This window comes from Vitis riparia, chromosome 10 (genome assembly GCF_004353265.1).
Source record: "Vitis riparia cultivar Riparia Gloire de Montpellier isolate 1030 chromosome 10, EGFV_Vit.rip_1.0, whole genome shotgun sequence".
In the NCBI taxonomy this organism is placed as follows: Eukaryota; Viridiplantae; Streptophyta; class Magnoliopsida; order Vitales; family Vitaceae; genus Vitis; species Vitis riparia.
Genome location: NC_048440.1, coordinates 18,923,338 through 18,976,292, shown reverse-complemented (window position 1 = coordinate 18,976,292; position 52,955 = coordinate 18,923,338). Strand labels below are relative to the sequence as shown.

Here is a 52,955-nt window from a genome sequence, read left to right as displayed (position 1 = left end):
TCTCTTATGTTTGTTAAGGATATGAAATAATTAATTGCAGCTTCTACTTCCAAAATTAGGCTGTTAGGAATATCAACCATAACGTTTTACGTTTACATGAACTCATGGCCTGAGCCTTGGAGGGAAAGTCCATTGTCTTATCAATCAAGGTCGGACCGGAGCCTATTGCCTACCTTTATCCCCACACTGTCGACATATGTTACCTGTTGCCTGTATTTCCGCAAAAACAGACTTCAACCCAAAAAAGGGGTTTATTTTTCCATCTGAAGGAGCCTCTAAGACTGGAAGGGCAATGATAAGGGTCAAATAAGCCGTCATTCAAAGCGCACACAACCCATATTTTCCCACCTTTTAATTTTTTTTAGATTATCTTTTGGTGCCCACACTTTCCATAAGAGATCAAACAATGGAAAAAAAAAAAGAGTGGAAGGCTGACAAATGGAGGCAAAAGACACGAAAACACTTTGGGGGCTTACTAATTCAAAACCGAGTAGAGGGTTTTTTTCTTTGGGCGGTCGAAAGAGAAAAGTCCAGTGGTCGGCTCCTAGTCAAAGACGAGAGAGCCGTGGCCTCCTTACCACGAATCTCTCGACACGTCAACCACTATATCTTCTTCCCTTTTCATCTAAAACACGAGCCTGATGTTTGATTTACTCATAAAATCAACTGGTTTTTACGTATAGCTGACGTATGGCTTACATGCATGCCGAGTATAATACACACGAGGTCAATTACGTTACGATTAATCGACATTCAAGATAATGTGGTTGTTCTTGGCTCCTCTTCAAAATTGCCCATGCAATAACTACAGTTGACTATATATCTGCACCTTCCCCTTTTCTTTTCTTTTTTTAATTTATTGATATCTGAAATTTAATTAATTTATAGGGAGGTAGGCGATGAAAAATTAAAAACTATTTTGCATTTGAATGGTGGGGTAGTACTTGTGGAAATTGTGTCTATAAAATATCCAATACATGTGCACTTTTTCAAAATAGTTAATAAAATTCTGTCTTATTGTGCAATGATTGAACCCTTTCTTTGATCTTTAATTTGTAATGTTCTTCATCGGTCTCCATGTATTGCTTTCATACTTGATTAATTTAGAACCAAATTATGGAAAATTAATCAAGGAATTGGTGAGAAAAGACATAATAATCCTCATGGCTTAAATCACACGCAGCTACTGGCTTAGTGAGTCATTTTCCTCTCACTATTTACAGCGGGAAAAGAAAAAAAAATCAAATAATCGGCGAGGAGAGGCGTGATCAGAAGCGGAGGGTTCCACGTTAAGCCAAGCGTTTTGTTGAACTGAAATGGTCAACCCATTTCACCATCAAAAGAGGGGGTTGCGTATTATTGAGAGTACACGTGTCACATGATGCTGACGTAACTTATGTTGTGGGATGGCGGGAGGGTTTGACACTGAGACAATTAATGATGGTGAGAAAAATTAAAAAGACAAAACGGCACAAGAACCACTCCATGTTTTTCAATAAAGCTCTTCTTTTTTTTATTTATATCTCTTTTAATGGTCCCCACATTATCACCGCCGCTAAAACGTGAACACGTGTCTCTCTTGGTCAAACATTACTTTACTATTACTTGAAGTGACAGTTACCCTACCAGTGTCATGGACACCTGTCTGTTTCAGAAACTCCGGCAAAGTCTCCAGCGCCCTCGCCGGGACGTGCTGTTGGGTTCCACGAAACAACCACCATAATGGGACATGGAGGGCAAAAAGTCAAGAGTAAACTAGGTTGCTTTTCAATATTTAATTTTCTATTATTGTAGAAATCTAATTTTTACTTCTTATTCCTCCTTCCTTTTAAAAAAGTCAAACAAACAAATTTAAAATATTCTATCTCTTAGCTATTTTATTTTACTTTATTTCATGGATTTTAACATCTTGGCAAGACAAGGGCATGTTTGGTTTTCTAATTTAAAATCAATTTTCTATTTTAAAAAAAATGAAAACAAATTCAAAATATATTTTGCAATTGAAAAAACACATGATCAAAAGTTTCAATTTTTTTTTTTTTTTTTAGAATTTTCATTTTCACGTTAGGTTGGATACGGTCTTTCCTCTTTCCTCCATGGAGTATTGCCCCTTGGGGAAGGCTAGCTGGGCTAAAAGGACTCTAGCTTTTGCAGAACATTTATTAAAAGTTATGTTTCTTGTGAAGGAGCCAACAACATACGTGTGCATGCATTATTTGATTTATTAAATTTTATTGTATATCTTAAAATTTCGGGAGATCGATAGACGTCAGGGGCTTGATATATTATATGGTCACACTCTTAACATTTGGGGCGATAGACATAAGCGACTTGGGTTAGATTACTCGTTGTTTGTTTATATATGTACATGACAGTAAAAAATAATAATGAAAAGGAAAAAAAAGACAGGTGCATAAGATATTATAAATGGAAACTTTCCGTGATACTAAAAACAAAGGGGAGGATCTTGCTTCCTCATACAGCTTACCTTAGAAAGTTGCAGGAAAAAGATCAGAAATTTATACTAATATCAACAATATTCAACACTGAAGCCAAAGCCAAGAAGACTAAAAATTTAACTTTTCCTTCAGTTTGATTCTGAATTACATCATTTCGTAGTTAACATCCAAGAGATGATCAGGAGTTTCGAACTTCAAGTACATGTTGCTTCCGTAGCTGATCTCCCTTTCATCCTCTGTGCTGCTGTTTATGTAGGTTGAATTTGAATTCAAAGGCGTTGGGCTTGAGGAAGGCGTCGATAGAACGGAGGCGAAGCTGAAGTTGTTGTTGGACTGAAAAACTGAGTTGTCAGAGGAGGGATCCATGATGGTTTGTTCGGACCCGTAATAGCCTACAGAGCTCGGATGAGGGACGTAGTACTCTTCACTTAGATCACTAGGCAATCCGTTGCTTTGCCAATCGCTGATCAGTTGAGAATTTTGGGAGCTAAAATCTGTGATATTTGATGGGAATTGTTCTGCATTTGGCTCCATGACTTGCGATTCATTAGAAAACGAACTACTTAATGGGTTACAAGCTGGAATTTCTTGAATTGGGGTTTGAATTTGGTTAGGTTGGACCAAGTGTGTGAATGAGTTTTGGACTTGGGCATTGCACAGCTGGTTTTCTTGGACATTCTGAAGGAGAAAGTTTGGATTTTCTCGCTGAGAGGACATGAGGGATGTGGCTAGCCTTAGAAGCTCCGGATTGACGAGTGGTTGCATCCCGAGAAACCTCGAAACGTTCATGTGTGAGGAATTGTAGAGAGACGTGCTTAAAATTGATGACAGGTCAAGAAGATCGAGGCGAGGACTGTGAGTCACTGGATCAATTCCCATTCTCAGTAGCCTTTTTCTAATGTGGGTGTTCCAGTAGTTCTTGATTTCATTATCAGTCCTTCCAGGCAGGCGAGCAGCAATGGCAGACCACCTATATTAAAGGAAAATCAAAACAAAACAGTGAGTAAAGAAAATCAAGGTTATTTTTTGGTCCACTTGTTCTATAAATCATATATATTATAAGAGAAGAAAACAAAACTCACTTGTTACCCAAGATGCTGTGGAGCTGAATTATTGTCTCCTCCTCTTCGAAAGAGAAACGACCCCTCTTGATATCTGGCCTCAGGTAGTTAGTCCACCGGAGACGGCAGCTTTTACCGCACCTTTGCAGCCCTATAGGCAGAACACCCATTAAATCTAAGCCCATAAAAAAATAGTCAAACCTGAACAAAAAGGCCACTCAATCATTGTTGGCAGACGTACCGGCATTTTTAGGAAGTGTCCTCCAGTTTCCATAGCCATTTTTCTGGATATAATCAATGAGTTTCTGATCCTCTTCAGGAGTCCAGGGTCCCTTTTTGAGACCATTCTTGTCGCAGCAAGGTGATCTTCCCATGTTGGAGGTAACTGGGATTTGGCAGAGGGAGAGCGAGAGAGAGAGATGAACAGGAGAGAAGAGAAGCAGAGGATGTAGGTCCGTATGGAGACGTACGAACTTGTATAAATAGTAATGAGGGGGAAAAAGTGTCAAGTCAAAAGTATTCGGTGCCGTCCTGTGTATGAGTAGGGCCACGTGTCTCCTCTCTCTGGAGAAAAATGTGAATACCCCCTCCCCAGCTTCTCTACTCAATAATTATCTCTTCTTTGTAATATATATTAAGAATAATGGAAAATCCTCCATTAAAATCATCACCTGTGCCCCACGCTCTATCTCTCTCCACCTTTCACTTTCCGGCGGAGAGTGATTCTCTTCGCTTTCTGGATTCATATTAGCTGTCACCAAACATCACCTTGCCACGTACCCCCCTATTCAACTGACGCTTTCCCACATCTTCTTACAGCGACTTCACGCCTTGAACCTGGCTTCATGCATGGCTTCCTCCCCTTCCCAAGCCGGCTCGGCTGTCCCCGAAAAGACCACTTTACCCCTCGTGAACCCAGTTCCTCTCCAGCTCCTTACGTTCCATGGTGGAGGACACTTTGGACCACCTCCAAACAATCCAGCGGCTCATTGCCTTGGTCGACTGGGAACCCACCATTTTTTAAAAAGATAAATATTGATAATAAATGAGAGTGGGAAAAGATTGAAGATGAGCATTAAATTCATGGATGACAATAATAGAGTCCATCGGTGTCCTTACAAAAAAATGGGAGCATTTATTATTATGGAGAGGGCGGTCCTCTTCTTCTTTAGGATAAGGTAAGAATATATATATATATAGAGGTACATTCACACCTTGCTATATGCTATATGTTTGCTTTGTGTGTTTGTTAGGATCGTTATTTTCAAAAAATGGTAACAATCAATAAACATTGGCCCAAAAGTCGGGCAAATTTTGGATACACAAACTTCCAATTTTATGCTACCATCAATGTTAAAACTAGAAGCAAAGAAAAGAAAAGGTCAAATTTTTTGAATTTTATTTGGATTGAAAAGTACAAGGGAATAATTATTTTCTCAGGAGTAATAAATATTAAAGGATACTAAAACTAGCCAAACATCATTCCACCTAATGCACATTTGACATCGGAATTTTAATTTGAGACTTTTAAAATATCCAAGTCAATTTCTAATATAATTTTAGAAAAAGTTTTGCTTAATTTCAATTCAATTTTTTGTTTTTATCATTAATGATATCATATATGATTTTAGGTATATGGATGAGGTCCATGTCAAAGTATCATTTCAAGTTGACGTTACCTATCTTTCTAGGTGGGTCCAACACTTCTTTCCGCAAACCTCTCTAATTCCACTAAGCAAGGTTGAGGGTTGAAACATGTAACACAAAAATTAAGAAAATAATCATGGATTTCATCATAGGCAGAGGAGAATGACATGTATCAGTCTCTAGTTCTAGTCTTCTAGAAGATATCAATTGCATATATATTAACAAATTAGAGTAAATAATTAAAATATTCAATAATTCTATAAAAAAAAAAAAAAGAAAAAAGAAAATTGCAGGCTAGTCATTGGAAAAAAAAAAGAGTGAAAATATGAGTTGTGGAAATAATTTTAAGTAACAAATAAAGTATTAATTAAATTATTAATATATTTTAAAACAGTGTTATTAATACATGTAACCCAAAGTTGGCGGCGTAGTTATTCATCGGCTCGGGGAGACGATGCCACACAGCTCAGGTGAAGGCATTTTCGCCAAACTAAAAATATGATTATTATGAGGTAGAGGTATAAATAAAATATTTTGCATGCATGACGATCTCATTGAACAATCATCTCTCGATTTCGGTTAATTTAGGCTAATTAATCCTGTTTAACCGAAACCTCGCCTATACTTGGCGCCATGCAATTAGTCTTAGTCTTTGAGGTGGGGACCACCCTCACGGAAACTAATCACCTGCCCTCGCCAGCCTGCCACGTCATTACATTTGATGCGTGCTGTCTACTTTCCCCACAACAGTCGCACGATTCCACGATTCCTTGACATTAGATAACCAGTTTTATTATTTTAAATAAAACATAATTAACAAATTATTTCTATTTATAATTTAAGATAGTAAAAAATATTTATTTTAAGAAAATTCTTTACATCAAAATTACAATATTTTTATTTATTTATTTATCACTTAGGTTTTAATTTTTACCGCATGATAAGCTCAGCGAGATTTTTTTTTAGTAAACATGTTATAATTAATTACTCTTTTTTTTTCTTTTGTAAAGGCGAAAAAACAAATTCTATTTTCTCTCCTATTTACTACTTACTACAATGAAGAATCAAATTATCGTTATATTTATTCATTTTTCTACTTCTTCTTTCAAATATAAGATAATCCAAAGGGTTATGAGTTTTTTTTTATCAATTGGGCTCTCCCCTCACCACCCTACGGGCATAGTTTACAGGATTCATAACTACTCCTCTTATTACTAGACACTTACCTAGCCAACACTTCAATCCGATTCTATCAAAACTTTTATGGTTCACTCCAATATTTTCCACATGTCCAATTGAACAGTTTTTGGATATCAAATGGACGTCCTCGGTAATTTTAATGTTGTCCATTTCTCCCTTTAGGCTATTAAAGCTAGACCTGAAAAAAATCTACATGCCTATGTTAACTGCCACCTGTCAAATGCATAGGCATTTTGGTAATCTAACAAGTTAATTTTGTAAATTAAAAACAAAATGCCAAAATAAAAGAACAGGTGGCACACAGTGAGTGTATTTGCTGTACTAGATTGCATCACAAGGAGTCAGCCAAGCTCATAGTTGGTAATAAAAATGGATAAAATACTGGAGAGATGATGCGAAAGTGAAACCCAATTCAAGGGGCATTGAAAATCATGTGCAAAAGTCTCTCACTCTACTTTATCCAACAAATAAAGGCTACACGGTCAAATATTATTTTATTCATCTACTTAAGATTTTGCCCGCCCTTTTCTTCCTGGCAAAATTACCCTTCCTTCTGACCCACCACACATCCTTCTCTGTAATTTATATTAACAAACATGATGAGTTGGTTGAATTTCCACAAGAATAAGACATAAAGCGTGTACACTCACCCTTCTTGTAAATTTAATATACGTGGCATAAATAAAAGACATTTTAAGCTAATACATACTATATATATAGTTTAGTATAGTATGAGCATAATCCAAGGCTAATGTCTCCATGCTTGGTGTCAGGGAAGCACCCGTATCTTGATTAAATAAAATAGTTCATCGTCTATGTAATTAGTCATGGGTTAAGATTAAATTAAAGAATGCTTACATCTCATACTGAATCGGGTAATTACATGTCCAAAATCTAGGGTTTGCTTGTGGGTGGATTACCCAAAGAAGGTGCCAACAAAGCTCTAGAGTTGACCATGTGTATAAGTTGGGTAGATTATCTAAATGTCGTCGATTTCCTTTGTGAGCTGTTCGATTGCTCCAACAAACTTTGAATATTGAGGGTGATTGATACGATGCAATTAATTTACCAGAGGAGTTGGTATAGTTTACGATTATCTTCAGATTTGAGATCCAAGACATGTGTGGATGGTGCTATTCTAAGTAATCCATGCACAATTGTTTATTACTACGTAGTCTATGGTGAGTTCGCACCGGTTGATTGTATAATTGGAGATGATCAAGGCTTGGATTTTTTATTGTCAATGAAAAAAGACCACCTGGCTACTATTCGTCATTGACAACTTACCCGAAAATTTTGAAGATTGTCCTCTTGGGGTGTGACACGTGGGGTTGATTGCTTGGAATGAGGATGGATTGGTTGGGACTAATAGGTCAAGACGCTTCTCATTTGCTTCTCAGAGTGACTGAATCATCCAAAATTTTTCAAAGGTTGGGGTGGGTTTGAGGAGCAAAAACCACACTTCTGAAGCAACGTGAGGACTTTCTCATGTATTGTTTAATTTAAACTTCCGACACCTTACTGTTTAACATTATATTAGTCATAACCGACTGTACTGCCATTGAATTTCTCCACCTTGAAGCTATATTTTTCCGGGTTCCAAACACTAACTTCCTGTTTGCATCTGGTAGTACTACATTCAAACTTAACTGTGCCATGAAAGATTTTCAAAATGAAGGGAGGGAGGGTATCCACGTCGTCATCAATCTTAACCATGACCTCTTTAAAATGTCTTATTCCGTATTACTAGGAAAATTTATAGGGTACGGAATTGTTACTGTTGAATATACAATTCAGATGGTTAAAATTGTATGATAAAATCAAAGTCATATCATTTGATGGAACCAAGATACCAAATAATGGGTTTAGGTACAAATTATGGATCTAAGATAAGCAATCGCCGAAGCTAAATACACGTGCTTTGACCTAATTTGATCGCACTTTTTTATATATACCGAATTGCAGGACCTTTCAGTGGACATATACATGGCATGTGACAATGCTATAATTTTAACTTGAGAATTCTTCTTTTCTTGCTGCCCCGAGTTCACTCACATTGTCCAGGTTCAAAGCAACTTTGATGCCTTGCCTCTGATTCCACATCTGATTTTCATGACAAAACCCCAGTGACAGTAAGTTTTTTATCGACTGCAATGGAGAACTGAGAATGTTTTTAATTCACACATAATGCCAGAAAGTTTTGCGTGATATGACAGATGTCGGGTTCGCTGTATATCATTAGTAGGCTAAATAAGATATTTTAAATAACTGATTTCTTCTTTCACACATATTCTGACTTTGTTTCGTTGGCCAACTCAACTAGCTTAAGAAACGGGTTTCTTTTGAATCACGCATGACATCTATGTAGGCCCGACAGTAGTATAGTGAGTGGTGTATAAATGTCCAGAAAAAGAATAGCATATTTCATTTCAAGGGTACAGACTAAGTCACCCAAAGAATTGCTAAATAATATCACATGAATTTTTGAAAAAAGAAAAGAAAAATGACACGAACAAGATCAAGTAGAGCATGTCCACCATCAAGAAAATGATAGTCTGGAAGAAATCATCTCCAGGATCCGGTCATGTAAGTTGCCATTTGACACCAGGATACCACCTGAAGGAAATATAACTCTTCGCTCAACTTGATCCACCTCAATGTCAAGTTGACTCCCATTCCAGTCGGTAACCTGATCAGATGGGGTTAGTCTCTTAAACCAAAAAATTGAAAGAAAGAATTCACAAAGATTGAACCTAAATTATTCAAAAAGCACTGAGATTGTAACATACAAGATTCACAATGTGACACTTCTTATACAAGGAATTAAAGGAGCCGATTGATGATGACAAGTTGCAGCTACCTTTAAAAGTTTACCAAAGGTGCAAAGAAATGGGCTCTAAGACCAAAGCTGCAATTTGGCATTCTCTGGATGATAATGGGCTTAACTGGGATGTTATATAATTCAAATAAATGGGTTTGGCCTAGAAGTACATTCCGGAAATCAGATAATGGGTCTAGTCAATGGTCATCTATTCTTATTTTTCAGTTGTTAACGTTGTCATTTTCCAAAAGTCTTTTAATGTGGTTTAGTAGTCAGTCCAAATTAATGTTATTTTCAATCTGCAGCACTAGTATCTTAAGAAGTTATAAATCTCTAGAAAAGTTCTATGTCCAACTCCAGTTTTACTTCTCTTTTCCATCTACTATGTTACATATATGCCAAAAGAAAAGTGGCAGCTGGAGTTTCTAGTACTAATTGAAGCTAGCTGCATTTATGGCATAAAGCATTAACTAATCAGATGTTAATAGACTCTTAACATATTGTTCTTTATGGAAACTGAAAGACGGCTGACTTGCATGTATATGCTATGGTGGTCTCCCTTCTTCATGTCACTTCTCGTGGAAATTGAAACAAAGCTGGCCTGGCCTTTTTCTTTTTACTTATTCTAACTTATATTTGTACTTTTATTATTACCATTGTTATTGTTATTATTATCAACTGTTTTGGCCCCTGGATTTTTGTGTCTGTGGTGGCCTTCTTCATGTCACTAATTAAAATTCTTATTTATTATTATTATTATAATATTTTGATAAATAAAGAAGAGTATATATATTAAAAAGAGGTGCCAAAAGAGCAGCCCAAGGTACACAAGATAAAAACACCTGCCCTCATACAGCACAAACAAAAAAGAAGCTACCAAAAACAATGAAACCAATTAACTTCAAAGGACCATCCTTTATAAACAATTTAGTCTCTGACCAAAGAAAGTAAACAAAAGATCCTTTTAGCCTTTGGATAAAGAGCACGTCGTCATCGAAGGCAATTTTATTATTATTATTGCTAGCACTATTATTATTATTATTGAGAATTCTTGGATCCATAGATGCAAAAAGCTATAAACCAAGAACTTCTCCAAAACATAATCCCTATTTTTCTCCTTAAATAAGATACTTTTCTGCACAAAGTTGTTTCCAGAAATTTTATTAGATAAATTGAAGAAACAGATACCATTTGAAAAACAAAATAAATTTCTATATACTGATTTATTATCATCTTTATTATATTAGTTATCTGGCTTAGAAATGTAAAATTTACAAACTGAAAAAAGATCCTCAAAATAATTCATTTTACAAATAAACATCAATAACTTACACCAATCCATTATAGATGATTAGCATACATAAATAATCTACTAAGTCCATATGTTAATTTCAACCTTTGCATATTTAATAATTTTATCATTTTTTATTTAGTTATTATCATTATTCACAAATTTATGGATGCCAATGACAAATTGAATTTATGTAACAGAGTAAGTTCCTGCAGTTAAGCATTGCATACCTACTCATTATACACATACATACTACCATATGGACATACAAGCAAGAATGCCAGCGGAGAAATACATACCTTTCCTCCTGCTTCATGCACACATATCACACCAACAGCATGATCCCAAACCTACAGAAGATGAGTTATAGCATTAAACCATGCCATTGTAATTTTGATACTCATTGATTAATAAAGTTCAATATAGTACCTTTATAGTTTTTTCAGATCTGGCTTGAAGAAAGAAAACAGATGCCCTACCAGAAGCCACCATTAAATACTTGCATAAACTGCAAACAGAAAGGACAACTGCATCATGCACATTGTATGGACATATTTGGTCCAAAAGTGAAATTTATTTCACAATTGAGGCAAGCAATAGATACAACATCATTGCAGCATTTTAAAGTCCTAATCTACAATGAATGTGATTGGAAGAATCACTAGAGATGGTCTTTCAGGAACAGAGGCATTTGCCGTTCAACTTTCAAGTAAGTGTGGTAGAAATTTGTCCCATAAAGTAATTATTCTTCTTATTCTTATCTCTCTCTCTCTCTCTCTCTCTCTCTCTTGCAACTGATGATCAGATAGAACCTACACAATCATTGAACAATATCTCAACACAGAAGCATTTATGAAAAAACCACAGACCTTCCACAGCATGTCGGCAAAAGAAGAATTTCTTTATCAGCAATACTAATGCCATCAGCACTAGCTTTCACATCAGATAGTGGCAATGATTCCCAAGTTTGACTCTCTGGAATACAAAAGCGTGCCTCGTGAACTAAGCAACATTGATCAACAAAGGATCTATTCCAGCAATCTGGCATGTTGGGAGAAATATCCAGAATGTTATAAAACCTCTTGATCCATGTTCCACAGCCAACATGAGAAACCATAATGATCCCTGGTCCAGATGGCTTGTTTTCATCTTCCTGAACTTCAGTACTGGACAAGTCTTCCTGCCAGTTAGGGCAGCCCATAACACCTAATACAATTTCTCCTTCAACTATGAGAGCCAAACCTACCTGAAATTTTGGGTTGGACCATAGCCAAATAAGGAAAACAAGAGAAAAAGTGTGATAAAATAATATTGAAAACACTCACTAGAAAACAAAAGTTTTGGGAATGATTTTTTTTTTTTTTGGTGGGTTGTGATGGACATAATAGGATTACAATGCAGTTTTTATAGTAACATATTTTAATAGTGCTAATGTTTACAATGTCACCGATACCTGGCCATATTAAGTACATACAGTTGCCTAGAATGGTACTTTAGTCAGTCACCCATTAAGCAGCAGGTAGGCTGTCTGCAATGAGATATAGACTATAAGTATGAATTGGTTGCCCATATGAATTGGTTGCCCATCTGGAAAGAGTCTAACAATGAACAGTTATCAGATTTTGGACAGTAAATCCATCTGCAATTTTGGTTGTCCAAAACATAGAATAAGGTCTGAAAGCCTGAAGGCACTACAGCCCAGACTTTTGAAAGTGACATAAAAAATTACATGCTTAATAACAGTTGTATGACTTCCATCAACAACAAACAAACTAAAACTTAGTAATGGCACAACTGGAAGCATACCTACTCTTGCAAACATGGCATAACATCCATTTTTAATATGCTGATAATCTTGGATAATTTCATCAAAATATTTGTACAACACAACAGTCTTGGGTAAGGTTTTATGAAAAAGACATGTCTACTAGGGCACAGAGAAAAATTTAACAGCTAAAATGTAGAACATACCACATATAAGGCCTCACAACCTTTTAGAAATCCCCGAGTTCCATCAATTGGATCCAGTACCTGAATTGCAATTATGAACTTGATCAATAATAACAAAATCAAAACAAAAGTGAAGTCTAACATAAACTATGTAAGGAAATGAATAATGTGAGATAAAGACAGTACAACATTAATAAGTTAATAACAACTCTATTTCACAACAAAACAGGGGGCAGGCTTAATTATGTTGATGAGAGCATCTGAGCATGCAACATTAAAATTAAGAGATCCACAAATATGTTTCAGTTAACAAATTCACATAAGAGGAATGGCCAAGTCTTGACAATGCTCAACTCAATGTCTTTAATCTCAAATAATTACAGTCGGCTTGTTCAAGTTTCCAACAACAATTGGAAAAAGAAAAAAAAAATTGAAACTTTCAAATTGCCTGAAATTCTTTGAGGTTTCCTCAAAAGCTCACTTAGACCCACCCAATATGTAGCCGGATTAGCTCCAAAAGTAAAGGCATCCTTCCCACCTCTGTCAATTGCATCCAGTACATCATCATGTGTCAATTGTTTATCTCCAAATTTAGCTTTACCAGTTACAGCATCTACCACAAGATCTGCCAGATTATTTGAACATAAGAATGCAGAGTCCTCTTCAGCCACCAAGGGAATGGAAGGAAATAGTTTTCCAAGCTCTGTCACCATAAAGCACAAAAGAAAGTGAGCAAAACTAGATTCCAACCATGAAGAAGATCAATAACTTTAAAAAGGAAAAAAAAAATGGTTTTGGATATGGTCATATAGCAAACCTTAAGTTATGGAAAAAGTCAAATAGTGTTTTTGTTTATGTTTTCTTTTGTTTCTTTTTTTTTCTTTTTTTCTTTTTTATATTACACACAAGTCATATGTCATAGATATGAGAAGTGACAAGAAAGAACTAGAGCCCAATTCAGACTTGAAAACAAGTTTAATAATTTTTTGACAAAAAACAATTTTTTGGAAACTTGTTTTGAAAACAAGGTGTTTTGTTATAATATATTTAATTGTTTTCACTAGTTTTTAAGAGTTGTTAAAAACTAATTGTACAAATGTGGAGAATGATTGAAAAATAAAACATTATAGATAAAAGTTACTTTTAAGAAATATATGAAAACACAGAAAACACACCGAGAACATTCTAAGTTCCTAAACAAACTTTTGTTCCAAAAAACTATTGTTTGATAACTATTTTCAAAAACGTTCCCAAACAAGCCCCTAGCTTCTTGCTAGACAGTTGCACAGTCAAAAATGTAGCTTCTCCTTTACCTCTCATGTATACAGATCTTGTGAATACATGGTAATAGAATTGGGCAAAGGCAGTTAAGGGATTGATACAAGACTTCGTAATGGCGATGAAAGAATGTCTGCAGTGCAGCAGTGAGAAAGAATTTCAAATAAATGTGACCGAGGATTTACCTGATGGTGCTAGGATGAGTTAGTTGGGATTCTGATAATAGTGGTAATTGCAAAATCATACTTAGAAAAAGTGCTGCCTCATACTTAAAATAATGCCTAGATAAAATGTAGTAAAGCTAGCTCAATGAGTCCACACTATTAGGACTGCAAGTTTGGTCATTATAAAATTAAATCTTGCCATGAAACAAGTCCAATCATAACTTATAACACAAGATTAAATTTGATAAAGCAAACCAATAAATGGACAAGATGATAACTGTGGAAAACCTATAGAATTTACCCAAGCTAATCAAGGCCTGCACTCCAAAATCTGCAACAGTGACCGGTGTTTGGTCGTTCTTTTCCAGAATCCGTCCATCACCAGACAAAAGAGACCTCTTCACCTGAAAATTCATCCATAAACATTAAAAATAAATAAAATCAATCATTCAAGACCTAAAAGATGAACAGAATGACGCTCCATTTGGTTTCCCAGCGTTAAGAGACAAATGCGGTAAGAAATTACATCAACACAAAGACGACAAGCTCTCTCCACAACATGCACAGCAGCCTCGAGCTCTCTGTGATACTTGGCCTTCTGACTTGGAAATGGAAGACTGGACCTGAAAATTCATCCAGAAAATGAAATTGACAAACACTAAACCCTAAATCTGGAGAATGAAGAAGAAGCTTGAATGGTGGGGAAGAATCGAGTGCGAAGACCTTACGGTGAGGAGTCGTGGGGAGGAGTAGCGAAGGGGCATGATAATACGGTGCGGAATAAGGAAGCGAGCCGTAGGAACTGGAGAACAGTGATGCAGGAGACCCATGGCGGGAAGATGGTGTAGAGCTGCTTCAATTGGCGAAGATTGTCCCCAAAGCTCTGAGATCGAGCATTGGCCACTCGTTGCTTAAAAAATGGAGTCCAACGGTCTATTCTAAACCCGGTTGGCGTTTTTATTTAATGGGCTCGGGTCAAATACGGGGAATTGTGGACCAATCCAGGCGGGGAGGGCTTAGCCCCGGCCCAACATGATTTTAAATCTGATACTAAATAACTATGATTCTTTTTATTTTATTTTATTATTATTATTAATTTTGTTCTTTTATAACACTTGTCTTCTCTATGTTTATATGGCTACATTAAAAATGTTCAGATAAAGGCTGTAGACTTCACATGGTCCCAAATAACCCTCTAGTCCTCTATTTAAAACTCTTGTAAGAGGATTAGGGAGACATATCTTACTTTCTTCCCATTCCTACCCCACTCATTTATTTTCCTCATTTTTCTTTTGATGTAAAGTAAAAGAATTTTCAAAATTTTCATTATAAGTTATTTCTCCTTATCAATTACTCTTAAGTTGAGAGTCACGATTACTCTCAATACCTCCTTTCCTATTCATTGGAATTTTGGCTTACTTTCATCCCCGTTTTGAAATAGATTAATATTGTCTTGATTATTTGATTATGTTAGAGATTCTAATTTTATATATTTAGTATTAAATCACATAACGTATTTTTTATTTATTTGAATATTTTAATTATTAATCTTTCATTTTACCCTTTAATCTTTTTTAAAAATAGCCAAAATTTTCATAGATTTGAGTGTATGCTTCTATTTTCCTATGGGGTCTTCTATTTTCCTATGAGCTCCTTTACACTAAAGTCTAGTTTGCTTTAAATATGAAAATTTTGGTCATTTTAAGAAAAATTGCCTGGTAAAATGAAAGATTAATCATTTAAATAGTTCAAATAAATTAAAAGATATGATATGTGTTTTAATGCTAAATACATCAAAATCAAAATCTCTAATAGAAATCAAACACTAAGATGGTATTAATCTACTTCAAGACATTGAAAAAAAAAAAGGGAAGCTAAATTTAGAATTCTAGTGACCAGAAAGGATATTTTAAGCGTAATTGTGAGCATTGTATGCTAGTCCTAAGCGAAAGATAATTATCTTCCAATCAAACTTGATTAACCAACCTAATTTTATCATCCCTATAAAAAATTATATGAAATGAAGTTAATTTATAGAGTCATACATTTTCTCAATGTTGTTCCACCTATTGAACAAAGAAAAAGAAAATTGAATGAATAGTTTAATATCCTTGTAAGGGAGGAGATTTGATCTCTGAGTTCAAATATTATAGCTATGTTTGGTTCCTATAAAATTTGAAGGAAAATGTAAGGGAAAGAAAATACAAAGGAAAAGTAAAAGAAAATAAAAAATGAAGGAAAAAAAAAAAGATTAAAAGTTGATAAATTATTTTTTTTGTTACTTCAAACTCATTTTATTTATTTTAACCCACCAATATAAATACATAAGTTTTTAATTCATTTTAATTATATTTGATTTTCTTTGATATTTTTCATAGGACAACCAAATATGAAAAAATCATTTTCCTTTACATTTTTTTTATTTCCTTAATATTTTCCGGGAACCAAACATAACCTATGAAATTCATAGAATTTTATAATATGAACCTGCCAAAGCATCATGCTCTCTCTTAGAATTAGTGCGATTTTTAAGACGACGAGCAATGAGATAAGCTTCAAACAAAAGTCTAAGAGTTCACATGGGTATTCTCCAAACAATAGCTAAGGCATTTTATTTTTTCACATGATTTCATTGGTGTTCACGTGGTTGTGGTAAGATTATTCAAATTAAAGTTAAAGAGTTCACATACTTAGACTAAGGTTGATGTTCATATGGTTAAAGTAAGATTCTTCAAATAAAAGTTGAAGACTTCACATGGTCTCATATGGCCCTTAAGTTCTCTATTTTAAGCTCTTAGAAGAAGAATAGAGAATCATATCTTCCTTTTCCATTGTTCCTATCTCTCATTAACAATGAATTTACTATTAAGACTGTTGTCTTAATAGATTAAGAGTAATTAGTTCCTACTAAGCATTATGAAAAAACAAAAGAAACCCTTTATGGTGCTAATGGAGTTAGACTTTAAATTAATTACAAATTGTCTAAAGCACATATTTATAATCAAGGATATGCATCCAACAACCCTTTATTTTGATTCAAGATCTCAAAGAAGAGATAATTCCAAGAATACTTTTTTTAATTTGCTTATCCTTCATATAAAAGGAACCTAAATGAATTAAGATCCATAATAATTTCTAAAAGAATAAGGCTAAAAATAATCATATTAAATTTTTAATTCAATAAGTCAGTTATAAGGGATTTAAGGATCAATTAATTATTAAGAAGATTTAAGAATCCATCAAAAGATTTTTTTTTTTTTAAATGGTTAAAGAAATTTCTTTAAAATTCCTTAATACATTTTTGGCATAGGAATAAGCATGAGATCAAATTACCTATAACCTATATTTTAAGGAAATGGATGTTTCTAGTAGGGTAGGACCAATTCAATTGAATATGGAATTATTAAAATATTGTAAAAATGAAATTGAAGAACTTGTTAATAAGAAAATTTAAGGCTGGTAACTATTTTCGAAAATAATTGTGTTATTTATAACAAAAAAGAAAAAAAGAAAATATGTTTAACAACTAGGAAATAGAAGACAATTTTTTTGTTAAAATTGAGTGTTTTAAGAAAACATCTTTTAATTATTTTCGTTTATTTTCTAAGAGTTGTTTTTAAAAAAATAATTATACAAATACAAAGAATGATTAAAAATAAAAACACTACATAGAACATTTATTTTTAAAACATATTTTAAAATATAAAAAAATAAGTTAAAAACATTATTCTCGAATGGATTTTTATAAAATGTCATAAAACAATTTTTAAAACCATCTTTGATAATTATTTTTTAAAGTACTTCCCAAATATATCTTAAATCTCTTTGGAATATATATATTAAAAAAAAAAAAAACAAACATGGCCTAAAAAATAAGTATATTAAAAAACAATTGGAATCGGATAGAGGAATACATTCAAATTTTAGAATGACTTAAAAAGGTAGAAGAATCTTTGGGAAAAATAGAATTGTATAAAACTTTTAAGAAATCTTTTCGAAAAACCATATTTAAATCATAGTCAAATAATTTATCCTCGAGTTTTTTTTTTGGATAATTGTTTTTTGAACCCAATTGGACCTAAAAATTAAAATTTGACATATAAAAGTTGCATAATTGATGAAAATGATATAAAATATGAAGAGACTAATATACCATTTAGAATTATTTTCTATCATAATATTTGAGAAACTTTTTTATCTTAATTTTTTAATAATTATTCTGAAAATTTATTATTTTTAGAAAACTAATTTTTTTAAAAATATATTATAAAAATATATCATTTAAAAAAAATAAATTTGACATATTTTCAGTTATTTTTTATATACACAATTTTAAAAATATATATTTTCCAAGATGTTTTATTTTTAAATAATAATAATTTATTTTAATTTTTTTTGAAAAATTGTGTATTTTTTTTAAATCACTAAATTATATTAAATTTTATTGAGGTTTGCAAAATGAATAAAATTTAAATTAATTTTTTTCTACTTTTTTTTTTCATAATCAATAAATGTTATTTTTTAAAAGATAAAAACTTCATATCATTCTTTTCAATTTTCACACTTTCTTTAGGTCTTGAGTTTAAACCGTGAACTTATATGATTAAAACTTAATTTTTGACCTCCACCGTACCTAAAATATAATTATCTTTTTTTTTTCTTCAACAATTTATATAAGTTAAAATGAAAGGATAAACAATAAAGTTTTAGTGCATCCAAATCAAATCTTAAAGACATTCTTTGATAACTCGTGTCATTATTTTGACTTTTGAATATCAAGTAATCAAATTCTATCCAAATTCATTTACAAAGTCTATGTAGCAGTTTCAATGCTACATCTTGAACCACTTGATCATTTCTTTTACATAATGATGATAATGACTTTTATATAATGATAATGACCCAAAAATTAAGTAAAAAATTTGTCATTTAAACATTATTGGGTAGGTATGATCAATCAATTCTATTTCTAAATATAAAAAAAACTTTTCATGATAGAAAATTTTCCCGAGAAAATTTGAAAATGCTGGTAACCCAAACAAATTAAGTATTAATTTTTTTTTTTTTTTTAACAAAAAAACAACTCAAAGAAAGGTGCCTTAACTTTTAAGAAAAATATATTAATGGTCAATTATATTTGGATAAAAGAACCTAGGAAACTTCCAAAATCCAACGTAGGCATTGCTTTGTCCTTATCACAATGAAACCGACACGTGCCGTCCCTGTAGGAATCCCAGGTTCTAACCTCAGTGCCCCCGGTTTTCTCCGCCAACTCCGCCAATAGCAATGCGGCACAGCCAGTTGTTTTGTCCTCGTTCTTCCCCCAAACCTAACAACCAAACACCCGGTTTTCATAAACCTCCCTTCTCCCCCACGCCTATCTCCCTCTATATAACTAGCCTCCACCCACCACCTCATCCATTCTTCTTATCCATTCGCTTCTTCATACATCCACATCTTCTGATCAGCCACTTAGAAAAAACTTCAGAAGGTTCTGCTGGTCTCTGAATATACATTTGGGTGGAGCGAGGTCAGTCGCTGGAGATATATATATATATATGAGCTTGAGGTGCTTGGGCAGAGTGGTTTACCAGGCAGGAATGAGGGTGATGCTGGGGATGAAAGATCAGGCTTCAAAGTGTGACCCCGCTCTCAAATCCCTGCGAGACTCCGGTTGCTCTTCGTCGTCTTCAACGCAGGCAAGACGCTTCTCGGGTGCTCTTGATTCCGCTGCCTTCAAGGCAGTTAAGAACGCTGAGGAGAGGCTCAAGCAGTCTGAGGAGTCTCTGAGGACTGTCATGTACTTGAGCTGCTGGGGCCCTAATTGATTTCACAGATTTGTATCTCAGAGCGTCGCTGTTAGATCAGTTCATAAGCCCTCTTTGTACATATATTTTGTAAATGTATACATGCAGCTTGTCAACGCGGATAGAATGATTAGATCATCTGCTTCATATATATGCAGTTTATGGGAATGAAATGGTTGGATTATATGTCTTTTTATTGAGCCAGAATCGTGTTTTCTTCGAGTTTGTTTGCATAAACATGAATTTTGGGAAGGAAAATAGGCTAGAAATGCATGGAAAATAATTCTGGAGTCTCAAATTTTTTCGTGGGTAAATTAATATTAATATAGTTGTCAGGAAAGATTTGACTCTCAGGCAGACCCAATGTTTCTCCCGTGGCTCAATCTATTTCTAAACCGCGGGTGCCTAAAAATCTTTCCTCGATTTATGCTACACCCGGGATGCCCTCTAAACGATTTCCATTATTTAATTATTATTGTTTGATAAATTCGAGATGGGGATGAAAATATGAAAGATACCCTTCTGTGATATGCTGTTTTGATTGGGCCTGGGCCACTTATTTCTTTGGAGGAAAAGCTGTTTTAAGGGCCAGTGTTCGACCCACTTCAGGGGTACGCGGTCCATGCCTCAAACTCTCACACCATTCAATCATGGGTCGGACAGTAACCAATCCACATTCTGGATCTTCATCTCCACCTCCACCACACACGAGAGCCTTAACCAATCTATGAATTCAACCAAGCCTCTCCTTCTCAATTCTTTTTACAGACTACCAACCATGAATTCAATCAAGCCTTGTAAAACCTCTTATCAACCGCCATTTCTTTCCAACCCTTGTAAGATTCCGAAACGGGTAATGAAATTACGAAGCAGTTTTCCACCAGGTAAGGTTGCTGATAGAAGAAAGGTTGCTGTGAGGGTGAGTAGTGGAGAAGGAGATGAGAAAACAACAGAAAGAAGAAGCTTCTTGACTCTGGAAGAAGCAGGTTTAGTTGAAATATCAAGTCTCAGTACTCACGAAAGGTTTCTATGTAGGCTCACGGTATGTACTTATCAACACCCCGCTCTCTCTTCTACTTCAACCAAAATTGATTACGTTGAACTGGGTATATGCAGATATCGTCTTTGAATCTACTGAGAGTGATAGCAGAACAAGAAGGATGTTCAATTGAGGAGTTGAATGCTGGGAAGGTATGTGACTGGTTTGTGAAGGATAAGCTCAAGAGGGAGCAGAATCTGGAGTCCGCAGTACTTAAGTGGGATGATTCTGAGTTCCAATTTTGAGATTTTTCTGTTTTTGTAATTCAAACACAATCTGGGTTTTTTCAAATTTGGAGGGGCAGTAATAGATTAAGCCATGAGATCTCTTTCCTTAATGTCATCATGTGTATGGGGACCAGGAGATTGAAGAATTCATACCAGTCTTTTGTGCTTGATGAATTTATTCCTGTGACAGGGTTCACAAGACTTATCTTCACTTTTGGCTCGCCACTGTGAATATAATTATGGCCACACTGGCATACACCTGAGTAGCCTAGGTTGTGTCCTATGTACCAAGCAGCAAAGCCAACCCCCACCCTATGGTTAATAAAAAAAAGGGAGGCCTCAGTCCTCAGTCCTCAGCCCTCAGAAGATGATTAAGTTAATCATAAATTTTTTAAACAATTAGAAGATTCATATATACTTATTCCATTGCCCAGGGACCCTTATTCTTGTATAGAACTACAATGACATCCTGAGAATCACTTTATGCACACACCTCCCAGATTTCATCCAAACATTATTCCAAGTATCGGCCCACTACCAAGCTTGAACAGGTGGAAGTGGAACCCAACCATAAATGAGTTGGGATTGCCAAGAGATATGCTCTTTAAATGGCAACGCCCATCTTCATACCACATAGAAACCAATGGGACCCAACCCTACTCCAAGTGTCCAGCCACAACTTTATGGAGGCACCACATTTGGTAATGGACGGGTCAATCATTTCAACCATCGTGGAAACCAAAACTTAGTAAAACAAGAAAAATCCAGTAGGGATAATAAAACCTATGCAGACTGTATCGTCTCTAATGGGAAGACAATGATTTAGAAATCGACCCTGTCTTGTGATGTAAATTATATCGGAGGCAAGAAAATGAAAAAAAGTATCAATTAAGGCAAAATAAATTATGTGGGTGACACGCAATAACTAAGGAGTAATTGCATTTAGAACCTATGCCAGAATTTTACAACTATGCACTAACCATAAGATTTTAAGGAAAAATTCAGAATCAAGTGAATGGTATTAAACAATAATCTTTCAAAGTGGTCAAACTACCAATTTTTTTTGGGTGAACTTTATTCTCCTAGTATTATCATCCTTATTATGAATGGATTAATTAATTTAAAACTAATTAGTATTAATTAATTCACCACAAAGCCCACCTTATTTAGTGGAGCGCTCTTATGAGAAAAATCAAACTGCTCCCACTTTATCCCAAAGTCAATATCCTCGCGTCAACACGTTTTTGAAAGACTTGAGTTGCCTTTGCGCACTCCTCCACACGACGTCGTTTTTCGTACTGTCCCCCCACCAACTAATCTATTGAAATTGTGCGGACTTCACCTCCTTCACTCAAATCCAATTTAATATCGTCCGAGAAGTCCGCCCTGTCGCAAAAGTAGCTTATCGCTCTTTCCTAAAACCGAGCCAACAGAGAAAGTTACAGCGTGAGAGCAGCAGATGCATGTATAGACAAGGGAAGAATTGCGAAACGACGCCGTACAGTTACAAAACCTCTTTGCAAGGGCTCCGGTGACAACTCGCTAATCTCCGATGATCTGAGACCCACTGGCGAAGTCTGAACTGTATCAGCTCCAGCTGCAGGAGGAAATGGCTGTACCTGACCAAAGATCACACTCCGACGGCAAGGTGTGGGGTTTCTTCAAGTTGCCGTTTCGGGGAAACAACACCATCACGATGTCTTCTTCTTCTACGTCACACAGTTCTCATCTTCAGCATCACCACAATCAAAGTAACATGCAGGTCGAGGGATCGAATCTCCATCCTTCCGGCTCAGTTTCTTCCGTGGCGAGATCTCTTCTTCCGACACGACGTCGTCTTCGCCTTGATCCGTCGAATAAGCTCTACTTTCCATGTACGACTTTTCTTGGTTGTTCGTTCTTTTCCGTTGTTGACTCGTGCTTTTCTAGTCTTGGGTGTGACTATTTTCGTTCGATCTAATTGATTTGGGGGTTCATTTTACCCTTTTTGGGCTCAATTTTGGTGATTACATCAAATTTAACCTTTTGAATGTGGATGGTTGTTTCCTATGATGGTAGTTGTGAGAGGCTGGTGACAAATTATAAGAGAGAAATAAGAAGCTTTATGGCAGAGAAAGAGCGATATTGCAGAAATAGAAATGGATTATTATTTCCCACTGCTGATGTCTATTCACAGATACATAATTACTTGACTTCACTCTGAAAAATGGAAACTTTACTCGCGTATTTTTTTTTTCTAGCCATGACATTTTGTAATAATGTATTTCGGGATGGAATTTTAAAGATAAAGCTCTAAGAAGAGAAGATTAATGTCAGTGTACTTACTTAAAACTCTGAGGGTGCGTTTGGTACCTGAGAATTAGAATGAACTGGAGCTAAACCCATGGAAACAAAATGTTGCTATGGTAGATTTAGGGACTTGTTTCAACTGCTAAAAAAGCTGTGATTTGTCTACTTCTATTTAATAGAAATTTTCCCTTACAGAACAAAGTTCTGTTTGAGAAGTTCTCAATGTGCACCATTATGGTTTTTCCTTTGTTTCTTTCTTTTCACTTGTTATTGGATAATGAAATACTGTGCAAAAAAGTAGAAAAATGCATACAGGGTCTAAAGAAAGTGAACCAGGGAAAAGCTATATACCAGATACTACATGGGGCCTTCGAAAATTTCACTTATGTACATCCAAATTCATTTTGATAGTTTCCTTTGGGCATATTTCTTTGTTTCCATATTTGCTTTATTTTTTCTTACTGGTGTTGTTTTTTGAAACTTAACCTTCAAGATGGTGGTGTTTTGAGTTTGACTTCCTGGAGGTTAGAAATGACATTAATCTGTATAGATTGTTTCTATAAGAACGCTGGTGTTCATTTTGTTCCTTTTTCTTTCAGAAATATTCATTTTCTAATATAATGTATCAAGTCATGCTTTACATGCTGTATTTATTTATCCTTGGATGTTTAGTTCTTTACGTTTCTATGTTTTGTCTTTTGAAGATGAACCTGGCAAGCAAGTCAGGAGTGCCATTAGGATTAAAAACACGAGCAAGTCTCATGTAGCTTTTAAGGTATGGACAAAAAGTTTGTGATTTATCTTCACTTGGTAATTTTATTGTTTTCATTCGCCAATGCTTATAGGTATTTATTAATAGAAAATGTTTAACTTTCATGCTATGGTTTAAAGCTGAAGTTGGTATTAATGTTTTAACATTAAGTTATACCTCATGTGATATATTAACTTTTTCAGCATTATTTCTTTCACCTGATTGAACAATCTAACTAGTTTTTTCTTTTATAGTTCCAAACTACAGCACCTAAAAGCTGTTTTATGCGTCCTCCAGGGGCCATTCTTGCTCCTGGCGAGAGTCTTATAGCAACTGGTAATCACCTGTGTATGGTCTTCTGCATTTTTTATTTGGTTCATACTTTTTGGCATTTGGGACGATATATATTACTTGTTTTACCCTGCTCTTTTTTATTTGATTATCTAATGTTTCTCTTCTTGATTTTTGATTGATCTGTTAGTGTTCAAATTTGTGGAGCATCCGGAGAACAATGAAAAACCAATGGAACAGAAGAGCAAGGTTAAGTTTAAAATCATGAGCCTAAAGGTGAAAGGACCAATGGACTATGTACCTGAGATGGTATGTTGCGTACCTTCCTTGCTGGCTACTTCTAATTCTTATTATGTTGTCTTATATAACCACATCTTTGTAGACATGTTCTGCAAGTTTTTGATGTTGGTATTGTATTATGATGTGATTTTCTCTTTATGGACTTGAGCATGTAAGCTTTTGGACTTTGATGAGTGTATCCTGATTGGGTCAAATTATTTTTAGTTGTTTTAAATATTTAACCCCCTTAATAGATCAAAGAAGTGATTGGTGTCTCCCATAGAAGTAGAGAAGGATGAAGTGGAGACACACATTGAGAATATTATGTTATCATAGGATATCCTGTAAAAGAGTTGAATAAAAGCTTTTAGGCTATAAGGCAAATTGTACTTTGTGGGACATAATATTGGGCAGTTAAGGAACTTGTCCAAAAAACTAAGAATATCTGAACTGAGAATTGTTAAGATGGATAGATGGTAATGTGCGTGGAAAAATATGCTATGAAGTGAGTGCATTTGCAAGAAGGTTGACATGGCAGAGATTTAGCACAGATAGGGATAAGTTGTTTAAGTTGGTTCTGCCACCTGCAATGAAATCCTATAAATGCACCAATAGAACTTAAGAGTGACTTAGTTTGTGTTCAAGGTATCTAAAGGGCAAGAAGCTAGCTAAAAAACATGTGGATGGAGGCACTGGGAAACAACTCTTTGTTTCAGGGATGTATCACTGAAAGAAAATAAAAGAATAAGGATTCATGCAGCCAATCTCAAGTAGTTGGGATAAAGGCTCAGTTATGTACATCTATGGGTGCCATGTTAGGACTCTGATTTTTTGTGGCTTGAAAGTTCAAAGCGTTTAGAATTGTGCTTCTTCTTTGCATATCAGAAAACTGAATGCCAGTGCTGTCACCCTGCTTCCACCAACAGACAAGTGGTCTTTCTCTCATTTCGTCGAACATATGGTTTCTTATTCCATACTTGATGTTGTACACATCTTGGTTACAGCGTCTCGACTGTAGCAACTCTAGTCTTTCTGATGCAGAGAAGCTTTACTATTATTAATTAGAGAATGAACCGGATCAAGCATAGATTCGAGTTGCTTGGCCGTCTTTGTTCTACAACATAGTGACCTTCCCAAAAGAAACATGATAAAGTAGACTAAAATCATAATTTCTTCTAATCATTGTCAATCATTTGATTGCATGTTCCTACAACTCTCTTTCTTTCAATTATTATATTTCTCTTTATGGATCCTCTTATTTTTTCTGCCAAAGAGTGTCTTAGATGCTCTCCTTGTTGCAGTTTGATGAGCTGAAAGATCAGGTGGCAGTAGAGCAGATACTGCGGGTTGTATTTCTTGATGTGGAACGTCCTAGTCCGGTAACTATTGTTGGTTGGTTTTATGTTGATATTCATGGTTTTGCTTTCATGTCCTTCTGCTTGTGGACTTTAAATAAATTTGTTACCTTCTGAGAGGATGCCCATTTACGAGATTGCGCTTTTGTATCCTGTCAAGGCCCTGGATAAGTTGAAGCGCCAGTTGGCTGAGGCTGAGGCTGCAGTTGAGGCTCGCAAGAAACCACCAGAAGAGGCAGGTCCAAGGATTATTGGGGAAGGACTTGTCATAGATGAATGGGTGAGCTAATCATCTTGTGAACTTGGTTATTTTCTCATAAAATTTTGTTCATATAAATGGTTTTCATCATATCCTACTCTATTCTGCTTTTCCAGAAAGAGCGAAGGGAAAGATACCTTGCTCGACAGCAGGTTGAAGGGGTTGACTCAGTATAGAGTGAAGGATGTTCTTGAGTGTTTTTGATTGAATGGAAATTTATATGAACTGCTACTGATTTTCGTATATCAATGTCTACCCATGGAAAACTTTTGAGGTAATGCAACGTCATTTCATGTAAAACAAAAGAAAAGGTGAGATGAATCTTGTATGATTTGAGGACTAAAGACTTGGCTAGTTGCCACCTACCTGTAGATAATGTGATTTTGTTTCTTCTGAAAATAAAATGTCTTTCTGGATGTAAGATGCTAAATTTGATTTATTAGTCTTAAAATTATATGACCCGTTAAAGTAGACGTCTCTCCAATAACTAACCCCTTCGAGACCCACAAATTGTAAACCTGCCTTATGTGCGGGGTTAGGGTACGAATTGTGCGTGGACCTCCTCCCATCCTTGTCCTCACCCCTGGATGAAAAGCAAGACTGAACTAGGTCTTCCGTTTTCATTAGGTGGAGTGATTATTTTGCGGCTGTGGCAGCTTGTAGCAGCAACTTGGCCTCATTATTGCCCTACTTGGATGAAAGCTAGCTGTAGGAAATAGAGGGGCCCGCAACGCATTTGAAATTCAATCCGCCAAGCACTCTCATTTCTTTAAACTTTTTGTTTCCAGCTAAATGGCTCACAGTGCATGTATTATACGGTAACTCCCAAACATGAATCAAGAGCATGTGTACCATAAAGTTAGTAAATTGATAGCCTTAACCATCCTCCGAATTAAATGGCCATAAAATTTAGCTTAACTGGGATTGCTATTGGAAGATGCAACTCGGGTGGGTTTGGGTTGGGTTTACAATTAACCCAAATCCAATCTGAATTAATAAACATTCATTCCAAATCTTGATCCAATCTAACTTCTAACTTCTAACATAAGATGTTCAATTCGAGCCCAATTCATTCCTATTAGATCTTTTTTAATTTTAATTTTTATAATTTTTAGACTAAAATTTAAATAATAAAATAGCATGTTATTTTGAGATAATAACAAAACCAATCTATTTAACTTTCTAGAAAAATATAATAATATATATATATATATATATATATATATATATATATATATATATATATATATATATATATATATATATATATATATATATATATATATATATTATAAATGTTTTAAAATATTAAAAGAGGTTTGGGTTAGGCTTAATTGTCCACACCCTTGGCCCAAAGCCAATCTTAATTGAGTTCAGGTTTAGAAAATTCAAAATTCAGCCCACGTCCAACCTGTATATTAAAACTAGTCGTTCCCATTTTCCTAAATTTCCGGTTGGGTTTGAGTTGGATGATACCAATCCACCCAAATTGCAGTCGTGGCCCAACTCAGATGCTACCTTGGTTGAAGTACTGGCAAGTAAAAAATGCCATTGCATTTTAAAAAATTGCAAGATGTTGAGAATCCCAAGTTAAAATATGTTTGATTTGGTTTTGGCTAAATCAGTTTTACTTTTTAAATTCATTAAGAGGTTTTTGTATGCTTAAATAATTTTATAAAAAAATTTATTTCTTAATATAAAAGATCGAATAAAGTTTTATTTATTTATTTTTTATTTTTAATTTTATGCTTGTATGAATAGAAAAACGAACGCCACTTTATCGTAAATGATTTCTTAAAATGAAAACCACGTGTTAATTTAATAGTTAAAGAGTTTATAGAATGTTAATTTATTACAAAATTGACAAATGGTTGTCGTTTACGCTGGAGAACAAGCGGTTATCATTTTCTGCAAAAGGTTCCATATATCCAGAGCAAGGTCTTGCAAAGGCAGGGAAATCTGTTGGCGCACCATTGGCCGCATGGGCAACTGAGATCCCTCCCTTGCCGGCTTCCCCCACTCACACAAGGAAATCAGGTGGTCCATCCACCACCTGATTTTATTTTCTTTTCTTTATTTATTTATTTATTTTCCGGGACAGATGCCCCTGGTTTTTCATCCTTTGTTGTGGGCACCGTTGTTTTTTCTGTTCCTTCATCTTATGGTTTGCTCCAAATTTGGTGATATCTGCATAGAATTCCAAAAGGGTACGAGTTCTCATTATTAGTTCACCACTTTCTTGTTCTCTTTCTAAGCATCGAAATAAAATAAGAAACAAATTGATGACACGACGGATGGTACTGTGGTACCGTTCCCTGATTATGAGCCCCTTTCCAAGCGGTTCAAATTAGTGATATGTGCAGATGATCTGCGTCAATGGATTGACTAAATTCAGATTTCTCTTTTTCAATCGTGTAAAACTTATCCATAGCTAACTTGACCAAAAATATGGATGCAGCCGATACCACTAAAACCATTGGTTGTGCCACTGGTATCACTGGAAACCATGGGTGGGGTTTTGTTCTTTCCCAAACCATTTGCCTCAGCCACTGGTACTCCTCTATATATGTGGTCAATGCTGGGTCTTTCTCAGGCGCACTTGCAAACAAGATAATTCAAAGGCATAAACATAACTTTATTAAGAAAGGGAAAGGGTAAGATGAGTTATTTGAGCAGGGTGTGCATGGCAGCTAGTGTAGCTGTTGTGGAAGGCAACATTGATCGTGGTGTTAGGTGGAAGAACTCTGGCTTCCTACATGTTCATGTTAGCCAGCAGAGTATGTTATCTAGTGAGAAGTTGCCGGATTGCCAGACGTCGCCCAGCGCTCTGGAGTTCGGGAGTGGTAATGGGGATGATCAGAATAGTAAAGAGGTGGACGAAAGCTTTCAGAAAGTGATGTTCTTGAATTGCTGGGGACAGGGCTAGCTTCTGGGAGACCAGAGGAGACTGAACAAAGTGGGAAGCTCACTGGAGGAGACATGCCTGGGGAATTGGCAGCCTAACAAGCTGTGGCTGAATTCTCCTAAAAAAGAAAGGCGCTTTAAGGAGAAAGCGGCATTTCTGAACAGAAGGCTGAGGTTGTTGAAGGAGAAATGGCCTATTGTATTAGAGATGAAGAGTTCAAGCCCACAGGGTTGTTCTCTTTATACATTTCATGTAAAGTAACATGATTTTCATGAGTTGGATTAGGAAAAAATTGTAACAATCATGTTTTTAAGTACATGGTCAATCATATGCTCTGTTTTTCAGCCTGATTATCCCCCCATAATCATTTTCTTTACCAGAAGTATGAACCATTAAGACGTCTTCCTCCATTTCATGTGAAAGTCAAACAAAAATTTTGGGTGATCGAAGATATATGATCATGTGAGATAAGATTCTAGCCGTGTTAATGAAATATTTGAAATCATGTCGCTTAACTCTTGCACTATGCATGTGACACACTGAACATTATGATAAACATATTGCCACGGTTCTTCAGAATCATGGTCCATGAAACTATGGCAATGAACTTACAACAATTCACGAAATTGGGAAAAATTTGAATCTTTCCTACACAGCTCCAATCAGGCATTGAGTTTTTTATTAATCTTTTCTGGCTCCGGCTGTTCTCTCTAGTTTAATTCGCCATATATATAATAATCAAATACGCGAAATTTGGCTTGGGGAATGGCAGTGGAATTCATTGTTAACAAGGTCGGCATCTGTTTAGAAGTCTGACAACAATGTTTTCTGGATTGTTCACTGGTCTCCAATGGGCCTTTTGCAATAAATAGGAGAGGTTTGGAGGAGGTTGATTGTAGAAGAGAGAAAGATAATTTCCCCTTTCCTAGTAGAAAAAAGAAGAGAAAGAAGATGGCTAAGGCTAACAACATGACAACCATGTTCCTTAACTTGGTTTTAATGCTCTCTTTTCTTCTCATCATCTCCATGGCTGAAGGCCGATTTCTCCCTGGTAAGTAATGGATTTCATAATTGAGTTTGATTGATAGGAAGATTGAATTCATTCCCATAAATATCACCATGAGCTAGGTGCAACACCTTCCAATTTCTGTCATTTTTTGTTAGTTTTTTTTTAACATTTAATCATGTCATGAGCAGTATTTGGAAAGGCGAAATCCACTCCACAGTGTGATTCAGTAGTTGGTGTAAGAAGTGGAGACACTTGCTTTGCAATATCACAGATGTCCAACATGACTGCCAAAGCCTTCAGTGCAATCAACCCTAATCTCAACTGTGATGCACTTTTCATTGGTCAATGGCTTTGTGTTGCAGGGACTGCAAACTAAGTGGCAAAGCTACCTGTCTTTAATATCAATGGAATAAGTTCATGAATCATGTTCAGTTTTCTTTTTCATGTCTGGCTAGATAACCATCTTGTTGTATTGTTCCTGGAATTTCAATTTGATAATAAGAAGCTACTGTCTTTCTCTTACAGTCATGCACAATTACAAACTTTTCTTTTGCCTAACTTTGCAAATAGCAATAAAGATGTACGAACAGAGTAGGGAAGAGGAACACACATTGTAATTTTTGAGTGAGGGCAATCCGCTGGACTCGATATCCTGGTCCATGTCATGGGCAAACCATTTCCATGCTAATAGATTTCTGAAAACATAAGGGTCTGTATGGCAATGTTTATTGAAAACAATGATCAAAAATTAGTTTTTGAGAACCATACTTAAAACCAGTTCCTCCTTGTTTTTAGGAACAAATTTCCATTTGGGAATTCAATTATGAGTGAATAACACTTACCATTATTTTTTCTTTCTTATCGAAGCAACCATAATAGGTTGCTGAACCATAGCAAATTTATATCATTCAGTTATATGAAGAATGAATCTGTGCTCACAGTTGCAAAAGAATTCTCAAGTAATCACTTCATATTAATTTTAAGATTTCCATAGACAAACCATAGTTCAAGCCATTGAGTTGCCAGAAGCTCACAGGGCACTTGTAATATGATGCATCCTAAATACAGCATAGGAGCCACTGCACTCCCAGATTGAATCCATCAATGAGTGATGAGTCTGATGACCACATCTAAATATTTATTTAACACCATATACTCTCACTTCTAGCATCATGCATGTTGTTTCTCAAGGTCATGGATTAGTCTAATATGGAAATGACTGTTCTTTCACTTGACCAGCTATAAGACTATACGGTTGAAAGAGAACAGAAGAGCATCAAGTATGTGAGATTTTAATTTCTGAAATACCGACTTGTTTTCACTTTGATCTTTGAATGAGCAGCTAGAAATGTAAACAGACAAGCGATCCCACAATGTGACACAGCTATAGGTGTAGAAAGTGGTGACACTTGCTTTCACATTATACAGAATTTCAATATGACTACTGAGTTCTTTGAGTCAATCAACCCCAATCTCAATTGTGATGAGCTATTTATTGGTCAATGGCTTTGTGTTTCTGGGGCAGCGAATTAAGTTATAAGCTACTTTGGTTTGCAACCAATGAGAAATGGAACAACTTATGGTTGAAATGAAGCAGAGAACTAATACATGAATAAGCAGATAAACTTTATGCATTTCAATGTGGCATTTCTTTTGGTGAAAGACAATAGCCATTGTTCTGTGTTCTTGGAATTCTAATATATTTGTTTCAAAATAAATTATGCTCTCTCTGTCTCTCTCAGTAATATTCGCCATGTGCAATGCTGACAAATAATTCATATCTTGTGCTTTATATGTGGAAATTGAAAACATGCTTACAGAAGTAAAAAAGTTAATCATGATAGCATTAAAAAGGGTGTATATAACCATGAAAAGTCTTAATAACATGGTTTCAAATTATGGCCAATAACTGCATCCGTTGTGGACCAATCCGATCATGATCAAAATAAAGGAATACAATTGGACCTTCATTATTTAGCTCTCTGCTTTCTTCAATTGTCAGCCAATTCCTATTGGAGATCTAATCCTATAGAAGATTAGAAGACAATCCTTTTTTGGGAAATCCAATCCTATCAGAGAGTACAAGATAATCCTATGCGTAAGGGAAAAAAGAAAAGAAAGAGCATTTCTAGCATATCCTTGCTAAAATGGTTTGCCTTGCTTGAGTAGATTGTTGGTGCACTTGGATCCTCTGTGTCCTGCAGGCGGCATATTTCACCTACACATATAGGCCAAATGGTGTTCAGGCTTATCGACCGATGCCCTGACTTAGCATGACAGACCCTCAGTTTTCATCCTTTCACTTGCTCCGGTCTCATTCAGAGGCTTGCATGCTCCTTACGAAATTAACCTTTATAAGATGAAGCATCCATGGCCTTGGAAACCAATTTTGGCTTTAAAGTTAGTTGGCCATGAAAACTTGATTCACTTCAACTTCACCCTCATTCTGGGGAAGTGGCCTATTGAATTAGAGACAGAATTCAAGCCCAGAGGGTTATTCTCTTTGTATATTTCATGAAAAAGTAACATAATTTTAAAAAAATTGCAAGTCATGTTTTTAAGCACAGATTCAATCATATACCATCTTTCTCAGCCTGATTATTATTTTTTTTTCTTTTTTTTCCTTTTGGCTAGTTCTTATACCAGAAGGATGAACCATTAATATGTCTTCCTCTATTTTATTTGCAAGTCAAACAAAAATTTTGAGTGATTGGAGATATATGATTATTGGCATAAGATTCTAGCTGTGTTAATGAAATATTTGCAATCTTGTCAGTTAACTTTTGGATTATGCATTCGGCACATTGAACATTATAATAAACATATTGCTGCCGTTCTTCAGAATCATGATCCATGACACTAAGGTAATGAACTTACAGTTCACGAAATTGGGAAAGAATTTGGATCTTTCCTACACGGCTCCAATCAGGCATTGAGTTTTTTTATTAATCTTTTCTGGCTCCAGTTATCCTTTCTAGTTTGATTCGCCATTTATATAATAATCAAATACGCAAAATTTGGCTTGGGGAATGACAGTGTAATTTATTGTTAATAAGGTCGGCATCTGTTTGGAAGTCTGATAACAATGTTTTTTGGATTATTTACTGGTCTCCAATGGGCCTTTTGCTATAAATGGGAGAGGTTTGGAGGAGGTAGATTGTAGAAGAGAGAAAGATCATTTCCACTTTCCTAGAAGAAAAAAGAAAAGAAAGAAGATGGCTAAGGGTAACAGCATGACAACCATGTTGCTTAACATGTTTTTATTGCTCTCTTTTCTACTCATCATCTCTATGGCTGAAGGCCGATTTCTCCCTGGTAAATAATGGATTGCATAATTGAATTTGACTGATAGGAAGATTGAATTCATTCCCATAAATATCACCATGAGCTAGGTGCAACATCTTCCAATTTCTGTCATTTTTTGTTAGTTTTTTTAACATTTAATCCTTATATGAGCAGTGTTTGGAAAGGCGAAATCCACTCCACATTGTGATTCAGTAGTTGGTGTGAGAAGTGGAGACACTTGCTTTGCAATATCACAGATGTCCAACATGACTGCCAAGGCCTTCAGTGCAATCAACCCCAATCTCAACTGTGACGCCCTTTTCATTGGTCAATGGCTTTGTGTTGCAGGGACTGCAAACTAAGTGGCAAAGCTATACCTGTCTTCAATGCCAATGGAATATGTTCATGAATCATGTTTAGTTTTCTTTTTGATGTCTGGCTAAATAGCCATCTTGTTGTATTGTTCTTGGCATTTCGATTTAACAATAAGAAGCTACTGTCTTTCTCTTACAGCCATGCACAATTACAAACTTTTCTTCTGCCTAAATTTGAAGCATACATAAAATACTTAATGGATCACAATGAGCAATGAACATGTAATTTTTGAGCGAGGGCAATCCACTGGATTTGGTATTCTGGCCTATATCATGGGCAAACCATTTCCATGCTAACAGATTTCTGAAAACATGTTCTGTATGAAAATATTTTTGAAAACAATTATCAAAAATTAGTTTTTGAGAACCATACTTGAAAATAGTTCCTCATTGTTTTTAGGAACAAATTTTTTGGAAACTCAAATCTGAAAAGTGGATTTGTTCTCCATGTTTCAAGGTAAGACGAGGTGAAAAATACCTGCAATTTGTTTATCCTTCGGTTTCCTTCTCTCTCAAAGCAGTTTGCAAAAAACAAGTGAAGACACTTGAAAATTTTTCTAAAAAATCCATCTATTTTGATCACAAATTCTCAAACAGCTGTTTTCATTAAAGGTTTTATCAAATTTAGACCAAGTATATATTTGTTCTTAAAGAAAACAGAAGAGCATGAACTAGGAACTGAGTTTTTTTTGGTGAAATACTGACTTCTTTTCACCTTGATCTTTGAATGAGCAGCTATAAATACAAAAATATAATCAATCGCACATTGTGACACGGTTATAGGTGTAGAAAGTGATCACACTTGCTTTGAGATTACACAGAAATTGAGTTCTTTGAGGCAATCAACCCCAATATAAATTGTGATGCATTGTTTATTGGCCAATGGCTTCTTGTTGCTGGGACAGCCAATTAAGTTACTAGCAACTTTGGGTTTCAAGCAATGAGAAATGGAACAGCTTGTGGTTGAAGAAGCAGAGAACTAATACATGAATGTGCAGATGAACTTTATGTATTTCAACATAAGATTAGACAACAGCCATTGTTTCATGTTCTTAGAATTTTAATACAGTAGTTTCAAAATAAATTATATATCTCTCTTTATTGGACCATGAGACACATTTCTGAGTTAGCATGAGAGACCCTCAGTTTTAATCATTTCACTTACTATGGTTGCATTCAGAGGCTTGCATGCTCTTTAGGAAATTAAATTTTATAAGATGAAGCATCCAGGGGCTTGGAAACCAATTTTGGCTTTAGAGATAGTTGGCAATGAAAACTTGATTCATTTTAACTTCACCTTCATTTTGGAGTTAGTTTTCAGTGTCTATCCCACCATAATGTCAGTCATGTGTACAGTTGATACTTCACTTTTAAGAAGTATGTTCTTCCACAAATTTCATGGGGTGTGTGGTTTTCAACTCTTTGTTGCCTCACTTCTTTGTTATATTGAACTGGTTAAGAGTTCTTTAACTCTTGCCTCACTAATCCTTAGCAATCAGATTTCTTTTCAAACCATCAACTGATCACATACTCAACTTGCTAATCATTCCAATGATGCCTCAACTTGCCTGCACAAAAATATTCCAATAATTTGTCTTAGTTTTGTCCGCCATATCTTCCATATATGAATTACAGAAGCAAACATGAACGTCCCAAACAATGAGAATCACGATAGAATGCATAGAAAAGCCGGCAACTATCTATAACTCAGATACAACTGTCTCCTGCAGGCTCGCTTGTTGGTCTCTTCCAGGGGTATTTTACTATAAATAGGAGGGGTTCTAAACAGCCATATCTCAGAAAAGAAACAGTTTTCCACTTTTGAGTCAAAAGGAAAATTAAAAAAGGAGAGACTATGGCCAAGGCAAACAACAAGTCTCTTAACTTGATTTTTATGCTCTCTCTTCTCATCTTGGTTTCCATGGCTGAAAGCAGATTCCTCGGTGGTAAGTCTTACATGCTTAGTCTCTCATGGAAAGAATTGAACTCTTTTCCATCATTTTTGTCATACAAACAGTCAACACAACTTTTTTGTAGTTCAACACCAGTAGTTTCTATTATTCATCTTAATTCAGTTGTGTAAAGAAAACGGAAGATCAGTATTCATCATGTTTTATAAAACAATGACATCTTTTCCTATTGATCTTTGAATGTGCAATTGGGACCACAGCCAAAAAAGCAACCCCAGAATGTGACGCGGTCGTGGGTCTGGAAAGCGGAGACACTTGCTTTGACATTGCAGACAAGTTCCAACTGACTACTGAGTTCTTCGACTCCATCAACCCCAATCTCAACTGTGATGCTCTCTTTGTAGGCCAATGGGTTTGTGTTGATGGGACTGTCAACTAGGTTGTGAACTACTTCTATCCACGTCTGCAAGAAATAAAGAATGAAGCGGAGAAATCAATTATTGAATAAGGAGATGAACTTCATTTAGTTATCTAAATGTAACGTTTTATTTCAACAGTGGCTATTGGTTTGATCTGTCAATTAGCCATTACTATTGTGCTCTTAGCATTTTAATTTATTAAGTTTGAAATAAAATAATATTCTCTCTTCAAGGTCAAGGACTAGAATTAATATTCCCCATGTTGGTTTTATTTTTCATTTCTTTATTTTTATACTGAAAAATCATGACTACCAGGTCTAGCATATTGGGCTAAGAGTGGAGCTGAAAAGAGATTAATGCACCTGAACAAAGGATTATTTAGCTCTATGTTCTATCATCTCTGTTGTATTGACCCAAAAGCCCAACCTTTTCACCACTGTCAGAGAGTACAAGGCAACCCCATACTTGTAGGAGTACATCATCATACCTTTGATAGAACAAAAATGCACAACAGCATTCCGCAAATTCAAAAATGCAAAATTTTTAGTGTGTCTTGAAGCATGATAAAGGTGGAAACCTGATCATCTGTCTGCTTCTCAATCTAATATTTGAATTCATGGATGGTTGTAACTGGTAAGTGTTTTCAACTACTAATATTTCAGAGTGCTCAACATATATATTATATACTTTGAAGGATGCTATCTACATAAAGATCTATAAGTAGAAGAGAGTAAAAACAAAAATCAATGAAACAGATTCAAATCAAAGCTAAACTGGACTCCTTTATTTGGCTACTTGGAATTAATGGCGTTCCTTGTACTTTCAAACACATCATCTTTGACCTCGTTGGAGTACATGGATGACCCAATTGGGTCCTCTTGATTCTCCATGTGAGGTAGGGTTTAAAGTATCGACCGAGTTTGGTACGACTTTGTCGCGTCGTATCTGCTTCGACACCTACTACAACGAGACCAATACCAGATACAATATAATGCACAAACTCAACTAGAAATCGATTAGACTCAGTTGATTCGTCTAAGTTTCCGAGTTAACTCGGTTGACTCAATAAGGTTATAGAGAATTTTCAAAATTTTCATAAAATTTTTAAAAAAAATTAATTAGAGATTGCCCTTTTCAAAAGAGATTGCAAGTGGTGTCGTCTGTTGTGGGTCTTGATAGCATGGTGGCGTGCGAGGGTGGGAGATTGGGAGCTCAAATTAGTAAAGTAAAAAACTGCATTTTATATGGATTTACATGGAGAATTGAGTCCCAATTTACATGGAAAATACCTTTCATATAAACACTTTAATATGATTTAATAATAACATATCAAGAGAATTGAGTACCCGATTTGCTAAAGTAAAATGACATGAAAGGTATATATGAGGTTTAATGATAAATTAAAGTGTTTATATGGTAAAGTGAGACTTAAATCCTCAATTTTTAATATTATCATAAATAATTTTGAGCTAAATGTGAAAAAAAAATTAATTTATTAAAATTTTTGGCTTATTTAATTATATCAATTTTATTTTTTAATTTATATAATCTTTTTTATAATTTTTTGAAAATTTTAATTATCTTATTTTATGTATCGCCCGATACCGAACTGAGATACCGATACCGATATATCTCGTAACCCTCCGAGTCAATGATTGATATTACGACTTTGAACTATGACATGAGGGGCATAAAATAAAAGCCTGGTTTTCAGTCTTATACAGGCTACAAGCCCTTGAGAATTATACCATAGATCAATGACATGAAAGGTATATATGAGGTTTAATGATAAATTAAAGTGTTTATATGGTAAAGTGAGACTTAAATCCTCAATTTTTAATATTATCATAAATAATTTTGAGCTAAATGTGAAAAAAAATTAATTTATTAAAATTTTTGGCTTATTTAATTATATCAATTTTATTTTTTAATTTATATAATCTTTTTTATAATTTTTTGAAAATTTTAATTATCTTATTTTATGTATCGCCCGATATCGAACTGAGATACCGATACCGATATATCTCGTAACCCTCCGAGTCAATGACTGATACTACGACTTTGAACTATGACATGAGGGGCATAAAATAAAAGCCTGGTTTTCAGTCTTATACAGGCTACAAGCCCTTGAGAATTATACCATAGATTTCATGGTTTCCACTTACTGCTGCTGAAGTGCATGTACAATGTAAAAGAAAAGAGTAAAACCACCTTAAAAACTAGTTGCAGTATAGAAAACAAGAGAAAATGTGGCATGGTCAGAAAGTGCAATTCTTTAATTAAGGAGACATGGGATAAGACTTACACATTGGCTCTTGCAATTTGGATGAATTGGTGGAGATGCCATGCATTATTGTAGTATTAGATTAACCTTCATTTTGAGTTGGTTTGAAAATTTGCAATATTAATTTACTTTGTTAATGTGGAGGGGGGAGGCTTTCACTCTAAATCGCCCCCCTTCTCTTTTATATTAGACTAGTTTCGGATAATTCAACTCTTGATTCACCAATCCTTAATTAACCATCAGATTTCTTTTCAAAATCAATCGCCCAAGGCATAAACCTGCCACAGTACAAAACCATTCCAATAATTTGTCCTAGTGTTATTTGCCTTATCTTCCATACGGAAATTCTTATGCAAACATAAGAAGTCTCACTAAGTGAGAATTACGATGCATAGAAAAGCCGGCTTCTGTCTAAACTCAGATACAACTGTTTCCTGCCGGTTCATCTGTTGGTCTCTTCCGTGGGCTTTTTGCTATAAATATGAGTGGTTTAAGACAGCCGTATCTCAGAAAAGAAAGAGTTCCCACTTTTGAGGCAAAAGAAAGTTAAAAATACAACATGGCTAAGGCAAACAACAAGTCTCTTAACTTGATTTTTATGCTCTCTCTTCTGATCTTGGTTTCCATGGCCGAAAGCAGATTCCTTGGTGGTAAGTCTTACATCACTGCTTAGACTCTCATGGAAAGAATTGAACTCTTTCTCATCCTTTTTGTTACGCTAACAGTCTACACAACTTTTTGTAGTGCAACGCCAATAGTTTCCATTATTCATCTTAATTCAGTTGTATGGGGAAAACAGAAGATCAGTTTTGAGCATGCTTTATAAAACACTGACATCTTTTCTTATTGATCTTTGAATATGCAGTTGCGACCACAGCCAAAGCAACCCCAGAATGTGACACAGTCGTAGGTGTGTAAAGCGGAGACACTTGCTTTGACATTGCAGACAAGTTCCAACTGACTACTGAGTTCTTCGACTCCATCAACCCAAATCTCAACTGTGATGCCCTCTTTGTAGGCCAATGGGTTTGTGTTGATGGGACTGCCAACTAATTTATGAACTACTTCTGTCGAGGTCTGGAAGATATAAAGAATGAAGCAGAAAATCAATTATTGAATAAGGAGATGAACTTCATTTAGTTATCTAAATGTAGCGTTTCATTTCAACAGTGGCTATTGGTTTGATCTGTCAATTAACCACTGCTATTGTGCTATTGTGCTCTTAGCATTTTAATTTATTAAGTTTGAAATAGAATATTATTCTCTCTTCAAAGTCAATGAGAATAATTAATATTCACCATGTTAGTTTAATTTTTTTATTTCTTTATTTTAATAGGTATAAACTTAAACAATTATAAAGGAGTAGTTGATCAATTCACAAAAAATCGATGGAGCCATAAAAAATCATGACTGCCGGATCTGGCATAATGGGCTAAGAGTGGAGCTGAAAAGAGATTAATGCACCTAAACAAAGGATTATTTGGCTCTTGTTCTATCATCTCTGTTGTATTAGCCCGAAATCCCAATCTTATTTATCACTATCAGAGAGTACCAGACAACCCCATACATGTAGGAGTGCATCATCATACTGTTAAGAACAAAAATGCACAAAAGCATTCGGCAAACTCAACAAAGCAAAATTTCTAGTGTTTCTTGAAGCATATAAAGTGGAAACCTGATAATCCGCCTGCTTAACAATCTAATATTTGAATTCATGGATGGTGTAACTGGTAAGTGTTTTCTTCTACTAATATTTCATAGTGCTCAACATATATATTATATACTTTCGAACTAGACTCCTTGCTTTAGCTACTTGGAATTAATGGTGTTCCATGCGACTTTCAAACACATCGTCTTTGACCTCATCTGAGTACATGGATGGCCCAATTGGGTCCTCTCAATTGTCCAAGTGAGGTACATAAAATAGAAGCCTGGTTTTCAGACTTATACAGCCCACAAGCCCTTGATGACCATACCATCTTTCTTGGTGTGCTAGCAAACTTCCTGAGTTACAGTCAGATCCTTAGCTTTCATGGTTTCCACTTTCTGCTGCTGAAGTGCATGTCCAATGTAAAAGAAAAGAGTAAAGCCACCGTAAAAACTAGTTGCAGCATAGAGAACTTGAGAAAATGTGGCATGGACAGAAAGAGCAATTCTGTAATTAAAGAGACATGGGATAAGACTTATGCATTGGCTCTTGCAATTTGGATGAACTGGTGGAAGAGTAACATGACATGGAACTTTAGTGAGGACAAAGATGCCATACATTATTGTAATATATATTGAATTAACCTTCATTTTGAGTTGGTCTGAAAATTTGAAATATTAATTTACTTTGTTAATGTGGAGAGGGTGAGGCTTTCACTCTAAATTGCCTCACTTCTCTTTTATGCTAGACTAGTTTCGGATAATTCAACTCTCGCTTCACCGTTCCTTAACCATCAGATTTCTTTTCAAAATCATTCACCAAAGGCACAAACATGCCACACAATACCATTCCGATAATTTGTCATAGTGTTGTTCGCCTGGTCTTCCATATGGAATTTGCTTATGCAAACATAAGAAGTCTCACTAAGTGAGAATTACGATGAATAGAAAAGCCGGCTTCTGTCTGTAACTCAGATACAACTGTTTCCTGCAGGTTCATTTCTTTGTCTCTTCCGTGGGCTGTTTACTATAAATATGAGTGGTTTAAGGCAGCCATATCTCAGAAAAGAAAGAGTTCCCACTTTTGAGGCAAAAGAAAGTTAAAATACAACATGGCTAAGGCAAACAACAAGTCTCTTAACTTGATTTTTATGCTCTCTCTTCTGATCTTGGTTTCCATGGCCGAAAGCAGATTCCTTGGTGGTAAGTCTTACATCACTGCATAGACTCTCATGGAAAGAATTGAACTCTTTCCCATCCTTTTTGTTACACTAACAGTCTACACAACTTTTTGTAGTGCAACGCCAATAGTTTCCATTATTCATCTTAATTCAATTGTATGGGGAAAACAGAAGATCGGTTTTGAGCATGCTTTATAAAACACTGACATCTTTTCTTATTGATCTTTGAATGTGCAATTGGGACCACAGCCAAAGCAACCCCCAGAATGTGACACAGTCGTAGGCGTGGAAAGTGGAGACACTTGCTTTAACATTGCAGAGAAATTCCAACTGACCACTGAGTTCTTCGACTCTATCAACCCCAATCTCAACTGTGATACCCTCTTTGTAGGCCAATGGGTTTGTGTTGATGGGACTGTCAACTAGGTTGTGAACTACTTCTATCCACGTCTGGAAGCAGAGAATCAATTATTGAATAAGGAGATGAACTTCATTTAGTTATCTAAATGTAGCATTTCATTTCACCAGTGGCTATTGGATTGATAGGTCAATTAGCCGCTGTTATATATTAAGTTCAACCATGTTGATCATGTTGAAAATGCTTCCAAGCATTAGGAAACATTCTTAGCTTGGTCAAAATCACTCCCAAATAATTAATATTCACCATGTTGATCATATTTTTGAGTTCTTGCTTTCCATAGGCATAAATTTAAATAAGCATAATGGAGCAATAGATTAATTAATCACATCAGCATAAAAGAAGATGAAACCATCAGGAATCAGGGTTACAAGTCTAGCATTGTGGCCAAGATTGGAGCTGATAACAGATGCAGATAATCAATGGATATTTCATCATTTATCTCTATGCTCTATCTTCTCTCTTGTGTTAGCCCAAGAGCAAAATCTCGGAGAGTACAAGTTCATCATTCATACCCTTGTTAAAACAAAAATGCATGACAGCAATTTTTTAAGTTCAAGCTGGATATCCAATTGTACACCCTCAAATGCCTAAGCTAATAGAAGGTAGAGAGGAAGCTTGCGCTTCCATCGGTATAACGCCAGTATCTTTTTCTTACAAAGACATTCACAATTTCTTAATGCATCTTAAAGCATAGTTATAAAGGTGAAAGCTGGAATTTTATAATAATCAGTTTTGCTTACCAGTTTAATATTTGAATTCGTGCATGGTTGAGTTGTGACTGGTAAGTACTGGATGTTTTCAAGTACTACAAATGCTTGAGAGCATTGAACGTATATATATATTATGCGCCTTAAAGGATGTTTTCTAGCAGAGACATATGTACCCATGAAGCCCAAGAGTGAATAAGAAACAAGCATGGATGAAACGGATTCAAATTAAAGGTAAAACAGACTCATTTCTTGTAGCTGCTTGGAACTGATTAACCCTGTCATCTCAATGAACATCCAAGCAAGATAGTTTGGTTTTGATTTCAAAATCAAATTAGTCCATTCTCACGTTGGTTAATTGTGGGTGTTATTTAAGTCTCAGGTCAAGTGCAAAGACATAATTCGCTTTTAGGAATGATGTTCTTGCACAAATTTTATACGGTGTGAAAACTATATATGTACCATATCTCCAGTCGGGACCAAAACAAGTAATCCCTCCATCTGAAATAAAATGTAATCACATGTAGATTAAAGTGGGATAACTTTTAACTTCTATGCCATGGAGAGTAATAGATTTTGTTAATTGGGGTGGCTTTCAGTCTAAATTGCCTCGTTCCTTGTTTATATCACACTGGAAAAGAATTATTTAACTCTTGCATTCACCAATCCTTAGCAATCAGATTCCATTTCGAAACCATTCACCCTCACGACTCAACTTGTTCAAACAAATAACATTCCAATATTTCACCCTAGTGTAGTCCGCCTTTTTATATTCCATACCACAATTTGCATAAGTAAACACAAAAATTTTAATCCCAATGAATGAGAATCACGATAGGAATGCATAGAAAGGCCGGCCTCTATCTATAACTCAAATACAACTGTTTCCCGCAGGCTCGTTTCTTGGTCTTTTCCATGGGCATTTTTAACATCTCCTAAAAAGAAAGAAAGAAAGAAAGAAAGAAAGAGATACAACATGGCTAAGGCAAACAACAGGTCTCTTAACTTGGTTTTGATGCTCTCTCTTCTCATCTTGGTTTCCATGGTCGAAAGCAGTTTCCTCGGTGGCAAGTCTTACATCACTGCTTAGACTCTAATGGAAAGAATTGAACTTTTCTCTTTCCATCCATCATTATACACTAACAGTCTACACAACTTTTTGTAGCGCAACACATTCTATTATTCCTCTTAATTCAGTTGTATTGAAAAAAACAGGAAAGTATTGAACATGTTGTATACAACTCTGACATCTTTTCCTATTAATCCTTGAATGTGCAATCGGGACTGCAGCCAAAAAAGCAACCCCACAATGTGACACAGTCGTAGGTGTCGAACGCGGAGACACTTGCTTGGACATTGCAGAAAAGTTCCAACTGAGTACTGAGTTCTTCGACTCCATCAACCCCAAACTCAACTGCGATTCCCTCTTTGTAGGCCAATGGGTTTGTGTTGATGGGACTGCCAACTAAGTCATCAACTACTTCTATCACGTCTGAAAGAAATCATGAATGCAGTAGATCAATTATTGAATAAGGAGACGTACTTCATTTATCTAATTGCATGTAACATTTCTTTTCAACACTGGCTATTGGTTTGATCCGTCAATGCCTATGTTACTGTGCTCTTAGAATTTTAATTTATCAGGTGCAAAAAAAACTATCATTCTCGTTTCAATGTCAAGGGACAAGAATAAATTAATATTGCCCAATTTTGTAATTACTCTTTCTATGCATGAATCCAAAGCAAGCATAAAGTTGCAGTAGATAAATCACACTACAATATTACACAGAAGGATGAAACCATTAGAAATATTTACGTTGTTGCACCAATGAAATTTGTATGTGGAGGCTACCAAATCTTGAGAAATTAACTAATAACACCACTATACAGTTGGGAGCACAATCAGTCATGCAATTAAGCAAACATGTTATCACTGTATATGAGATGTGTCACATGTAAAGGTGGTATGTAATGATTTGGTCATAATCTAGTAGGCTTTGTTAACATGGAGGCAAAATATATTGGGCTAATTTGGACATATTGGGTTCACTTTGTGATTAATTCAACTTTAACCTAAATTAAGAAATATTCCACTGGATAAATTTGGACAGATTATTGTTTGGGTTCAAATCGGATTGGATTGAATTCAACAAGGCTAAAATATTTTTGTTTTAAAATTTTCTATATAGTTATGTTAAAATATAGTAAATAAGACAACATTTCAAGATATGATACAAAGGCAAAAATAAATTTATTTATTTTTAGTAAAATAAAATAGTGAATAATATAATTACAATTTGATTTTTTTTCAAAAAATTAAAAAAAAAAATGAAAGGAATATTATTATAGATAATAAAATTATAAATAGGGTTTGGATTAGGTTCAAGTTACATGAAATTTGGCTTCTACTCAACCTAAATTGAGTTTGGATTCATATTGAAAAGATTCCATTCAAGCTTAAATTAAGTATTAAAAATTATTATTCAAGTCCAAGGATGGGTTTACATTATTTCGAGCCAACCCACTAAAGTTGGAAAATGGTACTTCTTTCATTGTAAATTGTCCTACCTCATTTTGTATTAAACTATTTTAAAATTATTGAACTCTTGCCTTTGGTAGTCCTTAACAATCAGCTTCTTTCCAAAACTTTCACCCAATGCATACTCAGCTTATCCTTGTGATATTAATACGTTCAAATGATTAGACTTCATTGACACTCAAAAAATAATTCAAGTTTTATACAACCTAAATTGAAATGGTCAAAGGTAATAATTATACATTATGAAAGGTATGTAGTAGTTACATGATCAAATATGATAATTTTGAAAAAGTACACAAAATCCTAATTATTTTGAGTAAATGTATTAAATTTAAGTTTTTCAAATTAGACTTCTTATTTTATGATTTATTTTTTTGAAGGTAAGCATGAAAGCATACTTTTCCCTAAAGTTTATAAATGTTTTCAAAAATATAAAAATAAATAGATTTGACGATATTAAGCATTCAAATATTATTAATAACAACCTTTTAACACTTAGATGCAGTTAGAAATAAATAGAAAAACAAATCTGCTTGATCCTTAATAATATTTAGCTCTATGGATTTGAGTCAAATTCACAGGAATTCAAACTTCAAATAAAAAACGCAAACATTACCTTAGTGTTGTCCGCCTATCTTCTGTATACAAGTTGCATAAGCAAACATAAGAAGTCACGATAAATGAGAAGATATCATAACAAAATGCATAGAAAAGCCGGCCTCTACGTATAACCCAGGTACAACTGTTTCCTGCAGGCTCGTTTGTTGGCCTCTTTCATCGGCTTTTGCCTATAAATATGATGGGTTTAAGACTTCAGTATATCTCAGAGAAAGACTTTCCAGTTTTGAAGCAAAAAAAAGGAAGATTCAACATGGCCAAGGTGAACAAGGCAGTCACTGCTTTTAACTTGGTTTTGATGCTCTCTCTCCTTATCTTCATCTCCATGGCCGAAAGCAGAATCCTTGGTGGTAAGTCTTAGATCACTCCTTCGAATCTAATTTATGGAAAGAATTGAATGCTTTCTCATCATTGGGCTTACACTACATGGTCCACAATCAACTTTTTGTAGTGCAAAGTCAATAATTTCATAATTTGGTTGCATGGGGGATGGGGTAGAGCATTCAGTTTGTTTTATAAAATACTGACATTTTTGCTTTTGATCTGTGAACGGGCAACTGGGATAATAGCCAAAAAAGCTACCCCAGAATGTGACACAGTCGTAGGTGTGGAAAGCGGAGACACTTGCTTTGACATTGCACAGAAGTTCCAACTGACTACTGATTTCTTCGACTCGATCAACCCCAATCTCAACTGTGATGCACTCTTTGTCGGCCAATGGGTTTGTGTTGATGGGACTGTCAACTAAGTTATGAACTACTTCTGTCCGCGTCTAGAAGAAATAAAGAATGAAGCAGAGAATCTGAATAAGGAGATGAACTTCATTTAATTATCTCTAAATGTATCATTTCATTTCACCACTGGCTATTGGTTTTGATCAGTCAATAGCTACCGCTATTATTATCTTTGAATTTTAATCAAGTTCAGAATAAACTATTATTCTCTCAGCTTCAAGGGCAAGGACAAGAATTAATATTCCCCATGCATGTTGATTTTGTTTTTATATGTATAAATTTAAACAAGCATAAAGGATCAATACATGGATTAATGCATAAAAGTAAAAGGATGCAGCAGTCAGAAATCACAATTACGTGGTCTAAAATTATGGACTTAGAGTGGAGCTTATAGGAGATTAATGCACCTAAACAAAGGATTTATTATTTACTAGACTCATGATCTTTAGCTACTTGGAACGTAGTGGATTGATACCATTTCATGTGACTTTCATACACATAATTTGTTCCTCCTTACCATCCATGTGAATGCACATTCTTGATAATTTGCCTGAAGATAGAAGCATGGTTTCCAGGATTATACTACCAACATCGTCAGCCATTAAAGTCCCTTAGACTCATAATATGATCTCTCTTGGCTTGTTATCAAACTTCCTGATCCGCTACAATGGTCAGATCCTCAGATTTCGTATTTTCCATTCACCAATGCTGCATTGCATGCCCTATGAATGCCCTAAAAAGAAATAAGTCAACCTTAAAAACTAGACGTTGAAACATAGAAAGCATCCACAAAATGTGGCATGGGCACAGAGAGCAGATCTGGAATAAAAGAGACTTGGGGTAGAACTTAGACATGGGTCCTTGAGATTTGAATGAATCAGCAGTTTAGTAATATGAAACTTCAGTAGTATATAGATGCAATGTGTTTTTTTTTATAATTTGAACTTAACCTTCATTTCAAGTTGGTTTGAAGATTTGCATTGGCTGTGGAAACCACCATGTCTCCGAACAAATAAAGTGTAATATGGTTTGTGTGTAAGCAAACAAGTGCTCACCAGACATGCTTTTGAAAATAATGTGCTTTTTTTCTTGCCATGGTGATGTAATAAGATTTTTGGAGATAGAGGTAGTATGGCATCAACTCTGAATTGCTGGCTTCTTCTTTATATATTTGGCCAGTTTAGAATTATTGTCTTTCATCGATTACTCAGAATCAAATTTCTTCTCGAAACCATTTATTGATCACACATTCAACATCCAAAAACATTCCAATTATCTGTCCTGTTGCTGCCGCCATATCTTCACTAAATTGCATAAAGCAAACACAGTGTAACACTATGGAAAGCCGGCCCCTACCTAGAACTAAGATACAGCTGCTTCCTGGCTCATTCTTTGGGCTCTTTCATGGCCTTTCCACTATAAATGTGACGGGTTTGAGACTGCCATATCCCAGAGTAGACACAGTTTGATCCACTTTTGAGGCAAAAGAAATAAAGAGAAAAGTTTCGATACAGAGATGGCTAAGGCAAACAACAACAGAGCCATTTCTCTTAACTTGGTGCTGATGCTTTCTCTTTTTATCTTCATCTCCATGGCTGAAAGCAGAATCCTCGGTGGTAAGTCTTATGTCACTGCTTAGAATCTGATGGAAAGAATTGAACCCTTCCCATCATTATCTTTACACTAAAGCCTAAACTTTTTGTAGTGCAACACCAATATTTTCTTTTATTCATCTCAATTCAGTTCAGTATCAAGCCTGTTTTATAAAACACTGACATCTTTTCCTATTGATATTTGCAATCGGGACCACAGCCAAAAAATCATCCCCACAATGTGACACAGTCATAGGTGTGGAAAGCGGAGACACTTGCTTTGACATTACGGAGAAGTTCCAACTCACTACTGAGTTCTTCGACTCCATCAACCCCAATCTCAACTGCGATGCCCTCTTTGTAGGCCAATGGGTTTGTGTTGATGGAACTGCCAACTAAGTTATCGACTACTTCTGTTACCCTAGAATAAGTTATTGAATAAGGAGATGAACTTCATTATCTAAATGTAGCTTTTCATTTCAGTGCTGGCTGTTGGTCTGATCTGTCAATTAGCCACTGCTATTATGCTCTTAGCATTCTAATTTATTAAGTTAAAAAATAAACTATTATTCTCTCTTCAAAGTCAGGGACAATAATTAAGACTCCCCATGTTCGTCTTTTTTCATTCTTTTATTTATTTATGTATAAATTTAAACAATCACAGAGGGGCAATTGTTTGATCACAACAGCATTAAAAAAATGGAGGATGGAACCAAGAGAAATCAAAATTACATGGTCTAGCGTTATGGGCTAAGGGTGGGGCTGATAACAGATTAATGCACCTAAACCAAGAGCTAAATCTTACTCATCACTGTCAGAGAGTACAAGACAACCTTTGTTAAAACAAGATTGCACAACAACATTTTTGCAAATTGAATTGCTGAATATGTTTTTCTGGCCAAGTCACATTTTTGAATAAGGAGACGTACTTCATTTATCTAAATGCATGTAACATTTCTTTTCAACGCTGGCTATTGGTTTGATCCGTCAATGCCTATGTTACTGTGCTCTTAGAATTTTAATTTATCAGGTGCAAAATAAACTATCATTCTCGTTTCAATGTCAAGGGACAAGAATAAATTAATATTGCCCAATTTTGTAATTACTCTTTCTATGCATGAATCCAAAGCAAGCATAAAGTTGCAGTAGATAAATCACACTACAATATTACACAGAAGGATGAAACCATTAGAAATATTTACGTTGTTGCACCAATGAAATTTGTATGTGGAGGCTACCAAATCTTGAGAAATTAACTAATAACACCACTATACAGTTGGGAGCACAATCAGTCATGCAATTAAGCAAACATGTTATCACTGTATATGAGATGTGTCACATGTAAAGGTGGTATGTAATGATGTGGTCATAATCTAGTAGGCTTTGTTAACATGGAGGCAAAATATATTGGGCTAATTTGGACATATTGGGTTCACTTTGTGATTAATGCAACTTTAACCTAAATAAAGAAATATTCCACCCGATAAATTTGGACAGATTATTGTTTGGGTTCAAATCGGATTGGATTGAATTGAACAAGGCTAAAATATTTTTGTTTTAAAATTTTCTATATACTTACATTAAAATATAGTAAATAAGACAACATTTCAAGATATGATACAAAGGTAAAAATAAATTTATTTATTTTTAGTAAAATAAAATAGTGAATAATATAATTACAATTTGATTTTTTTTCCAAATTTTTTTTTTTAAAAAATGAAAGGAATTTTATTATAGATAATAAAATTATAAATAGGGTTTGGATTAGGTTCAAGTTACATGAAATTTGGCTTCTACTCAACCTAAATTGAGTTTGGGTTTATATCGAAAAGATTCCATTCAAGCCTATATTAAGTATTAAAAATTATTATTCAAGTTCAAGCAAGGATGAGTTTACATTATTTCGAGCCAACCCACATTATTTCGAGCCAACCCACTCAAGTTGGAAAATGGTACTTCTTTCACTGTAAATTGCTTTACCTTATTTTATATTAAACTGATTTAAAATTATTGAACTATTACCTTTGGTAGTCCTTAACAATCAGTTTCTTTCCAAAACTTTCACCCAATGCATACTCAGTTTATCCTTGTGATATTAAAACGTTCAAATGATTAGACTTTACTAACACTAAAAAAATAATTCAAGTTTTATACAACCTAAATTGAAATGTCAAAGGTAATAATTATACGTCATGAAAGGTACGTAGTAGTTACATGATCAAATATGATAATTTTGAAAATGTACACAAACCCTAATTATTTTTAAGTAAATGTATTGAATTTAAAATTTTCAAACTAGACTTTTTATTTTATAATTTTTTTTTTAAGGTAAGCATGAAAGCATACTTTTTCCTAAATTTTATAAATGTTTTCAAAAATATAAAAATAAATAGATTTGACGATGTTAAGCATTCAAATATTATTAATAACAACCTTAACACTTAAATGCAACTAGAAATAAATAGAAAAACAAGTCTACTTGATCCTTAATAATATTTAGCTCTATGATTTGAGTCAAATTCACAGGAATTCAAACTTCAAATAAAAAACGTAAACATTACCTTAGCGTTGTCCGCCTATCTTCTGTATACAAGTTGCATAAGCAAACATAAGAAGTCACGATAAATTAGAAGATATCATAACAAAATGCATAGAAAAGCCGGCCTCTACATATAACCCAGGTACAACTGTTTCCTGCTGGCTCGTTTGTTGGCCTCTTTCATCGGCTTTTGCCTATAAATATGATGGGTTTAAGACCTCAATATATCTCAGAGAAAGACTTTCCAGTTTTGAAGCAAAACAAAGTTAAAAAAAAAAGGAAGATTCAACATGGCCAAGGTGAACAAGGCAGTCACTGCTTTTAACTTGGTTTTGATGCTCTCTCTCCTTATCTTCATCTCCATGGCCGAAAGCAGAATCCTTGGTGGTAAGTCTTAGATCACTGCTTCGAATCTAATTAATGGAAAGAATTGAATGCTTTCTCATCATTGGGCCTACACTACATGGTCCACAATCAACTTTTTGTAGTGCAAAGTCAATAATTTCATAATTTGGTTGCATGGGGGATGGGGTGGAGCATTCAGTTTGTTTTATAAAATACTGACATTTTTGCTTTTGATCTGTGAACGGGCAACTGGGATAATAGCCAAAAAAGCTACCCCAGAATGTGACACAGTCGTAGGTGTGGAAAGCGGAGACACTTGCTTTGACATAGCACAGAAGTTCCAACTGACTACTGATTTCTTCGACTCGATCAACCCCAATCTCAACTGTGATGCACTCTTTGTCGGCCAATGGGTTTGTGTTGATGGGACTGTCAACTAAGTTATGAACTACTTCTGTCCGCGTCTAGAAGAAATAAAGAATGAAGCAGAGAATCTGAATAAGGAGATGAACTTCATTTAATTATCTCTAAATGTATCATTTCATTTCACCACTGGCTATTGGTTTGATCAGTCAATAGGTACCGCTATTATTATCTTTGAATTTTAATCAAGTTCAGAATAAACTATTATTCTCTCTTCAAGGTCAAGGACAAGAATTAATATTCCCCATGCATGTTGATTTTGTTTTTATATGTATAAATTTAAACAAGCATAAAGGATCAATACATGGATTAATGCATAAAAGTAAAAGGATGCAGCAGTCAGAAATCACAATTACGTGGTCTAAAATTATGGACTTAGAGTGGAGCTTATAGGAGATTAATGCACCTAAACAAAGGATTTATTATTTACTAGACTCATGATCTTTAGCTACTTGGAACGTAGTGGATTGATACCATTTCATGTGACTTTCATACACATATAATTTGTTCCTCCTTACCATCCATGTGAATGCACATTCTTGATAATTTGCCTGAAGATAGAAGCATGGTTTCCAGGATTATACTACCAACATCCTCAGCCCTTAAAGTCCCTTAGACTCATAATATGGTCTCTCTTGGCTTGTTATCAAACTTCCTGATCAGCTACAATGGTCAGATCCTCAGATTTCGTCTTTTCCATTCACCAGTGCTGCATTGCATGCCCTATGAAAAAGAAATAAGTCAACTTTAAAAACTAGACGTTGCAACATAGAAAGCTTCCACAAAATGTAGCATGGGCACAGAGAGCAGATCTGGAATAAAAGAGACTTGGGATAGAACTTAGACATGGGCCCTTGAGATTTGAGTGAATCAGGAGTTTAGTAATATGAAACTTCACTAGTATATAGTGAATCAACCCCAAACCCCAATTCCAACCGTGATACTCTTTCTTGGCCTATAGGTTTGTGTGGATGTTAAAGAGAATTTAGTCAAGACCCACTTACATTGAGAGGAATCAGAGAGTTGATCATTTCGCCTTATTGCATGATACTAAGGCTATGTTTGGTTGGTAAGATAAAATAGGATAAAATTTGTATATCTTAGGATATCATATCCCATTGGATAAGATATACATATCAAATTATATGATTTCCAATGGGATATGATATCCTTGAATATACATATTTTATGAATATAATATTTTAAAATAATATATCCAATGAGATATGCTATATTATATTATATTTATGAAATGAATAAAAAATAATATGAAATATATATATATTTTTTTTCAGGTTTAAAAATAAAAATGATATTACATTCAAATATTTTATATTTTTAAAAAAATGAAATTTCATTTATGTTTAACAATATTTATCATTCAAATATTTAAACTTTACAATTTTTTTTTTTATTTTATGTTATTTAATATATAAAAATAATTTATATATCATATATTAATATTATTTTATAAATATTTTTTTATTTTTTCTTTTTTAATCGTAAATTTAATTTATAATAATTTTTTTATTTTATAAAATGAATATATTAAAAATAAAAATTTGATATAAAAAAATTAAATTTTTGATGCATGGGATATGTATATCTCAAACCTTACCATGAGATTAACATATTCCATATGAAAGGAATGAAAAATAAATTATAGATAATATATCCTACCACTTTTCCTATCTCATCACTAACCAATCATAAGATATGTTATACTATATCCTATTTCATGTTATATCCGAGCAACTAAACGTAGCCTAAAAGTAATATTGAATTAATCCATCCAAATGAAGGTATAGATAGGAGCGTTCTCAACTTTGATAACTTCAATTCCCTCTTTCCTATC

The 52,955-nt window shown here is 34.8% G+C and overlaps 4 protein-coding genes across 5 annotated transcripts; 2 read left to right on the top strand and 2 right to left on the bottom strand.

The window, feature by feature from the left end:
• Positions 1-2,390: 2,390 nt before the first annotated feature.
• On the bottom strand, positions 2,391-3,982 carry LOC117923354 (transcription factor MYB74). Its single transcript, XM_034841613.1, has 3 exons — positions 3,762-3,982; positions 3,542-3,671; positions 2,391-3,429 (listed from the first exon to the last, which is right to left on the bottom strand). Exons 1-3 carry the CDS (start codon positions 3,892-3,894, stop codon positions 2,604-2,606), a joined length of 1,089 nt encoding a protein of 362 aa, XP_034697504.1. The 5' UTR covers positions 3,895-3,982; the 3' UTR covers positions 2,391-2,603.
• A 4,750-nt stretch (positions 3,983-8,732) lies between these two features.
• LOC117923482 (putative PAP-specific phosphatase, mitochondrial) lies at positions 8,733-14,767 on the bottom strand. Its single transcript, XM_034841795.1, has 9 exons — positions 14,595-14,767; positions 14,398-14,494; positions 14,173-14,275; positions 12,921-13,132; positions 12,451-12,510; positions 11,349-11,725; positions 10,909-10,987; positions 10,779-10,829; positions 8,733-9,056 (listed from the first exon to the last, which is right to left on the bottom strand). The coding sequence occupies exons 1-9, from the start codon at positions 14,699-14,701 to the stop codon at positions 8,907-8,909; spliced, it is 1,236 nt and encodes a 411-aa protein (XP_034697686.1). The 5' UTR covers positions 14,702-14,767; the 3' UTR covers positions 8,733-8,906.
• A 4,927-nt stretch (positions 14,768-19,694) lies between these two features.
• LOC117923485 lies at positions 19,695-21,138 on the top strand. Its single transcript, XM_034841798.1, has 2 exons — positions 19,695-20,720; positions 20,795-21,138. The coding sequence occupies exons 1-2, from the start codon at positions 20,301-20,303 to the stop codon at positions 20,960-20,962; spliced, it is 588 nt and encodes a 195-aa protein (XP_034697689.1). The 5' UTR covers positions 19,695-20,300; the 3' UTR covers positions 20,963-21,138.
• Positions 21,139-22,321: 1,183 nt separating this feature from the next.
• Positions 22,322-26,598, top strand: LOC117923484 (vesicle-associated protein 4-2). Of its 2 annotated transcripts, XM_034841796.1 has the most exons (7): positions 22,328-22,818; positions 23,938-24,008; positions 24,239-24,320; positions 24,466-24,584; positions 25,856-25,933; positions 26,070-26,189; positions 26,285-26,598. In XM_034841796.1, exons 1-7 carry the CDS (start codon positions 22,554-22,556, stop codon positions 26,342-26,344), a joined length of 795 nt encoding a protein of 264 aa, XP_034697687.1. In that variant the 5' UTR covers positions 22,328-22,553; the 3' UTR covers positions 26,345-26,598. The 2 variants fall into 2 exon arrangements, with proteins under 2 accessions (XP_034697688.1, XP_034697687.1); XM_034841797.1 differs by lacking the exons at positions 26,070-26,189; positions 26,285-26,598 and having other exon boundaries at positions 22,322-22,818; positions 25,828-25,915.
• Positions 26,599-52,955: the final 26,357 nt, after the last annotated feature.

Excerpts from the sequence above, each read along its gene's own strand:
- LOC117923354 (XM_034841613.1), bottom strand. The coding sequence starts at position 3,894 with ATGGGAAGATCACCTTGCTGCGACAAGAATGGTCTCAAAAAGGGACCC. Across the intron at positions 3,672-3,761 it reads GACACTTCCTAAAAATGCCG|GGCTGCAAAGGTGCGGTAAA; the intron begins GTACGTCTGCCA and ends TTCTGCCTATAG. Across the intron at positions 3,430-3,541 it reads CACAGCATCTTGGGTAACAA|GTGGTCTGCCATTGCTGCTC; the intron begins GTGAGTTTTGTT and ends CCTTTAATATAG.
- LOC117923482 (XM_034841795.1), bottom strand. The coding sequence starts at position 14,701 with ATGGGTCTCCTGCATCACTGTTCTCCAGTTCCTACGGCTCGCTTCCTT. Across the intron at positions 14,495-14,594 it reads CCACGACTCCTCACCGTAAG|GTCCAGTCTTCCATTTCCAA; the intron begins GTCTTCGCACTC and ends ATGAATTTTCAG. Across the intron at positions 9,057-10,778 it reads TGCATGAAGCAGGAGGAAAG|GTTACCGACTGGAATGGGAG; the intron begins GTATGTATTTCT and ends CCATCTGATCAG.
- LOC117923485 (XM_034841798.1), top strand. The coding sequence starts at position 20,301 with ATGCCTCAAACTCTCACACCATTCAATCATGGGTCGGACAGTAACCAA. Across the intron at positions 20,721-20,794 it reads GGTTTCTATGTAGGCTCACG|ATATCGTCTTTGAATCTACT; the intron begins GTATGTACTTAT and ends GGGTATATGCAG.
- LOC117923484 (XM_034841796.1), top strand. The coding sequence starts at position 22,554 with ATGGCTGTACCTGACCAAAGATCACACTCCGACGGCAAGGTGTGGGGT. Across the intron at positions 24,321-24,465 it reads CGAGAGTCTTATAGCAACTG|TGTTCAAATTTGTGGAGCAT; the intron begins GTAATCACCTGT and ends TTGATCTGTTAG. Across the intron at positions 25,934-26,069 it reads ATGTGGAACGTCCTAGTCCG|GCCCTGGATAAGTTGAAGCG; the intron begins GTAACTATTGTT and ends TATCCTGTCAAG.